General features: G+C 40.0%; 2 protein-coding genes across 2 annotated transcripts; one reads left to right on the top strand and one right to left on the bottom strand.

Moving 5' to 3' along the window:
• Nucleotides 1–6,773: 6,773 nt before the first annotated feature.
• Nucleotides 6,774–7,691, bottom strand: LOC132108502 (olfactory receptor 51I2-like). Its single transcript, XM_059515202.1, has one exon. It carries the CDS (start codon nucleotides 7,689–7,691, stop codon nucleotides 6,774–6,776), a length of 918 nt encoding a protein of 305 aa, XP_059371185.1.
• A 49,860-nt stretch (nucleotides 7,692–57,551) lies between these two features.
• LOC132108316 (uncharacterized) lies at nucleotides 57,552–59,129 on the top strand. The gene is made up of 3 exons (XM_059515021.1): nucleotides 57,552–57,837; nucleotides 58,036–58,281; nucleotides 58,363–59,129. The coding sequence occupies exons 2-3, from the start codon at nucleotides 58,116–58,118 to the stop codon at nucleotides 59,127–59,129; spliced, it is 933 nt and encodes a 310-aa protein (XP_059371004.1). The 5' UTR covers nucleotides 57,552–57,837; nucleotides 58,036–58,115.
• The last annotated feature ends 12,960 nt before the right edge of the window (nucleotides 59,130–72,089 follow it).

The following is a 72,089-nucleotide window of genomic DNA, read 5'->3' as shown; positions in this document are numbered from 1 at the left end:
GTGCCATCATTCCACGCTGCATGTGGGCCAGATCATCTTTCCACGGGTGCCAGATGTGGGCCGGATCTGTGCCGACACAATGTTGCTATGTGGGTGGTGACATTAGATATAATGAAGGGAGACATGAAAAACAGACATTGCGTTGTTTTCATATGGATTACTTTATCACAGAATATCTGTTTTCGGCGGCACTTGTTTAGTTTAAAAGTAGACATGTCAAGCTTTCTATAGATATCTCTTTCATGTCTCTTCGTTGAGTATTCACGGAGTTACAGTTAATTTTAATGACGTGTTTGTAAATGAAGATCAGTGCAGACAAAGGCTGCAGACAGCACACCATGTTTGTTATCTTTATTTTATAAGTGCACAAAGTTTTGTTGTTATGTCTGTATCCAAAAAAAAGATGACCCTTTACAGATTCGATTGATGTATTGCTCTTATCTGTACGATTAAAACTGAAAGTGTAATTTAAGTTCTTTTCGGGGTTATCAGGAGAAATGACTCAAAATGCGTATCCGCGTTAATCGACTCCAGAGGGTCAAAGAGGATTCAGCTGCGGGGATCAGAGTGCCACCAGTGCAGAGCTTGCTCAGGAATGGCAGCAGGCAGGTGTGAGTGCATCTGCACGCACAGTGAGGCCAAGACTTTTGGAAGATGGCTGGTGTCAAGAAGGACAGCAAAGAAGCCACTTCTCTCCAAAAAAAACATCTGCAGAAAGTATAGTGAATGGACTGCTGAGGACTGGGGCAAAGTCATATTCTCCGATGAAGCCCCTTTCCGATTGTTTGGGGCATCTGGAAAAAGGCTTGTCCGGAGAAGAAAAGGTGAGCGCTACCATCAGTCCTGTGTCATGCCAACAGTAAAGCATCCTGACACCATTCATGTGTGGGGTTGCTTCTCATCCAAGGGAGTGGGCTCGCTCACAATTCTGCCCAAAAACACAGCCATGAATAAAGAATGGTACCAAAACACCCTCCAACAGCAACTTCTTCCAACAATCCAACAACAGTTTGGTGAAGAACAATGCATTTTCCAGCACGATGGAGCACCATGCCATAAGGCAAAAGTGATAACTAAGTGGCTCGGGGACCAGAATGTTGAAATTTTGGGTCCATGGCCTGGAAACTCCCCAGATCTTAATCCCATTGAGAACTTGTGGTCAATCCTCAAGAGGCGGGTGGACAAACAAAAACCCACTAATTCTGACAAACTCCAAGAAGTGATTATGAAAGAATGGGTTGCTATCAGTCAGGATTTGGCCCAGAAGTTGATTGAGAGCATGCCCAGTCGAATTGCAGAGGTCCTGAAAAAGAATGGCCAACACTGCAAATACTGACTCTTTGCATAAATGTCATGTAATTGTCGATAAAAGCCTTTGAAACGTATGAAGTGCTTGTAATTATATTTCAGTACATCACAGAAACAACTGAAACAAAGATCTAAAAGCAGTTTAGCAGCAAACTTTTTGAAAACTAATATTTATGTACTACCCGAATTCCGGAAAAGTTGGGATGTTTTTTTAATTTGAATAAAATGAAAACTAAAAGACTTTCAAATCACATGAGCCAATATTTTATTCACAATAGAACATAGATAACATAGCAAATGTTTAAACTGAGAAAGTTTACAATTTTATGCACAAAATGAGCTCATTTCAATTTTGATTTCTGCTACAGGTCTCAAAATAGTTGGGACGGGGCATGTTTACCATGGTGTAGCATCTCCTTTTCTTTTCAAAACAGTTTGAAGACGTCTGGGCATTGAGGCTGTGAGTTGCTGGAGTTTTGCTGTTGGAATTTGGTCCCATTCTTGCCTTATATAGATTTCCAGCTGCTGAAGAGTTCGTGGTTGTCTTTGACGTATTTTTCGTTTAATGATGCGCCAAATGTTCTCTATAGGTGAAAGATCTGGACTGCAGGCAGGCCATGTTAGCACCCGGACTCTTCTACGACGAAGCCATGCTGTTGTTATAGCTGCAGTATGTGGTTTTGCATTGTCCTGCTGAAATAAACAAGGCCTTCCCTGAAATAGACGTTGTTTGGAGGGAAGCATATGTTGCTCTAAAACCTTTATATACCTTTCAGCATTCACAGAGCCTTCCAAAACATGCAAGCTGCCCATACCGTATGCACTTATGCACCCCCATACCATCAGAGATGCTGGCTTTTGAACTGAACGCTGATAACATGCTGGACGGTCTCCCTCCTCTTTAGCCCGGAGGACACGGAGTCCGTGATTTCCAACAAGAATGTCAAATTTGGACTCGTCTGACCATAAAACACTATTCCACTTTGAAATAGTCCATTTTAAATGAGCCTTGGCCCACAGGACACGACGGCGCTTCTGGACCATGTTCACATATGGCTTCCTTTTTTTTTACATGATAGAGCTTTAGTTGACATCTGCTGATGGCACGTCGGATTGTGTTTACCGACAGTGGTTTCTGAAAGTATTCCTGGGCCCATTTAGTAATGTCATTGACACAATCATGCCGATGAGTGATGCAGTGTCGTCTGAGAGCCCGAAGACCACGGGCATCCAATAAAGGTCTCCGGCCTTGTCCCTTATGCACAGAGATTTCTCCAGTTTCTCTGAATCTTTTGATGATGTTATGCACTGTAGATGATGAGATTTGCAAAGCCTTTGCAATTTGACGTTGAGGAACATTGTTTTTAAAGTTTTCCACAATTTTTTTTCGCAGTCTTTTACAGATTGGAGAGCCTCTGCCCATCTTTACTTCTGAGAGACTCTGCTTCTCTAAGACAAAGCTTTTATAGCTAATCATGTTACAGACCTGATATCAATTAACTTAATTAATCACTAGATGTTCTCCCAGCTGAATCTTTTCAAAACTGCTTGCTTTTTTAGCCATTTGTTGCCCCCGTGCCAACTTTTTTGAGACCTGTAGCAGGCATTAAATTTTAAATGAGCTAATTAAGTGGATAAAAGTGTAAAATTTCTCAGTTTAAACATTTGCTACGTTATCTATGTTCTATTGTGAATAAAATATTGGCTCATGTGATTTGAAATTCCTTTAGTTTTCATTTTATTAAACTTTTCCGGAATTCGGGTTGTAATTCTCAAAACTTTTGGCCACGACTGTACACTAGCCGATTCAGACGTTGGTGGGCGGAGTTAATGTACATAGCCTCTGCCAACACTTAGGCTATTTGCACAAAAATCTAGCCATTTCATGTACTCTTGGGGGCCCCCTGGTGGCCATGGGGGCCTAAGGAGCCGCTTAGTTCTCTTATGCCTTGGGCCAGCTCTGGTGTAAACCCTTGTCATTGCAACAGCAGACAGGAGAAAGCAAGTTCATCTAAAGTAACGATAGGCGGTGGAATTGAGAAAGCCAGTACAACTGCTGAGACTGCAGTGGTCTTGAATAAGGTAGGGTGACCAAACGTGCCATTTTCCCAGGACACTTCCTTTCCTGTATTTCTATATTGTCTAAAACATCCAGGTTCCCTTTCGAGGGAACTTCGAACTGCATCTTCTAGGGGTCGCTTTGCGGAACACCTCATCATGACCCGTGTCTGAAGCATACATTGAAAAAACACCAACTTGTTGGCCAGGTGACAGCCTCCGACATCACTTCCAGCATGAGTATAAATAAGCACCAGGAGAGCACATCATTATCTTCTTCATCTTCACTGACTGTTTTGTTTGAAGCGTGCATCTGAAAGAACCGTTAAGGTGAGCCTTTCATTTCTGCATGATCTCCATACAGAGATAAAAAAAAAATGAAAGATGCTGTTTTCTCCTCGCATCCATCGGTTTTCGGCATGAAAGTAATCTGCCGACATCAAAGTGATGCGCGAAAGCGGCTATGAGGGAATGCCCCCTGTAAAAAGAGCTTACATTTTTATAAATAATTTATAAATAATTTTATCTGTAAATTTTTTTTCTTTCTCCAGGGGAAACATCCTCTCAATCTCCCTCCTTGCCATCTAACCCCCTTCCGAAAATCATCTTGCTTAAATGGCAAGGCATACGCAGTAGCAGGTCAGGCTGTGGCTTTATTACACACAATGCTGGTGCTTCAAGCATATCAGACTGACCTGCTAAGAGACCTGGATAGAGGCAGGGGCCTTTTTCTGATCAGGTAGCTGAGCTGCGCCGCACCACGGATCTCTCTCCGTGCTACCAAGCACGGATTAATTGAGTGATTAATTGAGTGATAATTGAGCTTTAGTGATGAACAGCTGCTGTTAACAAACAGAATTACTGAAGAAAAGAGAGAAAGGAACTACAGCTGACTTCAGACACAGCCTCACTCAAACCTGACAAGTTATGTTAATTCAAACTGTTTGAGGAAACCGATTGCCTTAAACCATTTAAGTTGAAAAAACTAACAGTTATGAGTACTCTGAACTTAATTCAGTTGAGTTCACTGAAAGAAGATGTACATTGCAATTAAGTGATTAAGTGATTAACTGAGTGATCATTGTGAATTAGTGATGAACAGCTGCTGTTAACAAACAGAATTACTGAAGAAAAGAGAAACACAAGAACTACTACAACTGACTTCAGACACAGCCTTAGATGAAATCAACTGAAATAAAATACATGAAATCCCTCAAGATCTGATTAAACAACCCCACAAACAGCATCACCAGCTCCACTTATTAATAACCAGACTGACTTTATTTCTGTCAGACTTCTACAGAAGATCTTATTGAGAATGAACTAAGGTTTAGATGTTGATTTATTGTTTCATTTGAAGTAACCATGTTAGAGATCAGTGTTTGCTTTAGTTGGGCTCTTGACCATTGACTTCTGTCTTAGTTCTTTTTCTGGCTGTTGGGACTTTATGTTTCTAAAACATATTTGTTCTAAATCAAAAGCCCAGCAAAAGTATTATAAGTGTTACACAAAAACACAAAAGGCTGCTTTTATCCAAAGTATAGTGTTTTCAGGCAAACATTTTTTTTCCTAACCTGTACCTAGGTATATTGGTGAAGATAATCATTCATTATTGAACTGATAGGAGTCTAATCTCTGATGAAACAAGTATTGTGTAATTAGTTGGATTGAGTCTAGTAAAAGTGATTCTAAGAACCAGTGGTTCTGTGATAATCAGTTAATATAAAAACTTTCCAAACAGTTTTGTCTTCTATGGTGTCAACTAGTCACACACAGACATCAATAATCGGCATATGAACCTCAACAATGGTGACCATAAAAAAAACATGCTGCAATGCATGCTGGGAGCCATGGATGAGTTTTGTTCTACAATAGTACCCAGCATGCATTGCAGCATCTTTCTTTATGGTCACGATTGTTGAGGTTCATGTTCTAATTATTGATGTGTGTGTTTGACTACTTGCTGTCATAGCAGAAAGATGTATAAGCACAAGATAATTGAAAAGTCATTTTTGACTGATTATGACATAACCACTGGCTTTTTTAATGTTTTTTTTTTTTTTTGTAATCATCTGAACTAATTATAGAACACCCATTTAGTCTGATTTTGACATTGAACAACTCCATAATTCATGATTGTCAACAAAAAAAATGCTATATAATAACCAATATCTGATAATGTTCTCTCTATGATTTTGATTTATAACCAACATGTCTCATAAACACATGGTTACAACAATCAGAGAGAAATAAACTGAGACAGAAGTCAAGGGTCAAGAGCCCAACTAAAGCAAACACTGATCTCTAACATGGTTACTTCAAATGAAACAATAAATCAACATCTAAACCTTAGTTCATTCTCAATAAGATCTTCTGTAGACGTCTGACAGAAATAAAGTCAGTCTGGTTATTAATAAGTGGAGCTGGTGATGCTGTTTGTGGGGTTGTTTAATCAGATCTTGAGAGATTTCATGTATTTTATTTCAGTTGATTTCATCTAAGGCTGTGTCTGAAGTCAGTTGTAGTAGTTCTTGTGTTTCTCTTTTCTTCAGTCATTCAGTTTGTTAACAGCAGCTGTTCATCACTAATTCTCAATCAGCACTTAGTTAATCACTTAATTACTTGAATGCAAAGTTTTAAAACTTACATGGTTTAAATCAATGCAATCTGTTTACTCAAACGGTTTGAGTTAAGTTTACTTGTCGGGTTTTACGGTGTAATTTATAATGATTTCTAAAGCGAGAAAGGGGAAAAGGCAAATAAAATTGACAAAGGTCAGAACTCCTGTTATAATGTAGATTGTCATGAATTAATATATTACTATTGCTAAATATTTTGTAACAAAAAGTAATAAAATATCTATTCATGAGTCTTAGACCTTTCCAGTGATATATAGTTTGGCATGATTTGTATTTATTTGTAATATAGTGAATTAAATCATCCCACTGAGGGGATGGGTGATAGTTAAAAGGATAATGCATTATATGACCTCATGAATAATTCTAACCAAATCTATTCCAGGTTACACCCTACATAAATACAAGACTTTATACAGAAAGTATAATGTAGCACACATCCAACAATCCTTAATATATTATAATGCATTTTAACTTGGGTTAAAATTATATATAAAAAATCATTACAACATGCATTATGAATACCTTTACAATGTTTTATGCATTTTTAAGACTTTAAGTAAAGTGTTACAGAATTTTGTCACAAAGATATATATACTGAGAAGGTCAACTGAATAAAATATTTCTATATAGAAATCAGAGAGGTGAAAAACAACATTTAAAAAAATATTAACAACATTACATTGCTTTAAAAAGATTAATGATAGCTTGATTGATCAATTAAAATTTATTTAAACTGTTTTCTGTGTAACAGTATTACAACAAAGCAGACTACTTGGAGGTTTTTAAAAGATGTTTAACTTTTTTGCGGATACCAGGAAAGTTTAGTCCATAAACAATAGGGTTTACAAAGGGTGGTATAACAATAAATTCCAATGAAAGGATAACAGCCAGCTCTATGGGAATTTCCCCATTCACAAACCGACTCAAAGTAAGCTCACAAAATATAGCAACTGAGAAATTTAAAAGGATTGCTATATGTGGAATACAAGTTTGATACGCTTTGCTCCTAAAGTCTTGTGAGCTTCTTTTACAAATTATAAGTATTTTGACATAGGAATATAATATAAAAATTAAAGGAATAAATGTTGTTGTAATTGTTACAATCAGGCCATAAATATTATTAATATTATGATTCACACAAGATAGTTTGACAATTTCGTAGTTGTGGCAGTATAGTTTAAACAATTTGTTACCACACATTTTTAGCCTGGCAGTCAAAAGAGCAGCACAACCAACACAAATCATTGGATAAAGCCATGCTATAACTAACAGAAGAGTTAGAAAGCGTGTGTTGATTATTTGTTTGTAACGCAAAGGATAACTAATTGCAACAAGCCTATCAAATGCCATTAGCATTAATATTGTAAGCTCATAAGCTGCATATGTGTAAATGACAACACTCTGTATGAGGCAAGCTTCAAAGGAGATTATATGTGTATCATACAGCAGATCTGTCAGTAACCTTGGGAAAAAGCCAGCTGTACCATATACAGAGTTGATGGATAAACATAAAATCAAAATGTACATGGGTTGATGCAATGTCCTTTCCAGAAATACAGCAAGAATAATGAGGACATTAAAGTATATGACAACACAGTAAAAAATACACCCCAAACTGAAAAAAGCATATTTTATGCACCCAAGATTTTCAAACAACGTAAAGAAAAAATATGTTCCATTTCCCATTTTCTTTACAAAATGGATATTTTCACTGACCTGAGGAAGAGAGAAACAATATAATTAATATAATTGTGGCACCACAAAAATAATCCATGTTCATCACCTTGGAATATAGGTAGCTCTATGTTTATAACAATATATGTTTATTGTGTTACTTTTATTGTAATGTGTCCTTTAATGTAAAGTCTTCAGTTAGATTGGTGATGTAATAATTAAATACTTGCTAGCATAGTAATAATTTAACAGTCTCAGAAACACACTTTACAAACATTTTAAAAATACCTTCTGATTTATATCAGGAGATTGCAGGTGAGTTCTGTTTTTGTTCTGTCACCAGTAGATGTGGGGGTTTTATACTATCTAACATGTCTCAGGAGCCCTGCAGTTGTGTATACACTGAACACTGCGAGAAAAGAGGAATTTCCGGGATTGTGAAATTTTAGTGAAATTGAAGGTTTACGACCCATGTACAAAAATTTCCCAAGCAATTGTGCTGAGTCCTGTACACGACCATACACTTGAGATGCACTGAGATATCCGGATACAGGATATTTCTGATTGCACACTAGACATGTTCAGAGATTTCCAGTACACCAGGCCTCATAAAAATTAACCTTGGTTTTATAGTAAAAATGTATACTATATGTTTTTGGCAGTTTGACTGCCATTTGTATAATGACAGTTCTACAAATAAGCTACCACGTAAAACTATGGTTAGTGTACCATGGTTAATTTATGGTTACCACGGTGAGTACAATAATCATGTTTTTTTTAATGTACCATGGTTAATATCGTAATTAAGGGAGCAAGCACTGTCACTTTTCTTAGGGGTGTTTATCAGTTAAAAATTAATCTTCCAGTCATTTTAAATATGTAGACTAGTTTAAATTAATCCGAACTGAATGAATCTAAACTCTTTTGAACAGAATTGCAAAATTTGAGTGAGATTAATAAAATAAAATCCACACTATTTGCGGTAGAGCTGTATCTTAGGGGGTTTGTTGTAGTTTGGTAATAGAGGTAATGAACAGTTATATATCATGCACTGACATTCCTTGCCTCGCATTTAGAGCTGATTCACACGAGACTTGCAATTCTGCAATGCCCTTGAATCAAATATTTTTGGAATCGACTCACTGTTTTTACCCCTCCCACCACAGCTGTTGTTTGAATTTACGCAGGTGTAAATTCTGAGTAAAAAAATAATGGAATAATTTAATTAGTGAAGCAATATCAGAAAGGAGTTTCTCAGAGAAAAACTGCAAAGAGTTTGAGGTTATCATAATGTACAGTGCATAATATCATCCAAAGATTCAGAGAATCTGGAACAATCTCTGTGTGTAAGGGTCAAGGCCGGAAAACCATAATGGATAACCATGATCTTCGGGCCCTTAGGTGGCACTGCATCACATACAGGAATGCTGCTGTAATGGAAATCACAACATGGGCTCAGGAATACTTTCAGAATACATTGTTGGTGAACACAATCCACCCTGTCATTCGCCATTGCCGGTTAAATCTCTATAGGTCAAAAAAGAAGCCATGTCTAAACATGATCCATAAGTGCAGGTGTTTTCTCTGGGCCAAGGCTCATTTAAAATGGAAACTTTTTGGAAACTGGGACGACCATGTCATCCAGACTAAAGAGGACAATGACAACCCATGTTGTTATCAGCGCTCAGTTCAGAAGCCTGCATCTCTGATGGTATGGGGTTGCATGAGTGCGTGTGGCATGGGCAGCTTACACATCTGGAAAGGCAACATCAATGCTGAAACATATGCTCCCATCCAGAAAAAAAAAATACTTGATTCATGTCATGATTACTTTTTGGGGAAAAAAGTAAAAGATCTTATAATAAAATTTTGTCAGAGATTTGTTACAATTTTTAATACATTTTATTATTTGATTAAACAAGGGTTTCTAAGATTTTTATTTTTATTTTATTGTGGATGAATTTACAAACTTTATTTGCAACTCATGTCTAGTATTTTGACATATTTTTTGTCCCATATATATTGCTATGGTTATTTACTTATTTACTTAATTACAAATTGTAGTTCTGAAAGTAAATCTTTGGGGGGAGTAAATCCAGAAACTTTCAAGTGTTTATGTGACTGCTGATCCTTTTATCAGCATGAAAAACAAACAATTATATTCAAATTCTAAAGTATTCAATTGTTCGGCATTGGTGGGAATGCCCACAAAAACGTCATATCCATTTATGCCTTAGGGGAAAACAAACCATTTAAATGCGGAGATCTTATTAGGCACTTGATTTTTACTTTTTGTGAAGATTTCGATAGATTTTTGCTTGGTGCAGTGCCGAAAAGTTGCTACCATATTTTCCGGACTATAAGTCAAACTTTTTTTCATAGTTTGGCTGGTCCTGCGACTTATAGTCAGGTGCGACTTATTTATCAAAATTAATTTGACATGAACCGAGAGAAATTAACTAACAGAAAACATTACCGTCTACAGCCGCGAGAGGACGTTCTATGCTGCCAGAGATGCTGCTCTGTGCTCCTGTAGTCTACCCCTGAGCAGCATAGAGCGCCCTTTCGCGGCTGTAGACGGTAATGTTTTCTCTTGGTTCTTGGGTCTAAATAAATGTGACTTATAGTCCGGTGCGACTTATTTATGTTTTTTTTCCTCATCATGACTTATTTTTGGACTGATGCAACTTATACTCAGGTGCGACTTATAGTCCGAAAAATACGGTATGTGGCATTCTGTACCTCTAATAAGTAAAAAAAAAAAAAAACCTGATCTGAAGATGTATATGACTGATGAACAGACTACCGGAGGTAGCACTGAGCGGGTAGCACAGTTAGGCTACACTATGGTCATTAGTCCTGTCCTCTACGCGGCTTACACCACAATCAAATAAATCTCACTCCCTGATATTTTGTGATGCCATAATCCATTAAAACCATAGGCAGAAATCGCTTGTCCCCCCCTAAAATATAATTGAAATATGTGTATTGTAAAAAATATCATAAAAAATTTAACTAATCGTGTAAGTAGTAAAACAATACAAATGCAAACGGAGCAACAACAAAAAAAGTTGTAAACATCTCGAGTCCCCCTGCTTTGCCTCACATTGCATTCCTTTTTTGGCGTTTTTATTACCAGTTATAGCCTATAACCACAGTTTTACTACAAATACCATGGTTAAACTATGGTTAGTGTAGCACAACATTGTTTTTACCATGGTTTAACTAATAACCAATAAGCATGTTTTTTTTCCGTATTTTATATACACATTTTCATGTTATATATTTATTTTATGGCATGTATTTGTGAAAATGATTAGGCAGCTGCAGCACACACCACATAGAATAACGCTGCACAGTTCAAAGCACAGCATTTTAATGTTACCTGTTTTGTCATTGTTACAAATATCTTTAATATATCAATAATAAAGTATGACAAGCTTTTTTACTCAAGTCTTTATCACTTCATTAAAATTAAGCAAAACAAAATGTCGAATGTTTACTTTACACAAGATGTCTTGTTCTCGTATAGGCTTGTAGTAAGTGGTCTCTTGCTCCATCAGGTAACAGAAAAGGTTGGGAAACGACACCTTTGTCCATTTTGTTGGGTCGTTTGTCCAGTCATAGACACCGTAAGGACAGTCTCAATACCCAATACGGCTCAGTTTTTATTCGTATGTTGCTCTGTCGAGCACAGAAATTATTTTATGTAGGCCATTCTGAGTCTACACCATGCTTTTTCAATGAGGGGGAAGGGTCTGTTTGCCCCCACGCCGACTCCGCCCACACAGCTATGACGAGACACTGAACAAGTCAATAATATTCAGACTCTGTCCCATTTATTGTGTGTGTTTTTGCTCCCCATGTGTTTCCTATGTCCATATTTGGTTAGTTTCCTTTTCCTGTACTGATTATCTTGATTTCATACCAGGCGTTCCTCGTGTAATTTCCATTGACACTAGGTGTGTCTCGTGTTCATATTATCCTGTTTGGTGTATAAATAGAGTACCCTATGTTTAGTTCAGTGTCCAGTCTTGAATGTCTTTCCGTGTTCCCCATGACTCTATTTGTTTAGAGCAATAAAGTCTGTATTATTTGATGAATTAATTCCTTGTCTCCTCATTCCCTGCAAGAGAGAAGCGTGACAGAAAACTGGACCAAAACAGATGACGGCTGAGGTCAAGCTGTGAGGTTTGTGACAGGCTTGTTGAAGGTTGGAGCAGTAGAGAGTATGTGGAGGCTAAAGTTTCCCAGCTCTCTGAAGCACTCATAAAGAATTCAGAAACTCAAAAGAACATTTTGGTTCCGTGTTTGCTGCACATTCTTCCGGATTAACTCATCTCTTTGTTAGATCCACACATCTTAAATATTGGTTGATCAAGCTTTTAACACCGATGCAATCACCGCTGATATTTAACAAAAAAAAAAAAGTATATGTGTGCGTTTTGAACAGAAACATCCTGAACACCAGAGACCGCACACAAACAAGCAATGCCACCTCAGTCTTTACTTGAGTTTCTACTTGCTGTTCGTCTGCACTACAGCTGTATTTTTCAATTTTTTTGCCTCTATGACCGGATCCTTAAAACCCAGAACCCAAGCAAGTTTGTAAGAAATGATCAAATAAGCCTTTTTCCCCAGAAAATACATCTGTATAACTTCGGATACGGACAACTCATCATTTACCTCTCCTTTTTAATCTCTGATTCAAGGCGCACTTTACGCACAACAAAATGTTACTCTAACCGCATTAAAGCAAACAAATCCTGTGCGGTATCATACCTTTTCCCCCTGGTACTGCTGACGGGATTTGTGCAGCTCAATCCAGGCCCGGGCATTGTGGGTGAATCTGTGGGTGCACCTGTTGATGGCGCGGCAGGCCTCCTTCCCCGCCAGCGAGTGGAGTTTCTTGCCCTGGATGACACCGGTTCGATCAGCTCCATACTACCTGGAGTGCTTGCAGATAGCCGGTCTCTGTCCACTTGCGAGGACGGAGCCTGGCGCGGGGACCTGAACGTCCAGCTCCGCGATGTTGGAGGGACGGCGGAGCAGGCGGAGAGAACGACCTCCGTGGTTGAGGGGTTGACTGGGGCCGGCGCAACGGTGGATAACAAGCTGGCCTTTGTGAGTGCCCTGAACCGCTCAGCTAACAGTGCTAGTCAGCGAAGAAGAACTGTCCCAGACAAAGTAAGATCACTCCAAACACAAGCATTGACTAAACAGAGACCAACTTTATTCTTTCAGACTGTTAATCATGCCAGAGTGGTTTGGGATTCCACAGTAAAGCCTAAAGGTATTTTAGGAGGACATTTAAATATCAGAAGCTTATTTCCCAAGCGAGATGAGATCAGGATATTGTTGTCTGAGTCCAACATCATTTTTCTATGTATTAGCGAAACTTGGCTGCATGATAAAATTCCAACTAATATAATCGATGTTCCGGGTATACATGTTTTAGAAAGGGACCGAACTGTGGGAAGGGGTGGGGGTGTACTGATATATATTAAGGACACATTCAATGCAAAGCAAATGTATCCAACTGTTGATATGTCAACTGAATGTCTATGTATTAATGTAATATTGTCGCAAAGTATGCAATTTCATATTTTAGTGGTATATAATCCTCCCTCTGCATGCACTGCAACACCCTGTGCAAACTTGGATGCGATGTTTAAAAACTTTAAGCACAAGAATGAGGTGATTGTCTTCTGTGATTTTAATATAAATTGGAAAGACAAACACTGCAGGAAAAAACTGAAAAATCTTGCGTCCAAACATGATTTTATTCAAATGATTGAAACCCCTACACATATTACCAGAATTACTCAAACACTAATAGATTTAATTTTCGCTAACAAACCTGACAGAATCAAAAAAACATATAATTTAGTTACTGGTCTATCTGACCATAATATGATTTTAATTGCAAGAAAACTGACAAAGAAAAGAATGACTAGATTTTTTAATCCAAATTGGTACCTATTTAAACTTGAAATCCCTCGTAAAAAGCAGACTGAATTTGAGAAAGAGCTAAAGGGTGTTAACTGGGATGAGCTTCAATAATATGATCAAGTAAACGATTGCTGTAATAAGCTTATGTCTACTATTGAGAGTATTGTAAATAAATACATTATAAAGCAAAAGAAATCCCAGAGAAAATTTCAGCTACCATGGATGAATGATAATATTCGAAAACTGATGAAAAGGAGAGACATTGCCTTGAAAACTTTTATTAAGACCCGAGGGGACACTGATTTGAAACTATTTAAATGTTTGTGTAACCAAGTTGTCAAAGAACTTAGAATGTCTAAATCAAATTATTATATTCAAGCTCTAACAGAGGCTAAAGGGAACGGCAAATTAATGTGGAAACAAATAAACAGTCTACTAAATCCAAAGGGTAATGCCACCCAAACAAAATATGTACTTAAAATGGGTGGACACACCATCAATGATAATGCACAAGTTGCTAATGAATTCAATAAATTTTTCATACAATCTGTTAACAACCTACCATCAAGCTTTTCATGCTGTAACGATATAGGCCTAACAAAAGTAGACCTGCTTGAAGGTCAAGATAACTCATTCCAGCTCATGGAGGTTGGTGAGACAGCTATTTTGAAAGCTATACAGGACCTAAACACCACCTTTTTAAGATATATTTTTAATTTAGATACAGCTTTTCTTAAAAAATATAGCAGCATTCTGGTCCAGCCTCTCACCAAACTTGTTAATATTTCCATTAAATCAGGACAATTCCCAGATGGGTGGAAAAATGCTCTAGTAACACCGATCAGGAGATGTCAAAATGTCTTGTAACTATAGACTTATCAGTCTTCTCCCAGCTTTGTCTAAAGTTTTAGAGAAGATTGTTTCAGGACAACTCATGCACTATCTTGAAACAAACCAGTATCTGCAACAGAATCTGCAATCTGTCTATTAACTGAAAATATCAAACAATCACTTGACCAGGGAAATGTAGCTGGTGCTGTGTTTCTAGAAAAAAAAAAACATTCGATACAGTAAATCACAACATATTAATTTAAAAACTAGCTAAGTTCAATTTATCCAAAAAAAACATTGTCCTGGTTTGAATCCTTGTTTGAATCATATGTAAAGGGCCGTGCACAGTGTGTAACATTATCCAGAGAAACAAATGTTAATGATAAATCCCCTGTTATGTTTGTACTGGCTACTGTATACAGGCCACCAGGGCACCATACAGACTTTATTAAAGAGTTTGGTTATTTTACATCCGAGTTAGTTCTGGCTGCAGATAAAGTTTTAATAGTTGGTGATTTTAATATCCATGTTGATAATGAAAAAGATGCATTGGGATCAGCATTTATAGACATTCTGAACTCTATTGGGGTTAGACAATACGTTTCAGGACCTACTCATTGTCGAAATCATACTCTAGATTTAATACTGTCACATGGAATTGATGTTGATAGTGTTGAAATTATGCAGCCAAGTGATGATATCTCAGATCATTATTTAGTTTTGTGCTAACTTCATATAGCCAAAATTGTAAATTCTACTTCTTGTTACAAGTATAGAAGAACCATCACTTCTACCACAAAAGACTGCTTTTTAAGTTATCTTCCTGATGTATCCGAATTCCTTAGCATATCAGAAACCTCAGAACAACTTGATGATGTAACATAAACTATGTACTCTCTCTTTTCTAGCATTTTATATACAGTTGCTCCTTTACGCTTAAGGAAGGTTAAGGGAACCAGTATGACACCATGGTATAATGACTTGACCACAAAGAACTAGTTAATTATAGACCAATCTCAAATCTCCCTTTTCTGTCCAAGATACTAGAAAAGGTGGTATCCTCACAATTAAATTCCTTCTTAGAGAAAAATGGTATATATGAGGATTTCCAATCAGGATTTAGTCCGTATCATAGTACTGAGACTGCTCTCCTTAGAGTTACAAATGACCTGCTCTTATCATAGGGGAAGTCGTGGCCTAATGGTTAGAGAGTCGGACTCCCAATCGAAAGGTTGTGAGTTCGAGTCCCGGGCCGGCAGGAATTGTGGGTGGGGGGAGTGCATGTACAGTTCTCTCTCCACCCTCAATACCACGACTTAGGTGCCCTTGAGCAAGGCATCGAACCCCCAACTGCTCCCCGGGCGCCGCAGCATAAATGGCTGCCCACTGCTCCGGGTGTGTGCTCACAGTGTGTGTGTGTGTGTGTGTGTGTGTGTTCACTGCTCTGTGTGTGTGCATTTCGGATGGGTTAAATGCAGAGCACAAATTCTGAGTATGGGTCACCATACTTGGCTGAATGTCACTTCACACACTCACACTTTTATCATCTGATCGTGGTTGTATCTCTCTGTTAGTTTTATTGGATCTTAGTGCTGCATTTGACACAATTGACCACAACATTCTTTTGCATAGACTTGAACACTTTGTTGGCATTAATGGAAGTGCATTAGCATGGTTTAAATCGTACTTATATGACCGCCATCAGTTCGTAGCAGTGAATGAAGATGTATCATATCGATCACAAGTGCAGTATGGAGTACCTCAAGGCTCAGTACTAGGGCCGCTACTCTTCACGCTTTATATGTTACCTTTCGGAGATATCATCAGGAAACATGGTGTTAACTTTCACTGTTATGCTGATGATACTCAGCTCTATATTTCTACCAGAAAGACTCGGGAGATAGAATGATGTATGAAGCATACATTTATTGACAACTCAGCTAGCATAATTATAAGTTTCTTTGGCGGAAGGCCCCGTCCATGGTTCGTAATCCGAGGGTAGCGGATTTGCATTTCCTGCCTGAAGACGAAGGCAGGGGCGCAGCCGACCCCCCCTGGAAGGTAAGGACGGGACCATCCTGGTGGTGGTGGGAAGGGTGGAGGTTGTTATCACGTCGGCATCTGCGAACTCAAACATGTGCAAGTACGATCTTTTATACCGAAGTATAAAGACGTGATTGGGTAATGATGAAGGTAATTAGTGACGAAGTAATTGAGTCTTCCTGGCAGAACTTAGGCTAAAGCTTTCATTTCTACCAGAAAGACTCGAAGGCAGGGGCGCAGCCGACCCCCAAAGTTAGGTGGATTATGAAACCGCCAGACGGGGCCAGCCTTCCCCCCAAAATGAGTAGATGAAAGAATACCCACCGGTTGTGAATCCTAAGTTTCCTGGAAGATATAAGAGAGAGTTAGCATGATCAGCATGATGACGTTAGATAACCCTCATATGCCTATGTTACATTTTTTTTTTTTTTTTTAAGACATATATATATATATATATATATATATATGCCTTGATGGACCGTACAGAGATAGCTACGATAGGCCAGACACAGACAAGCCACGATAGGCAAACGCAGACAGGCCTCGATAGACCATACAGAAATAGCCACGATAGTCCGGACGCAGACAGCCACGATAGGCAGACGCAGACAGCCTCGATAGACCATACAGAAATAGCCACGATAGGCCAGATGCAGACAGGCACGATAGGCAGACGCAGACAGGCCTCGATAGACCATACAGAAATAGCCACGATGGGCCAGATGCAGACAGCCACGATAGGCAAACGCAGACAGGCCTCAATAGGCCATACAGAAATAGCCACGATAGTTCGGACGCGGACAGCCACGATAGGCAGACGCGGACAGGCCTCGATAGACCGACATAAATAGCCACGATAGGCCAGATGCAGACAGCCACGATAGGCAGACGCAGACAGGCCTCGATAGACCATACAGAAATAGCCACGATAGGTCAGACGCAGATGGCCACGATAGGCAGACGCAGACAGCCTCGATAGACAGACGCAGACAGCCTCGATAGACGATAGACCGTACAGAAATAGCCGCGATAGGCCAGACACAGACAGCCACGATAGGCAGATGCAGACAGGCCTCAATAGACCGTACAGAAATAGCCGCGATAGGCAGACACAGACAGCCACGATAGGCAGACGCAGACGGGCCTCAATAGACCATACAGAAATAGCCATGATAGGTCAGACGCAGATGGCCACGATATGCAGACGCAGACAGGCCTCGATAGACCATACAGAAATAGCCACGATAGGTCAGACGCAGACGGCCACAATAGGCAGACGCAGACAGCCTCGATAGATCGAACAGAAATAGCCGCGATAGGCCAGACACAGACAGCCACGATAGGCAGACGCAGATGGGCCTCAATAGACCATAAAGAAATGACCACGATAGGCCAGACGCAGACAGCCACGATAGGCGGACACAGACAGGCCTCAATAGACGGTACAGAAATAGCCACGATAGGCCAGACACAGACAGCCACGATAGGCAGACGCAGACAGGCCTCGATAGACCGTACAGAAATAGCCACGATAGGCCAGACGCAGACAGCCCCGATAGGCAGACGCAGACAGGCCTCAATAGACCGTACGGAAATAGCCATGATAGGCCAGACGCAGACAGCCACGATAGGCAGACACGGACAGGCCTCAATAGACCGTACGGAAATAGCCATGATAGCCAGACACAGACAGGCCTTGATGGACCGTACAGAGATAGCTACGATAGGCCAGACACAGACAAGCCACGATAGGCAAACGCAGACAGGCCTCGATAGACCATACAGAAATAGCCACGATAGTCCGGACGCAGACAGCCACGATAGGCAGACGCAGACAGCCTCGATAGACCATACAGAAATAGCCATGATAGGCCAGATGCAGACAGCCACGATAGGCAGACGCAGACAGGCCTCGATAGACCATACAGAAATAGCCACGATGGGCCAGATGCAGACAACCACGATAGGCAAATGCAGACAGGCCTCAATAGGCCATACAGAAATAGCCACGATAGTTCGGACGCGGACAGCCACGATAGGCAGACGCGGACAGGCCTCGATAGACCGACATAAATAGCCACGATAGGCCAGATGCAGACAGCCACGATAGGCAGACGCAGACAGGCCTCGATAGACCATACAGAAATAGCCACGATAGGTCAGACGCAGATGGCCACGATAGGCAGACGCAGACAGCCTCGATAGACAGACGCAGACAGCCTCGATAGACGATAGACCGTACAGAAATAGCCGCGATAGGCCAGACACAGACAGCCACGATAGGCAGATTCAGACAGGCCTCAATAGACCGTACAGAAATAGCCGCGATAGGCAGACACAGACAGCCACGATAGGCAGACGCAGACGGGCCTCAATAGACCATACAGAAATAGCCACGATAGGTCAGACGCAGATGGCCACGATATGCAGACGCAGACAGGCCTCGATAGACCATACAGAAATAGCCACGATAGGTCAGACGCAGACGGCCACAATAGGCAGACGCAGACAGCCTCGATAGATCGAACAGAAATAGCCGCGATAGGCCAGACACAGACAGCCACGATAGGCAGACGCAGACGGGCCTCAATAGACCATAAAGAAATGACCACGATAGGCCAGACGCAGACAGCCACGATAGGCGGACACAGACAGGCCTCAATAGACCGTACAGAAATAGCCACGATAGGCCAGACACAGACAGCCACGATAGGCAGACGCAGACAGGCCTCAATAGACCGTACGGAAATAGCCATGATAGCCAGACACAGACAGGCCCTGATAGACCATACAGAAATAGCCATGTAGGCCAGATGCAGACAGCCACGATAGGCAGACGCAGACAGGCCTCAATAGACCGTACAGATATAGCCACGATAGGCTGGACGCAGACAGCCACGATAGGCAGACACAGACAGGCCTCGATAGACCGTACAGAAATAGCCACGATAGGCCAGACGCAGACAGCCACGATAGGCAGACACAGACGGGACTCGATAGACCGTACAGAAAAATAGCCATGATAGCCAGACACAGACATGCCTCGATAGACCATACGAAATAGCCACGATGGGCAGACACAGACAGGCCTCGATAGACCGAACAGAAAAATAGCCACGTTAGGCAGGCACGGACAGGCCTTGGTAGACCGTACAGAAATAGCCATGATAGGCCAGACGCAGACAGTAGAGGTCTTCACAGTGCGCCCGAGACCCGTCGACCCCGGACCCAACCCAGGACCCGTACGGGTTCGGGTCTATATTTTAAATCATCAGCCGGGTCCGGGGTCGGGTCCGAATCTATTACCTCGGGTCCCGGGTCTGTTTAAAATTGTGTGTAATACCCGTGCAATCGGAGTCATTGGACTCGGAGAACACCCGGCCATGATCAAAGACTGCTTGTGTTTTTTGTAACTTGCAACTTGTAAAATTAGGGAAAGAAAAGAGGGAGCCAAAAGAGTGATCTCTCTCTCTCTCTCTCTGCTTTTAGAAGCAGAGCGCGCAGATTCAGAGTTAATACAAGTGCACGCACGGTATTAATGCTTGCAGACTTGACACACTCATATTTAATATATTTCAAATCAGCAACACAATCTGAGGTGAACTGTCACATGAATGTTTTCTATGATGCTCAAACTGCGTTAAAGCATTTTAGGTTGATACAGCTAGCATGCATGTGCAGTCTCGAGCGCATTTCATGTTTCTATGGCAACCAGTGAGGGACACTTCGACCGCCAAACCGTGTTTTACATTTTCTCCCATTTTTATAATATTATAAATGAACCGTTTAATCTTAAAGTTTTAGTGGTTCAGATTCAGACTCGATGCAGAGCAGAGAGCACAGAAATCAGATGATAGCAATTAAATAACATCAGCGGCCATGGCATTGCACGAGCGATCGTTATTATAGTTCAAAAGGGCAAACAGTAGAAGTTATTATGCGAATTAACTCGAGTCAGAATGTACATGTGCACAGTAGCATTTGTCATCCATCACCGTGACATCAAGTGGACTTTTGAAACTGAAATAATGAGTGGATTCAGCTTGGACTTGGAATAACATGAATAACTTTCTTGTCGGAGGATTGTAATGCATCACGGGCAGTCAGGTACAAGGAGGAGAGACTACGGTGCTTTAAATTAGGTAAGACAAAAGCTGTATTTTTCGCAACAGGTTTGATTTGTAACAGCAATTTTATGGTGGAATATGTGAACGTCGGGTCCAGTCGGGTCTGTGTCTTCCCGGCGGGTTCGGGTCCAGATTTCAAATAATATACGAGTCTGGGTCGGGTCCGGGTAGGCATTTCTTGGATCTACACGGGTCCGGGTCCAGCTTTTGAAATATTAGACGGGTCCGGGTGGTTCGGTGTAGTAAATTATGGGTCTCTTTCGGGTTCGGGCACGAATTTGTGAACCCGTGAAGACCTCTAGCAGACAGGCCTCAATAGGCCATGCAGATAGTGTGCAGATAGTATTAGTTTTATTAAATACCGCTAGTAACACCACCACCAGTAATTGCATGAATTTACCTGATTTCTAAAAGGAGAGCTTGCTGAGCTTCGAGAAGGGTCGAAGGTCAGGTCTGATGTATGATTCGAAACACGGAGGAAGACCATCTGCCCATGATCTTAATAGCGGACGTAGAGATTCCTCGTTCAGCTGCTGAAGTAGCTGGCCCAATTCTGAATAATTGCTGGTATAGAGAGAGGGAGATAGACTGCAGCTTGAGAACAGCGGTTAATTGAGTTCTAAAACAGGCCTTGGAAACGGGTGCTCCGTTAGGTAGAGTACAGAGCGGTGCGTTTTTAGAAGGTCTAGGCCAGATTTTAAGGAATTTCACCGTGGCTGAGAAGGGACAGAAATTATTGATTTTTGAAATTGTTAAGGTAGCACCAGAACCTTGCGCATCGGTTTGGAATGCTTAAGGAAGAGTGTGAAGAATTTAGGTCTGAATCGTAGATCGGAAAAGGAATGCCATGAGCAGGATCGAATTAATTAGTTTCTGAAGTGAATTCCCCTGGACGCATAGACCCGTAGAAGGCAGATGAACACTGCCTCAAGAGAATATTGAGGTACTTAGAAGGGAGGCCATAGCTGATGGAAGTAATCAATTTTGCAATGTTGCATGGTAATAGCAGATGTTTGTCTTTAATTTTGTTGGGAGATTTAGCTAGTAGTAATCGAACAGAATATCCAGAAAAGGCTTTGGAAATTAGGATTTATAAAACTTAGCGTAGAATTGGATGCCGACAAGGAGTCTGCGAATAGAGAAATTTTAAGATTGCGATTTTTAAAATTAAAGACGAGAAGGAGCAACGGTCGAAATTAGAAAAGGTAAAACGAATATTTGGAAGGAAAAACATTAGAAGCGGACCTTGCAGACGTGTAGGCTTGAGTGTAGAGGGAGCGACGCATTTAGAAATGTGTTTTCTAGCTGACGTAAGCAGGTCGTTTAGTTTAGTATTATGTCTGCTAACAGAGGGCAGATTGAAGGATCCGGGTTGACTGAGGGGCACGGCTGTCTGAAAGTGTAATGTGAAGGCCGCAACAGCTGAGTAAGACTGAAGTCGATGGTAAGAGAGACAGAATGAACCACCACCAGTAGATGCGCGAAATAAACAAGCCTAGATTGCAGCTTAAAGTCCGCATCAAATCGAAATTGACTTAAACTTAATAGCACACATTGCTAATCTTGATGTAACAATTAATCATTGTTTGTCTTCGTAATCTTTATTGAATCTGAACATTCCACTCTGTAATGCATAGTTTTTCTGATGACGTCAGGTTGACAGCTGTTATCACGTCGGCATCTGCGAACTCAAACATGTGCAAGTACAATCTTTTATACCGAAGTATAAAGACATGATTGGATAATGATGAAGGTAATTAGTGACGAAGTAATTGAGTCTTCCTGGCAGAACTTAGGCTAAAGCTTTCATTTCTTCGCAGCCCGGTGAAACACACCAATTTGAAAAACTAATGGAATGCATAGTCGATATAAAAAACTGGATGAAGAGTAATTTCTTACTGATAAATTCTGAAAAAACAGAGGTGTTAATTATAGGACCTAAAAACTCTGCATGTTATAACCTAGAACACTGTCTAAGACTTGATGGCTGCTCTGTCAATTCTTCGTCATCAGTTAGGAACCTAGGTGTGCTATTTGATCACAGTCTTTCCTTAGAAATCCACGGTTCTAGCATTTGTAAAACTGCATTTTTCCATCTCAAAAATATATCTAAATTACGGCCTATGCTCTCAATGTCAAATGCAGGAATGTTAATCCTTGCATTTATGACCTCAAGGTTAGATTAGTGTAATGTTTTATTGGGTGGTTGTTCTGCACGCTTAGTAAACAAACTACAGCTAGTCCAAAATGCAGCATCAAGAGTTCTTACCATACCACCCAATTTCTCTCTTATTCCGACATCACCGTAACAACCAGATCCAGTCTGTATCCAGATCAGAGGGTCCCTGCAGTCACCCGGATCCAGTACGTACCCAGACCAGATGGTGGATCAGCACCTAGAAAGGACCTCTACATCCCTGAAAGACAGCGGAGACCAGGACAACTAGAGCCCCAGATACTGATCCCCTGTAAAGACCTTTTCTCAGATGACCACCAGGACAAGACCACAGGAAACCGATGATTCTTCTGCACAATCTGACTTTGCTGCAGCCTGGAACTGAACTACTGGTTTTGTCTAGTCAGAGGAGAACTGGCCCCCCAACTGAGCCTGGTTTCTCCCAAGGCTTTTTTCTCCATTCTGTCACTGATGGAGTTTCGGTTCCTTGCCGCTGTCGCATCTGGCTTTCTTAGTTGGGGTCACTTCATCTACAGTGATATCGTTGACTTGATTGCAAATAAATGCACAGACACTATTTAAACTGAACAGAGATGACATCACTGAATTCAATGATGAACTGCCTTTAATTGTCATTTTGCATTATTAACACACTGTTTTGCTAATGAATGTTGTTCAGTTGCTTTGACACAATGTATTTTGTTTAAAGCGCTATATAAATAAAGGTGACTTGACTTGTGACTAATAGTGTGAGATCCACTTTTCTTAAAATTAAGACAGGTATTCCTCAAGGCACGGTCTTGGGACCCATATTCTTCAGTCTATATATTAATGACTTCCCGGATGTAGTATGTCCAGATATAGGTCTACTGATGTATGCGGACGACACAGTGGTGTATGCATCTGCTGATACATGTATCTCTGTGGCTGACAAACTTAACGTTAGCTACCTTCATAAAAAAAATCAAATTGTGGTTAATTCAGGAACAATGTTGTTCTCATATTTAGTCTTTTGATTTTGCCCTTTCTGTATACTTTTAGTCCTTTTTTATTATTTTCCATTGTATTACATTTTTATGCTTTTTCTTTCCCATTCTTTTTTAATGTTGATGTTAAACTGTATTATTTTTAACATAAAGCCTTACTAGGGACAAGTATTGTAAATTAGCTTTAGCTAAAAATATTATGATACATGCATCAGATGACTGTCAAAGTGTATCTATGTTATTTGTATCTGTCCCTAAATAAAACTTAAATAAAGTTTTTAACTCTAAATAAACTTTAAAAAATAAAAAAGTATGTGAAGGATTTCCTCGAGCTTGCGAACCGCATGAGCTGGCACGACGCCGCTCTTGGTGCATGCTTTCTGCTGGGATTGGACAATGAAATGCTCTTGCTGTGATCTTCCCGTCTCTGATTTTCCCCTGTTTGATCTGATTAATCTTTTTCTTTTTTAATGGTTCCAATTATGAAGTTTAAGAACTAGATGAAAAGTTACAGTCTCCGTCCAGTCCCCTCTGAGGCACGCTGGAAACCACCACATACCACACACCAACTGTTTGAACCACCTGCTCAGCCCCAAATACCCCAAAATCCTTCAAAGTTCCACAATAGTCCTCAGCCCAGTTCTAGAGTCAAGCAGCCTGCAGTTCCCGAGTCAAGCCCGCTGCCATCCATGGCTCACCCAAGCCCAAAGAATATTAATATGGCAAGTCTAATGAAAATTAATGCGGAATGACTGCCAGCCCCAAAGCTCACTCCAGTGCCTGCTCCTTGTTAGTGCCTCCCAGAGTGCCCTCCAGTGCCCTTTCCCCCAGAGTTTGCTCCAGTGTCGACTCCAGCCCCAGAGCTCACTCCAATGTTGGCCCAGACCCCAGAGTTTGCTCCAGTTTTGGCCCAGACTAGAGACCTGCACTACCACGGGACCCAGCGCAACCGAGTGCAGCGCGGGACAATATTTGGTGGCTGAATGCGGATGCGGGCGGCAAGATATTATTGTGTGTGGGTTGCAGGAAAATAAAATTATTTTCAGTTCTGTCGCAGAGTGGAAATATCTAACAAAATAAAATAACTAGAAACAAATAAACTTTTATTTATAATAAAATAAAATAAAATAGACTTTGCGGAATGGGAGGATGCTGATGATACCATAGACAGCGATGTGTAATTCGCCTCCGAAATAGCGAGATATTTAAAGGTCAAGTTGGATGGATTAGAAGCACACAGACCGGGCGGGCGGGAGCAGGACATAAAAATCCCACCCGCGCTGGTCTCTAGCCCAGACCACAACCCCATTCCAGAAAAGGATACTAGGGTTGAAGAGAATGGTGTAGGCCAAGTGAATCCCTGTGAGGGTCTCCTGATTCTCTGTTAAGCCCAAGTACAGCCCTGTAAATTTCTCCAAGCCAGGGCCTTGGAGGCTACTCTACCCATAGACTCCCGAGTCCCCTGCTCTGCCATGGCCTCCCGAGTCCCCTGCTTCACCATGGCACAACAAATGGGTACTGGAGGACCACTGTCCCGTGTCTCTCCTGAGGGACCTTCAGAGTGCAAACCGCCACCCCCACTGTGGATGATATGTGGTGTGCGGTAACGCTTTCCAGAGGGGGGTGTTATGTCAAACTCTGTCCTGTGTTTTGTGTGTGTTTTCATGTTTTTGTGTTTCCTATGTCCATATTTGGTAAGGTTCCTGTCCTGATTATTGTTTTGGCGTTGATGGGGGTTATTGAAATCCTAAATACCAAGTCAAGTGGGTTTGTTTTTACCATACTTACAATAACAACCAATTTGGGAGATCTTAGATTACCCAATTAATTATTTTGAATTTTAATGTCATTTATTTCATTTAATATTAATGGAAAATATTTAGGCAACTAGTAAAAATAAGAAAATGTGAACCATGAAACCCAGGAAACAAGGCATGAAATCAATGGAACTTGTGGAAATTAACCTAGTCCTACAAGGCATGCTACCGCATCCAGGGCAGCTGTTGCACCAGTGACAAAGATCCAGGGCACTGGTGAAAAGTGGTCTATTGGCCAAAGTAGTAAAAACATTCCACCTAAAACAAAAATTTGCATCACTGCATGGAATGTCAGAACTAGACACCATGTTGGTCAAAAGGAAATCATTGCCAATGAACTAAAAAACTATAAAAATTGCAGCAGTTTCTGAACTGCGACTCATTGGATCTGGAATAATGAGCATCCAACCACCATCTGACAACTATGCAATGACTCTTTAATACTCAGGTGGAGAGAAGAGGGAGGCTGGCATTGGGTTTATGGTGGATAACCGAATGACAAAAAGTGTGATCACATTTCAGCCAGATTCAGACTGTCTGGCAGTCCTTACCATCAAGGGCACCATCAGACATTATTTCTGTTTCTGCACCAACTGAGACTAGTTCATGATGACTTCTACAATCAACTCCAACAAATGCTGGACTCTGTCCCATTGTCTGATGTAATCATACTGGCTGGTGACTTCAATGCCCACATTGGTGCTGATTGAATAGGATGGGAAATCTTCTTGAACGATAACGGTTTATGTCTCTTGTCCTTTGCCACAACTAACAACTTCATCATTTTCAACAGCCAATTTCAACACCCAGTGAAATTTCAAATCACTTTGCAACATTCACTGTACAAGATAACGTCAACATTAAAGGAAAACAGATTTCAGAGGCAATCAAGGAATGTGCTAGGGCTTTATGCCCACCAATCCGCCATAGACCAGGATATCTGATGCATGCTTGGATATGGTAGAGGACTGGACATGTTGGTCAACCATGAAAGAAATCAGCAGCTCAATCATCATATTCGCTGTTGTTTGAAAGATGAATGTGAAGTGCATTGGAATAAGAAAGAAACCGACCTAGAAGAGGTGGCTTTGGAACATGAATACAACTCACTTTATAAAACTCTCTGAAGAAGTGGAATAGCAAATTCAGTAAATAAAAACATTCAAAATGCTGACGGGACTTGGTGACCTGCAGTCTACAATTATGGAGATAATTTTTTGAAGGTATATACAATCATGTTTTAAGAAATTAACTATTTTTTCCAGAGATCACATGACCCTTCAGCAGCAATGCATGCATAGTCATTTACTCTGGAGTGGCTCAAAATTTATTGACAGGATATATATGAGTACCCCAGTCAAGGACAGTTAGAAAAGAGAGATTGAACAATCAACCAATAAAGAAAAAATTCAAAGCCCCAGCTAGAAATTTTTCATGTTCTGGGAATGTTTTCAGCGGCAAGTTTTATTTTAGTTCCCAGAATGTTCTTTTAATAGGTAGGATAACATTCTCTAAAAAGATTCTAAAAATGTCTATTGATGACATTGTTAGAAAATTATCCTCTAACATTCTTATAAAGCCTCCCATCACACTGTCATAAATGTAAAAATGTTCTTATAGAGATTAACAGAGGTGTTGATGGTTTATTGAAAATAATCGTTTATTTTGACGTCACCATTATCGTGATCAGTACTTAGGCAGTATGACTCTTTTCAGTGTTACTTTTTGATTTACTGCTTTAACTATATGTATTATGGAGAAAACAGTGAACATTAAACAAATTATCAGGTGATATGGGTTACGTGCTGATGTTTAAAATTTCATCATGTAATGATCTGTTCAACTGGTTTTATCTTGAGACTAGTCTATGCTATGACTTTACTGTTAGTGATTATAGCAAATGTGCTGCAATGCATAGGATCCTGCAGATTTATACCATATATATTTTTGTCTATTCTTTTTAAGTTACTTTGTTCATGAACCTCTCTGTAACACAGACAGTTTAGACCTCAATAATTAGTGTATGAATTTCAACAATGGTGACATGCTTCATGCCACAATGCATTCTGGGTGCCATGGATGAGTTTTGTATGACGTACCCAAAATACATTGCTGCATGAAGCATGTAACCATTGTTGAGAATCACACACTGAATCTTGATGTTTGTGTGACAAAGAATTTTTTTTTTCTTTTTTGAATTCTTGAAATTAAATGCTTTATATTGAGCTGGGTCTCAGGCTGTTAACCAATTGAATCACTTTAATAAATAATACTCATTTATCACCATACATTAGATTGGGTGAAACCATGTAACCAGACCTCACATGTGGTGATGTCTTATTCATCAGCATTATACACATGTCCTCTTGCTGTTTTTACCATAATAAAGATTACAGTAGCTAAAGAACAACAATGATAAGTCAAGTGGCAAATTGCACAACTAAAGCCAACACTTACCACCATTATGGTGACATCAGACCAAACTATTACTTTGAAACAAACATCAACATCTAAACCTCTGCTTAAATCTTAATTAGAATGTTAGGGGATAATGTTCTAATAATGTTATTAATAAACATTTTTAGAATGTTTTTAGAGAACGTTATCCTATCTTTTGAGAGAATGTTCTGGGAACAAAAATAAAACTACCTGCTAAAAACTTTGTTAGAACAATGGTAATGTTCTTAGAACATTTTTAGAACAAAAAAAAAATCTAGCTTTAGCTGGGGCTTCCACCATCTCAGGAGAGGATCTCAATGGTGCTATAGCTAACGGTATCAAGCTAGCACTCAAAGAGCAACAAAGAACTCATGATTCCGTTTCTGGCTACGACTGTAAGAGAAGCAATAGACTCTGTATTGACCCCAGCACTCTTGATGTACAGTTGGATATACAAAGGGTCAATAATTCTGTAAAATAGCTGAAAGCAGAAGATGAAAAGCTGCCCTACGCAGCAAAACAGACACGGGACCGGGTCACTTCCATTCAAGCAGCTGCACATGAGGACAGGAGGTCAGTCACAGACGTAACCCTCTGAAGTCAATTAATGCATATACACGTTATGAGGCATTTTATCCTGATAACCCCGAAAAGAACTTAAATTCCACTTTCAGTTTTGATCGTAAAGATAAGAGCAATACATCAATCGAATCTGTAAAGGGTCTATTTTTTTAAACAGACATAATAACAACAAAGCTTTGTGCACTTATAAAAGATAATAAACAAGGTGTGCTGTCTGCAGCCTTTGTCTGCGCTGATCTTCATTTACAAATGCATCATTAAAATGAACTGTAACTCAGTGAATACTCAACGAAGAGACATGAAAGATATATCTATAGAAAGCCTGGCATGTCTACTTTTAAACTAAACAAGTTTACCGAAAAAATATTCTGTTATAAAGTAATCCATATGAAAACGCGATGTCCGTTTTTCATGTCTCCCTTCATTATCTTCTAATGCGACCAAGCCCCCGCGCGGAACGCCCTATTCAGATTCTAATGTTTCACTGAAGCGCGCAGCTTGAAAAGGCCCACACAACAGAAGACAACGCAGCGAGACTGTTCTTCAAGTTTTTATTTTACTGTTTGCTTCGCGATGAGAGGAATAAAACATAATTCACATCAGAAAGAAGTGATGTGGTTGAGGATTTGAGATTTGGATTTCCTCAGAAAAAAAGAATGAAGCACTTGATTCAGCAGAGATCATAAACATGAGTAAGTCTCTTTTTATTTATATACTTGTACTAGTTTTCACATAACATGTAAACATTTAACTAGTTAGACTTTTTCCAAAGACTTTTTCCAAACTATAATTCCTGACTAACTGTATAATCAAGTGAAATATTATGAAGTTTCAATAACAATATACACTACTATACCATTCAAAAGCTTTATGTAAATAATATAAATGTAAAAAACAATGCTACTGTAACAAATATAACAAACAATGCTGTTCTTTCAATTTATCCCCCCTTAAAAACCTGAAAAACATATTCTCAGCTATTTTCAACATCAATAATAATAATAATGATGGTGATAACAATAAATGTTTTTTTTTTTATGAAAATAATATTTTTAAAAGGATTTCTGAAGGATTGTGTGACTGGAGTAATGATGCAAAAAATTCAGTTTGAAAGTCAGCTTTGATTGTTCCTAATAAACTGTTTAACTGCACTCGCAAGTGGATATTAAATTATGTTGTGGGATAAGTAAATATATTCTAAATAAACTACAAACATACAATTATATACATTTATTTTGTCCTCACATTCTTTCTTGTAACTCTTCCCTCTCAGTGACACAGCTGACTGAAAGGCCCGTTATGCAGCTCATAATGCGGGCCTTTGTCTTCTCAGGTGTAAATCACAATGAAATTCATGATAGTTGATGCCTACTCGCATATGACTTTTAGCAACAAAAAGTGTCTTACAAAAAATTTAAACAATATATTGTTTTCTGTAAGGGAGTAAACAAGATGATTTTCACATAATTTAGAAATACAGGAAATACGAAATACAAATTCTAGGCTACAAGCTCCAGTTCTCAAAAATCCTGTGAACCAATGTTCTTTATGTGTTTTATGGCCTTATTCAAGTGATTTAACATTTTTAGTTTTTTACTAACCATGCATAACATTTTTTTTCTCAAAAACATAATCAAGTCAAGTCAAGTCACCTTTGTTTATATAGCGCTTTAAACAAAATACATTGCGTCGAAGCAACTGAACAATATTCATTAGGAAAATAATGCAAAATTATAGTTAAAGGCAGTTCATCATTGAATTCAGTGATGTCATCTCTGTTCAGTTTAAATAGTTTCTGTGCATTTATTTGCAATCAAGTCAACGATATTGCTGTAGATGAAGTGACCCCAACTAAGCAAGCCAGAGGCGACAGCGGCAAGGAACCGAAACTCCATCGGTGACAGAATGGAGAAAAAAAAACTTGGGAGAAACCAGGCTCAGTTAGGGGGCCAGTTCTCCTCTGACCAGACGAAACCAGTAGTTCAATTCCAGGCTGCAGCAAAGTCAGATTGTGCAGAAGAATCATCCGTTTCCTGTGGTCTTGTCCTGGTGGTCATCTGAGACAAGGTCTTTACATGGATCTGTATCTGGGGCTCTAGTTGTTCTGGTCTCAGCTGTCTTTCAGGGATGTAGAGGTCCTTTCTAGGTGCTGATCCACCATCTGGTCTGGATACGTACTGGATCCTGGAGACTGCAGTGACCCTCTGATCTGGATACAGACTGGATCTGGTGGCTACGGTGACCTCGGAATAAGAGAGAAACAGACTAATATTAGCGTAGATGCCATTCTTCTAATGATGTAGCAAGTACATCGGGTGTTATGGGAAGTGTTCCCGGTTTCGGTTTACCTAATTAATGCAGCCTAAAAATCCTTTAACGGATTTGGATATTAAAAGCATATTAGTATTTTATGTGTAAGCCAGGTTACAGAGATGGGTCTTTACTCTAGATATAAAACGGAAGAGTGTGTCTGCCTCCCGAACAATGTTAGGTAGGTTATTCCAGAGTTTAGGCACCAAATAGGAAAAGGATCTGCCGCCCGCAGTTGATTTTGATATTCTAGGTATTATCAAATTACCTGAGTTTTGAGAACGTAGCGGACGTAGAGGATTATAATGTAAAAGGAGCTGATTCAAATACTGAGGTGCTAAACCATTCAGGGCTTTATAAGTAATAAGCAATATTTTAAAATCTATACGATGTTTGATAGGGAGCCAGTGCAGTGTTGACAGAACCGGGCTAATATGGTCATACTTCCTGGTTCTAGTAAGAACTCTTGCTGCTGCATTTTGGACTAGCTGTAGCTTGTTTACTAAGCGTGCAGAACAACCACCCAATAAAGCATTACAATAATCTAACCTTGAGGTCATAAATGCATGGATTAACATTTCTGCATTTGACATTGAGAGCATAGGGCGTAATTTAGATATATTTTTGAGATGGAAAAATGCAGTTTTACAAATGCTAGAAACGTGGCTTTCTAAGGAAAGATTGCGATCAAATAGCAAAACTAGGTTCCTAACAGATGACGAAAAATTGACAGAGCAGCCATCAAGTCTTAGACAGTGTTTTAGGTTATTACATGCAAAGTTTTTAGGTCCTATAATTAACACCTCTGTTTTTTTAGAATTTAGCAGTAAAAAACTACTCGTCATCCAGTTTTTTATATCGACTTTGCATTCCATTAGTTTTTTAGCATAACAGTGAAAGCTAACACCATGTTTCCTGATGATATCTCCCAAGGGTAACATATAAAGCGTGAAGAGTAGCGGCCCTAATACTGAGCCTTGAGGTACTCCATACTGCACTTGTGATCGATATGATACATCTTCATTCACTGCTACGAACTGATGGCGGTCATATAAGTATGATTTAAACCTTACTAATGCACTTCCATTAATGCCAACAAAGTGTTCAAGTCTATGCAAAAGAATGTTGTGGTCAATTGTGTCAAACGCAGCATTAAGATCCAATAAAACTAAAAGAGAGATACAACCACGATCAGATGATAAGAGCAGGTCATTTGTAACTCTAAGGAGAGCAGTCTCAGTACTATGATACGGTCTAAATCCTGACTGTAAATCCTCACATTTGCCTATTTTCTCTAAGAAATAATATAATTGTGAGGATACCACCTTTTCTAGTATCTTAGACAGAAAAGGTAGATTCAAAATTGGTCTATAATTAACTAGTTCTTTGGGGTCAAGTTGTGGTTTTTTGATGAGAGGCTTAATAACAGCCAGTTTGAAGGTTTTGGGGACATATCCTAATGACAATGAGGAATAAATAATAGTCAGAAGAGGATCTATGACTTCTGGAAGCACCTCTTTTAGGAACTTAGATGGTATAGAGTCTAACATACATGTTGTTGGTTTAGATGATTTAACTAATTTATACAATACTTCCTCTCCTATAGTAGAGAATGAGTGGAACTGTTCCTCAAGGGGTCTATAGTGCACTGTCTGATGCGATACTGTAGCTGACGGCTGAATGGTTGCAATTTTATCTCTAATAGTATCGATTTTAGAAGTAAAGTAGTTCATAAAGTCATTACTCCTGTGATATTGGGAAATGTCAACACTTGTTGAGGCTTCATTTTTCATTATTTTAGCCACTGTATTGAATAAATACCTGGGGTTATGTTTGTTTTCTTCTAAAAGAGAAGAAAAGTAATCGGATCTAGCAGTTTTTAATGCTTTTCTGTAGGATAGGTTACTTTCCCGCCAAGCAATACCTCTACTGTAGTTTTGTTTTCCTCCAGCTGCGCTCCATTTTTCGGGCTGCTCTCTTTAGGGTGTGAGTATGCTCATTATACCATGGTGTCATACTGGTTTCCTTGACCTTCCTTAAGCGTAAAGGAGCAACTGTATTTAAAATGCTAGAAAAGAGAGAGTCCATAGTTTCTGTTACATCATCAAGTTGTTCTGAGGTTTTGGATATGCTAAGGAATTTGGATACATCAGGAAGATAACTTAAAAAGCAGTCTTTTGTGGTAGAAGTGATGGTTTTTCCATACTTGTAACAAGAAGTAAAATTTACAATTTTGGCTATATGAAGTTTGCACAAAACTAAATAATGATCTGAGATATCATCACTTGGCTGCATAATTTCAACACTATCAACATCAAGTCCATGTGACAGTATTAAATCTAGAGTATGATTTCGACAATGAGTAGGTCCTGAAACATGTTGTCTAACCCCAATAGAGTTCAGAATGTCTATAAATGCTGATCCCAATGCATATTTTTCATTATCAGCATGGATATTAAAATCACCAACTATTATAACTTTATCTAAAGCCAGAACTAACTCGGATGTAAAATCACCAAACTCTTTAATAAAGTCTGTATGGTGCCCTGGTGGCATGTATACAGTAGCCAGTACAAACATAACAGGGGATTTATCATTAACCCTTTAGGTGCCAGAGGTTTTTTCCTAAAACTTTCGATTTTGACTTCTTAATTTCAAAAGGCTATATCTTAAAATTGATAAAAGATAGAGACTTTCTGTCAATTATAAAAATATTAAGGATGACCCAATGTGTCTGTAGGGATTACATTTTCCAATCTAATATGCATATTATGATGTCATATGGGGGTGGCCATCTTGAATTATAGAATTTTCATGAAAAGTCACGTTTAAATGATAAAATGCAGCACTTCTTTCCCCCCAAAATGTCCCTCACCTTCTGTGTGCTATATTGCACAATACTGAATGCTCAGGTGAATAGTAAGTAGTAAACAAACTGTGTAAATCATTACTAATAAATGGTAGAAACAAACCGAATGCATGTAGCGGTTGGGATTTTCAATTTACTACATACAGCAGGCACTCTGATTCCATCTATGGGGCACATATATATCATTCATATGACACACAAACACAAGAAGACAAGACCTGTTTAGTTCAAAAGCTATGCCCCGTGTCACATAGCCTCTGCTCCTGCAATGAGCTGCGCGGCCAGATCTGCCTCGTGCGTGCACTGAGAGTGCACAGCTCGGACTACTGTCAGTGTCATTGCGACTCCCCACCTTGCCTCCTAACTGTCCTATGAATACTTCGACCTCGTCTAACATACCCAGTGGCATTAGACAAAGTCTCCACTACAATACTGTCGCTGCAATTGTGGAGAGGCGCGGTCAGAAGACAAATATACATGTCTAGCACGGTAAAAATCTCCCGCCTCGTCCCCGCAACAATACCACGCCTGCTAATTTCGCGATGAACACTCCAACCCCGGCAAACATTGTTCACACCTCTGACATTTGGCAAAGGACCATCTACATTGGGCAAAGGATTCACCGTTTGTGCTTGGTGTAGGGCTATACTTTCACTTTCAGTATCACCGTCAGCTTCTGAATGCAGATATTCCCCTTCAGAATCAGTGTCCGCTCATAGAAGTCCCAACACTTCATTGCGGATTTATTGAAGCTTTATTGATGCCATTAGATAATAATAATAATGATAATAATAATAATCTAATGCCAATACTCGCTGACATTGACAATATTGCTCTGATAAAATGGCTCACTCTCACACTAGCTCCGCTTTTGTTCGCACTAATTCAATGCGCTCTAGCTCGAAGATTTTGTATAGAAGCATGACGTTTTTTTGAGTCAGAGATGAAGTATTACATGTCTGCCATATGGTGCAGGGGAGGTCGCATGAAATTTGACACCCTATTTGACAAAATCGGCCGTTTTATTCAGTGCCGCATCTTGTTGAGTAAACTCGACCGTGGCGCCAAGAGGGTTAACATTTGTTTCTCTGAATAATGTTATATGAAGCACCATTACCTCAAATGAGTTATACTTGAAGCCTGTCCTCTGAGAAATCCTGAAAACGTTGTTATAAATTGAAGAAACACCTCCCCCCTTGCCTTTTATACGCGGCTCATGTTTATAACAGTAATCTTGGGGGGTGGACTCATTTAAAATAATGTAATCATCAGGTTTTAGCCAGGTTTCTGTCAAACACAGCACATCTAGATTATGATCAGTGATCATATTATTTACAAAAAGTATTTTCGTAGAAAGGGATCTGATATTCAATAAGCCAAGCTTTATTATTCGTTTATCCGTATTGCATCTGTTTTTTATTTGTTGAACCTCAATTAAATTGTTAATCTTAATAAAAACAGCTACACAGAGCTACGATTAGCTCCAGCAGGCCAACAGGAAGTAGAAAAACATTGTCCGATCATGTACATACATGCTGCTCACATATTATTATAGCCCAGTTTGTGCTGATTACAGTGAGATTAGACTTTAGACATTTTTATGTTTATTAGAAACTGAAAAAAAAACACTAATGTCAGGGCATGACAAAACTTCTCTAGGCCCCAAAAATACCCTTAGACTCCAGAGGGTTAATCAGACCCTCAAACAACTGCTGAGACATGTTCCAGCTGAAGACAGACGGGATTTGGACCAAATGCTGCCCTACATCCCCTTTCTGCATCTGAGAAGTCTTGCAAGCTTCCATGGGTTTCCCCCTCTTTGAGCTCCTGTTCGGGTGGCAGACCCATGGCCTCTTGGATGTCACAAGAGAGGCGTGGGAGAAGCAGCGAGCTGGCCTCCAGTCTTCGATCAAGCATGTCTCTGATGTGGGAGAGGGTCGAGAGAGTGATGCCCCAATGCCCTCGGGATCACCTCAGTCAGGCAAAGCAGGCCCAACAAAGCCACTATAAGCGGGCGGCCCAGCCACAGGAGTTCCAGCCGGGAGACCACGTCCTGGTCCTGGTCCCCAACGCGGCCTGCAAATGCTTGGCCACCTGGCAGGGGCTGTACACCGTGACTGAGAAGGTGGGCCCGGTCACCTACAGGGTGCGTCAGCCCGGCCGAAGGCGGGAAAGCCAACTATACCATATAAACTTGTTGAAAAAGTGGATTGGGTCCAGGGCCCAATTCTCCACCCTCGCACCTCCTCTCCCATGGTTGTGGACATGGAGCCCCAACTGTCGGCCGCCTTGAAGACAGAGCTGCAGCACCTGGTCAGTCAGTTCTCTGATGTGTTCTCCCCCTACCCAGGTGGACCAACGTCTTGCAACACGACATCTGAACACCACCAGGGCTCATCATAAGGCAGCTGCCCTATCGTGTCCCGGAGGCTCAGCGACACGCCATCGAGTAGGAAGTCAAGGAGATGCTGAGGTTAGGGGTAATCGAACCATCCCGGAGCCCCTGGTCCAGCCCCATCGTCTTGGTTCTGAAGCCAGCTGGCACCCTCAGGTTCTGAGAGCTTCGGAAGGCTAGGCTTACTGCCAACCCCCGGAAGTGTCATCTCGCCCGTACCGAGGCCAAATATCTGGGGTTTCAGGTTGGACACGGCCTGATTAAACCCCAGGAGAAGAAGGTGACGACGATCCTTTCCGCGCCACGTCCAACCTCCAAGACGCAGGTACGTGCTTTTTTGGGGTTGGCAGGGTATTACCACTGTTTTATCCTTAACTTCTCCTCCTTAGCAGCCCCCCTGACAGACTTGACCAGAAAGGGGCAGCCAGAGAGGCCATCGTGGGGCCCCGCAGAGGAGGAGGCATTCCGATGGATAAAGATCGCGCTCACGTCGGAACCAGTCCTACGGGCCCTGGACTTGGGCCCTGGGGAGGGGGTGACGCTTGTCCTGAAGCCTCATCAGTGTTGCCCTGGAAACACACGAAGAACACCTGGGAACCTCGTCACATGCTGATCGATCACGGCCGCCGACAATGAAGTGGTGGCTACATAAGCCGCCACCTCCTACACTGGACTGGATGCTAATGCTGTTCTTCATTGTTCCCCTACAGAGAGCCTGTGACCTATCAGCACCCCACGCATGGACACGCCACACTGGGAACACTGCCAGTACACCAGCCAACGGGCACTCCCGCACTTCCTCCTTCCTGTCACCGGTTTATGAATAAAACCACCCTCAAGGGCCTTTTTTTGCACTCCACACTGCCGTGTGATTCTTCACCCCGTTAAAAAAAAACAAAAAAAAAAAAAAAATATATATATATATATATATATATATATATATATATATATACAGAACAGACCAAAAGTTTGGACACACCTTCTCATTCAAAGAGTTTTCTTTATTTTCATGACTATGAAAATTGTAGATCCACACTGAAGGCATCAAGGGCTATTTGACCAAGAAGGAGAGTGATGGGTGCTGCGCCAGATGACCTGGCCTCCACAGTCACCGGACCTGAACCCAATCGAGATGGTTTAGGGCAATTTGATAATATATATATATATATATGTATATATGTATATATATATATATATATATATATATATATATATACACACAGGTGCTAGTTATATAATTAGAATATCATCAAAAAGTTGATTTATTTCACTAATTCCATTCAAGAAGTTAAACTTGTGTATTATATTCATTCATTACAAACAGACTGATATATTTTAAATGTTTATTTCTTTAAATTTTTTTGATGACTATAACTGACAACTAAGGAAAATCCCAAATTCAGTATCTCAGAAAATGTGAATATTACTAAAGACCAAAATGAATAAATGATTTTAAAAAAATTCACAAATTTTGGCCAACTGAACAGTATGAACATGAAAAATAGGAGCACTCAATACTTAGTTGGGACTCCTTTTGCCTGTATTAGTGCAGCAATGCGGTGTGGCATGGAGTCGATCAGTCCGTGGCACTGCTCAGGTGTTATGAGAGCCCAGGTTGCTCTGATAGTGGCCTTCAGCTCTTCTGCATTGCTGTGTCTGGCATATCGTATCTTCCTCTTCACAATACCCCATAGATTTTCTATGGGGTTATGGTCAGGCAAGTTTGCTGGCCAATTAAGAACAGGGATACCATGGTCCTTAAACCAGGTACTGGTAACTTTGGTACTGTGTGCAGGTGCAAGTCTTGTTTGAAAATGAAATCTGCATCTCCATAAAAATTGGTCAGCAGCAGGAAGCATGAAGTGCTATAAAACTTCCTGTTATATGGCTGTGTTGACCTTGGACCTCAGAAAACACAGTGGACCAACATCAGTGACTGCGGAAACTTTACACTGGACCTCAAGCAATATGGATTGTGAACCTCTCCTCTCTTCCTCCAAATGACAGTTAAAGGCAGTTCATCATTGAATTCAGTGATGTCATCTCTGTTCAGATTAAATAGTGTCTGTGCATTTATTTGCAATCAAGTCAACGATATCGCTGTAGATGAAGTGACCCCAACTAAGCAAGCCAAAGGCGACAGCGGCAAGGAACTGCAACTCAGAATTGTAGAATTGTGAGCGAGCCCACTCCCTTGGATGAGAAGCAACCCCACACATGAATGGTGTCAGGATGCTTTACTGTTGGCATGACACAGGACTGATGGTAGAGCTCACCTTTTCTTCTCCGGACAAGCCTTTTTCCAGATACCCCAAACAATCGGAAAGGGGCTTAATCGGAGAATATAACTTTGCCCCAGTCCTCAGCAGTCCATTCACTATACTTTCTGCAGAAGATCAATCTGTCTCTGATGTTTTTTTTTGGAGAGAAGTGGCTTCTTTGCTGCCCTTCTTGACACCAGGCCATCTTCCAAAAGTCTTCGCCTCACTGTGTGGGCAGATGCGCTCACACCTGCTTGCTGCCATTCCTGAGCAAGCTCTGCACTGGTGGCACTCCGATCCCGCAGCTGAATCCTCTTTAGGAGACGATCCTGGCGCTTGCTGGACTTTCTTGGACACCCTGAAGCCTTCTTTACAAGAATTGAACCTCTTTCCTTGAAGTTCTTGATGATCCTATAAATTGTTGATTTAGGTGCAATCTTAGTAGCCACAATATCCTTGCCTGTGAAGCCATTTTTATGCAATGCAATGATGGCTGCACGCGTTTCTTTGCAGGTCACCATGATTAACAATGGAAGAACAATGATTTCAAGCATCACCCTCCTTTTAACATGTCAAGTCTGCCATTCTAACCCAATCAGCCTGACATAATGATCTCCAGCCTTGTGCTCGTCAACATTCTCACCTGAGTAAACAAGACGATTACTGAAATGATCTCAGCAGGTCCTCTAATGACAGCAATGAAATGTAGTGGAAAGGTGTTTTTGGGATTAAGTTAATTTTCATGGCAAAGAAGGACTATGCAATTCATCTGATCACTCTTCATAACATTCTGGAGTATATGCAAATTGCTATTATAAAAACTTAAGCAGAAACTTTTCCAATTTCCAATATTTTATGTAATTCTCAAAACTTTTGGCCACGACTGTATGTATATATATATATATATATATATATATATATATATATATATATATATACATATGCTTTATAGAGAGGAAAATATATTTCATTCACATGATTATATTTTGTATAATCATTTGTCATTCAAATACATCGTGAATACGGAAACTTTGATTTTGTGTCGAATGAGAGACATGCTGGATTCAGTTTCGTTTTAGGCTAAATTAATTAGTTTTATTTAGTCGTTAATATTGCTATAGCTTCTTATATTTTTAATTCTTGTTCTTTTCTAAATACTGTTAATTGAAATAGCCTAGCAGAGCTTCTCAAATTTCCCGGAAGCTGAACAGTTTTCATTTGCTATATTAACCTCAAAATAATTCTCAGAATGAAATTTGGAGTCCAACTTTCGGACGTACATACAGTGTTACTTATTATACATTTACTATTATTCTATATTCTGTATATTAAATAGCATACATATACGTCGGGAACATGGAAACATTTGGATTCTTGCCTAAAGAGTGAGGTAGGCATCAGCTTCACCTTAGATTAATTCGTTTTTGTATTGACGTTTTTACAATGTTTTTAAACATTTTGCTTTGGACTACAGACATTTTAGCCTTTATTATTTTGGAAGTAATAGGGCTAATAAAATGCGACGTGAGACGTTTCTTTTCTTTTTTTTTTACTCTCAAAACGCAATCTTATATTTTTTTTCTTTTAACAATGCAGCAAACATTTTTAAATATCTTAAAAATACTTTGTCTTTAAAGTGTTGATAGTTTTTTTTTTTTTTTTGTTTGTTTGGCCAAAATCTAGAGATGATGATGCTGATGACTGTGACTAAGCGTTAGATCTCTTTTTTTTCCTTTTCTTTTTGAGTAAGAAAAACGCTATACTTTATTATTATTATATTATTATTATTATTAGGCAAATAATATTGTTTTTTAAAAATAATGTTATTAACAGGTATTTCTTCCACCCGAACCGGTTTCGTAACGGTAATAATATTAGAGGAACGCAGAACAGAAACGTTAAAATATCAATTCTGCTCGGAGTGAACCGATTTAATTTTTTTTTTTCGTTTTCAAGCCCTGATCATAACTATGCTAATATGAGCTGGGAAACATACAAACACACAGGAATATATTGTATAGATTTGGAATGGCTTATATCCTGAATTAAATGCAAGAAGGTTTGAGAGAGTGTGTGTGTGTGTGTGTGTGTGTGTGTGTGTGTGTGTGTGTGTGTGTGTGTGTGTGTGTGTGTGTGTGTGTGTATGTGTGTGAGCAGCATGGGGAGGTATTTTCCTCTGCATGCTTTGGCCATTGAAGCTGATTAAGATCTCTTTGAAGCTTATGAGTCTGAGCTAGGAATGTAGAGATGTTCGTGGTGATGCTCAGACAGGCCCCTAAAGGTGTCAATGGCACAGTTTGATGCAGACTCATTGGCTCTAAGCTGTGATTTACATGAGGTCAGTCAGTAGATAAAAAATCTTTCTGAATATTAGAATGAATGTGTTATCATGATTTAGTTAATACGCTACAGTCCCCCTTTTCGGCCGAAGAAGTCCATGTGTAGAAATCTTTAGATGACAGTCATCTTAATAGTCGGATGGCAGGTGAATCATGATGGTCGTGTAGCAGGTGGTTACTAGTTATCCTCAGCCTTTGGTTACTGGGGCTGAGCATACATCTCGGTGAGGCTTGACATGGTCTCTGACTTGGCACCTCCTTTTTGTGGATTCTGTCTGAAACCTCCAGACACGGCATTTGTGAGCTTGGCCGTGGACGCTCGCATCTCATTGACCCTTTTGAAAAGGATGAAAACCAGGCCCAGTGTCAGGGTGTAATTTATTACCGTAGAGAAGCACAATGCCATCTCGGTGGCAGTCCAAGCGTGGACAACAGGTGAGTTGGTCAGGATCAGCAGTCGAGACAGTGCTTGGAGGGCTGTGTCGATGGGAGTAATATCTATTAGCTAGGATCCCCCTTTCTCAATCCTCAGTTCCAGTTTGGATCTAGGGTGAAGTTGTAATTCTTGAAGAAGGATGGGATTTCCAGCTCGGAAGATGGTACAATGCCAGATCATCAAGGTGGAGGATGACACCTTTTGGTACTTGAATCCGCAGGTGGATGTTGGTGGAAGTGTCATGCTTGTTGTAAGTGAGGATAGCTGTACGGACAGGAGTGTTAACGAGCCACCTGTAACCCACAATCTCTGCTTGTGTTTCGGTGACTTGCGGTTGAGGCTTGGCCTCAGCAGGGCAGCGTGCGTCGCTGATCATGGGTTGCATCCCGCATATTCCTTCAGTGTTGTCTCCGAGGAAGGGTTTGCTAGGGCAGAGATAGCGAATGACTTTGGTCAGTGTACACATGTTCAGGTATGGGGCCAGGTATAGTTGTGTATTGCTGTCATGGTAGGCCACCATAACCGGTGTGTGTATCCCGATGTGAGTGTTTCCTTGCCACAATCCCACATTGACAATGTCTTTGAGTCTTTAAATCAGGAGATTTCTGATGCACTTCTTGTGAGTTCATGCGATTTGAAGTACGATCAGGGTGGCTATCACTTGTACTTTGATGAATGGAAGTCCAGTTTGCCATGTTGCAGTGGGAGAGGTTTGCTGTTAACCCACAAAACACCTGATCTGGGCACACCGTGCCTCAGCATTGCATCCTTAAAGGGCCATTGATCATGAGGCTTTGGGGCGTTGGTTCTCTGTACAGATGTGTTGGCTGTTGAGGGTCATTAAAGTTTGAAGGCACATCTCTGTGATCACTTTCCATGTTCAGTTGTGACTGGAGAATCGCTGGATGGTTCGGGAAGTGCAGAGCAGACTATTTTTGTCATCTGAGTTGTTTGTGCTCTGGTGGGAGCAGTGTTCTGCTGAAGTGGTCATTCCCTTTAGTTCTGGCCATGTTGTTGGTGTAGACCAGCACTAAGGCAGTAGTTGGTAAATCCAGCTGTCAGATGAAACTCCTTGGGATGAGGGTAAATCAGGCATGGCAAAGAGTGCAGATGCCATTTGAGTTTGATGTTATGTGGTCTTGAGTCAGTCCACATAGTTAACATTAGCTATGCATAATGGCCTCTTGTGAAGAGCAGCTTTAGCAATGGCAGCTGTCTCCTCAGAAAAGGGGGTGTTGCTCAAAATGGGGCTGGGTTCCCTCCATTCCTTTGAATGTGGATGGTTGAGGGTTTGGCCATGCTGTCTGTTGAGCTGAACAGCGACCCCTTCTTGGGACTTCTGGGACTGCAGTCTTATATATTCACAAGAGTAAATGTCTGGTAAGGTCTTGGCAGAAAGTTCTTGCTCTTGACAAGGCTTCTCAAGTGGGTTGCCATGTTTCACAACAAGACCTCATAGGGAAGTTCATGCACTTGCTTGTGAAGGCAGGTCTGGTGTGTGCTTGATGCATGCTTTGGGGAGTGTGAGGCTCAAGGCCATATTGTCATGGCTGGCTGTGAGATTTTCTTGTAACCTCTGTGACCTAACAGTCTGTCTGGGTGAACTGTTTGGCTGAAGTGTCAGGGGTTTTGCACTTTAGCCTTGAGTTTCGGCTGTCTCAAGTTTAGCAAAGGGTCAATGTGTTTCAGCAGCTCTTTATCAATGAGAAGGTGGTATACGTGTAGGACTGCATGTTTGGTCCCACTTTTGGGACCTTAAGAGTATAGTTCTGTTTCTGAGCTTCAACGTGGTGTCTATCAAAGTGTTAGAGGTGACTTAAAAGTTGGGTTTACTTCAGTGTCACCGGAGATCTAAGTATCGCCTTGTTTTCAAACATTCTGTTTCCTGGTTGCCCCCCTTTTCGATTGGGTTCCTCAGGAGTCTTGATACCAGGTTTGTGTAGTGTTGTGTTGTGCAGCATTTTGGTATGCTGACAGGTGTTGGATCATCCTGGATGTGCAGCCATCAGCTGAAGTTGCTGGGTGATGCCATTACTTGGTGATGGAATGTCTGGCCCTGTGGTCAGTGGCTGGCAACTAGGATCTGGGTCATGGGCTGGTCTGACCTTGAGACTGTTTTCTCGCGACCAGCTGAGATGTCAAGCCTGATCTTTGTGACTTGGCAGTGCACTCCAGACGAGTTGGGTGGCTGGAATGGTGACATTCCAGCACTTGAGCCCAATTCTAAGAATGCTCCAAGTGTAGTTGTGTTGTGTACATGGGGTGTACAGTCTCATGGAGCTGATGGTAAGATGCAGTGGAGCTGGCCATGTGTGTATTTTGGTGTGTAGTGGGTGGTCAGCCGTCTGCTGATGTGCTGTCTGTGTGCCATAGCTGTCTGGCTTTAGGATGGATGTCTCTGTGGTGAGAGACTGTTGGCTGAGATCTTTGCATTTCTCTTAGTAGGAGGGAATTTTGGTAGGTTTCTTGTTTCTCATGCCGCTCATAGTAAAAAGGAGTCTGGTAGTTTGATCCTGTTTGTCCTGCTAGTTAGGCCACTCTCAGGATCAGTTCCTTTAATGTTCTCAGGATCTTTTTATGCTGGCTCATGTGCTCTCCAGGGTCAGTTCTGGTACTGTGCAGAGATAGGCTGGATTTTAACAGTCTCTATGGAGGCAGCGCTGTGTTTTCTGTAGGCCAACGTACTGCAGACTTTGGGTGGAGGGAAGGTTCTGGAGTTGAAACCTTACTCCCTTGTTGCCTGTTCTGTTATCTGCCGTAGACTCGTTATAGTAGAATCGTAGTTGTAGTTTTTTCTAATTGGCTTTGACAGTTTCAGTCTGCTGGTACAGGATGTTGTGTGCCTCAATGCTGAGGGTGATCCTGAGCAGTCTGTCTTGTGTGGTCACATCTGCAGAGTTCAAGCATAAAAGTCCCTGTTTTGCAAGTACGCAAGTGTTGTGGCCTTTTGCAGTATTTAGGTCGACAGTTATAATGTCTCTGGCCAGCTTGTTGGGGATTGTGGGTCCACATGGTGTGTGTGTCTGCAGTGATCCTCTGGAAGGGACCCTGCCCCGCCCCACCCCCCTGTGGTTGCTGGCTGGGAATGTGTGAAGTGTGAACAGTGGTCTCCAGATTTAGTGAGCTAAAATTTTCGGCTATGAGTTGCCTGGTTAACTAGTGTGATCAGTTAGTGACGCACACTACATGCATATATATCGTGGCTGATAAGGCGGGAGTGGATGATTGGTCTGAGTGAGCACCTGAAAATTATAAGTAACACTCTTGATGGGTGATGACCTAGGGGGTCATTTAATGATTATTTGGTTTATCAACATTATTACCAAGTATTCTCTGATGGGTCAGACAGGTTCAATCACTATGAAGGTATCAACTAAACAAACTGAAATAAAATCAGGAAGAGACAGAGGGAGGGCTTTCCTTATTTAGTTTAGGAGATATGATTAAGCAGTTATCACTTGCTAAAGTAATGCAGCATGGTCATAACACCTTGGGAGACTGTTAGCTGTGCTAGCAGGGACACATTAAACACCTCAAGGTAATAAACAGAAACAATAAAAGTGTTTCTAGTCTGCTCAAGGGCATGGTGTAAGGAAGGTAATAAACAGGAAATTAGGCTACTGGTGATGGTCAAATAACTAAAATAAGGTAAAGTTAAAATGAAAATGTCCTAATAGCTTTAGGAGACTAAAATAAATAAAAATAATAAAATAAACAAATAGATTTTATTAAATCTCAAATTTAATCAAAATCAACTTAGCATAATCTGTACCTTCAAGCTAAAAATAAATGAATGAAATGAAATCATAGAGAGGTAGAATAAAAAAAACACAAATAGAACCAACGTATGTGAGGAGGGGCAAACCTCACAGAGTCTATATTGAAGGTTATAGTATAAACAAGAAGTGAAATCAGGAGTGAGAGAGAGAGAGGAGTGGTTCACATTTTAGACTCTCACAGTGTCGTTTATTTGGAGCCTAACAGCTAACAGTTAAGTTAGCTTTGGCTACATTCAGTTGTTTGTTTACACAAGGGTCTGCGATGCGACTTGGGTGCTGTTATCAGATTGAACCAGAAGAGGCTGCTCTCAACTTCCAGGATCAGATGTTGCTAAGAGACAGATGCAAGCTTACAACACTTGGAGCAAGTGGAGCAGAACTTGCACTGCTGTAAATCTGCATGGACCTACTCATTGTCGAAATCATACTCTAGATTTAATATTGTCACATGGAATTGATGTTGATAGTGTTGAAATTATGCAGCCAAGTGATGGTATCTCAGATCATTATTTAGTTTTGTGCAAACTTCATATAGCCAAAATTGTAAATTCTACGTCTTGTTACAAGTATGGTAGAACCATCACTTCAACCACAAAAGACTGCTTTTTAAGTTATCTCCCTGATGTATCCGAATTCCTTAGTATATCCAAACCTCAGAACAACTTGATGATGTAACAGAAACTATGGACTCTCTCTTTTCTAGCATTTTAAATACAGTTGCTCCTTTACGCTTAAGGAAGGTTAAGGAAACCAGTCTGACACCATGGTATAATGAGCATACTCGCACCCTAAAGAGAACAGTCTGAAAAATGGAGCACAGCTTGAAGAAAACAAAACTAGAGGTATTTTGTATTGCTTGGCGGGAAAGTAACCTATCCTACAGAAAAGCATTAAAAACTGCTAAATCCGATTACTTTTCTTCTCTTTTAGAAGAAAACAAACATAACCCCAGGTATTTATTCAATACAGTGGCTAAATTAACGAAAAATAAAGCCTCAACAAGTGTTGACATTTCCGAATAACACAGCAGTAATGATAGAGCTAATAGTATCGATTTTAGAAGTAAAGTAGTTCATAAACTACAGATAAAATTTTTAGAGATAAAATTGTAACCATTCAGCCGTCAGCTACAGTATCGCATCAGACAGCACTATAGACCCCGTGAGGAACAGTTCCACTCATTCTCTACTATAGAAGAGGAATAATTGTATAAACTTGTTAAATCATCTAAACCAACAACATGTACAGTAAGTAGCCATTCAAAAGGCCCTTCTTTACCGCTGCGGCGTTTGTAAAGTGCATTTTCAGCTTTTGACCGCCGAGTGGCGCTTTAACCACAAGTTATCAAACAAGAGCATCAAAGCACATTTTCGCAAATAGACGTCAGTTTTGCCTCACTGATGTGTTACATTTGACTGCTTCAGTCACAGAAAATGAAAGAAAAACACTGTAGTTTAAATATTTAATATATTTAATATTCACAGATGAAAGTTTGGTAATTATGAAGTTATGTGCATTTCTTAGAACGAATTCAAGCAAGATAAATGTCAAGCCTGTGCCTGAGTCTGTGCTTATATTTTCTAAGCTACATGGTATTAAACCATATTCTAGATTTGACACATTTAAAAGGTGTGCAGTATTTTTTATATTATATTAATTATGCGTTATATTATTCAAAAGAAATTGTGGTTTACTTTGCATCGGAGCATTAAAAGTGGTAGCCTATTTTAGGGAGGTAGGCTACATGGATTAATATGCAAAATGTCAATATTTTCATATATTATGCCTATATTTTAATTTATATTTTAAATATAAATATATTTTTTCCTTTAATAAAACAACATGCATTTTTGTTATTTGTTACCTGTCCTTTATTTTGACATAACTTATTGGGAAAAAGACATTTGTCTGTAATCTTACTAAGAAATTGTTGCATGTTTAAACGTGAAGTACTGTATAATTTCGTTCCCATTATTTAGGCCTGATTTGCCTAAAACAAGAAACGAATAAAATTAAACTTGCACGATTAAATCTTTGAAACTCTAAAGAATGGATGGATTAATAAAACGTCCTCACGATTAAACTCATCACTCATTATAAACAACAAAATTCACACGATGTAAAAAAGAGCTTTAGTAATTGACAACTTAAGTGATTTTAAAGGGAGCCTTCTTTACTTGCTTTTAAAGTAGGGCAATAGCATATGGCATATAGCATTTTATTTTAGAAAAAAAATCAGATTTATGATTTAAACCGATTTTTAAATCAATATTAAAATGACGAAGTGATTTTACAAAACACGTTTTAATATAGTTCATCATTCATTTAGCAGTCAAATTTATAACTGCAACAAGATGATTAAAAAAACAGTAATGTTATTACCTTTATTTACTTTTTTTAGTTTATTTATTTATTTATTTAATACTAGCCCATCATGCATCTAACCATCCACTCAGCTTTAAGAGCTGTTCAGATTAAAACTGGCAGCTCAGCAGTGAGTCAGTGTCATGGAAAGAGGACCTGTTAATATATTTTTTAGTTTATATTTCCATCTCGTTATGCTGCTGGTTTAGTTTGGTTGTTTTTTTTTTTCTTATAGAACTTATTTGTAAACAGAGCAGAACTTTCTGTGTGTCTACATCGGACGCGAATCATCAAATCATCTGAACACAGTGTCAGAACATTTTGTCATTAACAGAACGAGCATCAGTTCACTGATGGGGATCGTGTCCAGTGTATCCATCACTGGGGTCTGTTGTCTTTTGTTGTATCGCTCCACTTGTGTCCGCTGTAGGCCTGGCGTGCATTTTTTATTGTTTTATTTTACAGCCCTGCTTGTTTTAATGTTTTTATTAAATATCTGTATTGACTGCATGGTCATATTATAGAATTATTTACTGCCATGCGACCTACAAAAGTAAAGCTTGGCGAATCGATCAACGAGCATTGCTGCAGGTTGATTTTTGGCGGATGTGCTGTGCTTGTGTTCCCGCGGTCGTCTTCATTTGGTCAGGTGAAACATCTCTCTCACTCGCAGCAGAGTCTGTGAGCAGCAACAACTTCCCCTCCTCGCGCACTGATACCAGAAACACGCTCCTCCTTCACTCTGTGGAAAAAGTATTTCAGTATGTTTGAAATGTTATGTTCATAACATAGCATATAAAATAATAATAATTAAAAAAACAGGAGAGTTTCAAAGTGGCTTAAGCTATTTTGTGTAAACTTTTTTCCCTATATCACATGCCAAACTAATAAACTTGTAAGCATTAAATCTTTAATTGCTGCTTTCTGCTGTGAACATTTTGTTTGTGATGAAAATAACAGTACATTTTTGTCAGTTATTTTATCTAAACAGATCGATTAACTTCTTCAAGATTTCAAAATCAGATAGCATGCTGATAATGTAGTAGCACTGTAAGATTACATTTGTTTAAATGCATTATTGCGAAAGCGATTGCGTGTGAATCTGTTTAAATCATGCTTTAACCCGAAAATAATCAGTAAAAGAAACAGACAAACTCTTAACATCCCGCTCGACTCTTGCAGTCATTGTAACCTTCTGATCAAGCTATAGCTAAATATGTTTAACATGAATTCTTGCTGAATATGCAGTTATATTATGGGCTGTTGGCATGAATTGTACTCATGATGGAGCGCTCTTGGAGCGAGTGAAAACCACAACGCTCATATTCAAGTGTTTGTGCAAAAATTATTAATGTGTATTAATGACAGGGAGGCGCCGTCTCATCACTTACATTTTTTCCTGATAATGAATTTATAATTTTTCATTAACATAATATCGTGGTGTCTTACATACATTAAAAATATATCTACAGAAAGCTTGAAATATTTTTTTTACGAAAACGAATTGTGTAATCTGTGAATGTTGCATTTCTCTCGTCGGAGAGAGCCAGCACTGTGAATTTCATCCTGCAGCCGACAAGAAAACATTTGTTTATTAATAAATAATTAAAATGTCTAATTTTCCACAATTATTAGGCTACTTCTGCATGTGCTTTGTTGCAAACTTAATGCATGTGCTTGAGCGCGGAATATATTAAGATTTATGTATATTTAATATAAACCTCTGATTAGTTGAATATAACAAACGAACGACTAGAACTAGAAAAATCTTACGTGGGGGCAGACCATTTTTTTGTATATAACCAAAAGAACTATATAAACCGGTTCATCAAGTGAAAGCCTCATAAGACAATGTCAATATGAAAGAGCAATTCACACCTTTATCTCGACCGCCACAAGCCACACATAACTACCCCCAAAAACCCAACTCCCTCCAGCTGAACTGAATTCGTTTTTTGGCTCTGAGGAACAGTGTATTACTGGGCTGAAACATGCCTGCACTCAGCAGCACTACTCTTTGTATTCATAATTTTCTCGCAGCCCATATTATTATTTTCACAGGACCATAATGATAATAACAAATCATCAATGAATAATTAATCATTATTTTACGAAAATCATTGTTATTTGTGATCGTGGGTGTTTGGGGAAGGCTTTAAGACCAAGCAGAATCCTCTGTTCCCACCTTACAGCGCGTGGGACTCCACTAACTGAAGCAGCTTCACTGTCTGCGGTTTGACTTTACTAAATCAGATTGAGGCGAATACAACTTATTGATCACGAGCACAACATTTAGCAAGGCAGGAAAACATTCATTCTAACGGAAGGAAGACATATTTCATTGAGCTAATGCTGTTAAATAGAGAGAGAGAGAGAGAGAGAGAGAGAGAGAGAAAAACTAGTCTAGGGCTATTCTTAAACTTGGAGCTCATTATATTGAAGTACAAATCCAAACACCAGAAACTTTATGCATTTTATGAATAATGAAATGTTATGAGAAGTATGTATTTTATTTATTCACATGCTGTATGGTTGAAATAATATTTTAGTTCACAACTTTAAGTTCCGTTGTTTAAAAAAAATGCTTTATTGGCTAATGTTTCACAAACCTTCAGTTTTTATGCTCTGAAATCCATGCCATTAGTAATTTCACAGTATTTTCACCTCCTAAATCACTAACCTTTAAAGTCACAATTCTATAAGGGTCAAAATTACTCAGGCCAATGGTATTTTTTTTATAAAATGGTACAGCAACCTTTATATCAAACATTTTTAAATCGTCCACAGCTGAGCAGCGGGAGGCTGCGGGAGGCTGATCTGCGCCAGAGCGCATGAAGTGAATGTGATGAACGAAGTCATTTTCAGATGCAATAAAAAATAAATAAAAAAAAAACCCTGGATAGCCTAGATTAAGCCCAGGCTCTGTTCTGAAGTATAAAATAATTATAATTACTGTTAACCCAGAGTAACAAATTTTAACGGATTAATCGCCTATTTTCATTTGCTGAATGTTTTCTTTATTTTTTATTTTTTAAACACGCTAAAAAATGAATTAAGTTTGTCAGAGGAAAAAAATATATGAGTCGTGTATAGGTTTCATTTTAACGGATTAATCACCTATTTTCGTTTGCTGCATGTTATTTTTTTAAACACGCTAAAAATAAATCAGAGTTTGTGAGAGGAAAAAATGTAAGTCAGGTTTAAGTTGCATTATATTACATTTAGAAATAATAATGGCTGGCCTAATAATGTTATAATGTACCAACAGGATATTTTTAGTTCCCTTCACTTTACAACAAACCCTTTAAATTTAACAAATTTATCAGAACAAAACAAGGATTAAAAATATATAATTCTAATGGATAAATATAATTGCAGTATAGAATAATATATGCTTAGTAATAAAAAAACAAAAATAATAATAATTTAAAGCTAAGCATAAGGTAAGGTTGGGCTTTCTCATTCGGGAGAAATCCAAACGTTTCCATATTCGTGATGTTGCCCATTTGAAGCTTAACTACACAGGCGTAACTATCGGTAAGCAGGGTAAGCGGTTGCTTAGGGGCCCGCCTGCATTACTGGAAGATTTTGATTGACAGCCGGGTCCCCCTATCGCATTTGACTACTTTTAGTTTGATCGCATTTAAATTTTTTGCGAATTGATTTGAATAAATAATGACAACAGCATATTTGACTGATAATTAAATAAATGTTTGAAACGAACAGTGATGAATTTGGTGTAATTTGTTTTTTTGTTTTTTTTTAATTCTCTTTATTGAGGTTTTTTACATATTAAATACAGAAAGACAAAAACACAATAACAAACAACATACATCAGAGGGCATCATTTCTATTTCCATGCTAAGCCAATCAATTAAACATTCTCACCAAAGTAATCCATGAAGGTTTGCCACATTGAATAAAATATTTCAGACTTCCCCCTTAACAAGTATTTAATTTTCTCCAATTTCAAATGACCCATTATGTCTTTCATTAAGGCTGAGTGAGCAGGTTGCATTTTTTGTTTCCAACACAAGAGAATCAGTCTCCGTGCTAACAAGGTCACAAAACAAACCATGCTGTTTTGGGTGTCCGAAAGTTGTACATTGACTGGTTTCACACCAAAAAGAGCCCAAATTGGATCTGGCTTAAGCTGTTTTTTCAAAATCTTGGAAAGGGTTTGAAATATAGTGTTCCAGTAGGTCGTAATGTGAGGACAATTCCAAAACATATGTGCAAGAGAAGCTAACCCTTGTGAACATCTGTCACAAGAAGGACTAATGGAAGGAAACATCTTTGACAACTTTAATTTGGATAAATGCACTCTGTGTAGCACCTTGAACTGCAAAAGACCATGTCTAATACAAACAGAGGTAGAATGAACATTTCTTTGGGCTTTTGACCATTGATTGTCTGTAATAGACACCCCTAGGTCATCTTGCCAGGCTCTTTTCAAATGGTCCAATGTAGGTGTTGTTTCTTCCTGTGATAGCACATTGTGGATTTTAGCAATTAGCCCTCTTTGAAATGGATTAGACAAGAACACTGTTTCCATTGCAGAGTTTAGGGGCTGATTAGGGAAAGACGGAAATAAGCCCTTAACAAAACTTCGGATCTGCAGGTATTTAAAGAAATCCTTACTTTCCAATCTGTATTTGCTCTGTAATTGTTTGAATGTGGGAAATGTATTTTCAATAAATAAATCTTTTAAACATTGAATACCTTTATGTTCCCACTGAAGAAATGTCATATTTAAGACTGATGGAGGAAATGTATGATTATTAATCAATGGACTTAAAGCTGACGCACCCCTCCATCCGTAATGCATCCTAATCTGGGACCAGATTTTAACTGAATGAGAAACTACTGGGTTCTCAAGTTTTTGTTTTGAAATAGGCAAAGCCGAATAAAGTAATGCTTTTAACGAGGTGGGATAACAGCTTTCATTTTCCATCCTACTCCAATCAGCCCCCTGAGTGGACAACCAAAACGACATTGAGCGGATATTACATGACCAGTAGTAACGTCGGAAACAGGGTGATCCCATTCCTCCCTGGCAAGTTGGTCTTTGCAAGAACATTTTCTTGATTCTTGGACTTTTTCCGTTCCATATAAAATATGACATGAGGGAATCTAATTTATTAAAACATGCCTTGGCTATCCAAATAGGAATACATTGGAACAAGAACAGAAACTTAGGCAGAACATTCATTCTAATAATATTTATTCGACCAGCTAATGAAAGTGGTAGATTTTTCCATGAATCTATATCTTTTTTCGTTTGATCATATAATTTCAAAAAGTTGTGCTTAAAGAGGCCGTTATATTCCTGCGTAATATTTATCCCAAGATATTTAAATTTAGTTGAGATTGAAAAGGGAAAGATATTACACACATTAGTATTCATACGGGCTTTAGAATTAATTGGAAATAAGACACTTTTTGATAAGTTCAATTTATAACCTGATACTGCTCCAAATTCTTTCAAAATTTGCATTATCACAGGAACAGATTTAACAGGGTTTGAAATATATAGTAACAGATCGTCCGCGTACAAAGAAACCTTATTATCCATTTTTCCCCTTTTAATCCCAATGAACTCCTCCGTTGCACGTAATAAAAGAGCCAGGGGTTCAATGGCTAATGCAAAAAGTAATGGCGAGAGCGGGCAGCCCTGTCTAGTCGAGCGGCTGAGAGGGAAATAACTTGAATGCATATTGTTAGTCCGCACTGATGCTTGGGGTTGGGCATATAATAATTTTACCAAAGATATAATTTTTGGGCCAAATCCGAACTTTGACAGGGTCGAAAAGAGATAATCCCACTCGACCCTGTCAAAAGCTTTTTCCGCATCCAAGGAAAGTAAAATTTCAGGGTGTAGATTTTTTTTATCCTGAGTGTGAATTATATTTAGTAATCTTCTAATATTAAAAAACAACTGTCTGTTTTTGATGAACCCAGTTTGGTCCTGTGAAATGATTGTCGGTAAGATTGTTTCCAGTCGTGTAGCTACAATTTTTGCAAGTATTTTATTGTCCACGTTGAGTAAGCTCACCGGTCTATAAGACGCGGGGTCTAAGGGGTCCTTGTCTTTTTTGTGAATAAGAGAAATGCTTGCATGGTAAAATGTTGGAGGTAGAGAGCCCCTATGTAAGGCTTCATTAAATACATCTAACAGCAATATCGAGATCTGCTCTTTAAAGGCTTTATAAAATTCTGAAGTGTAGCCGTCTGGACCAGGCGCTTTAGAATTTTGCATACTATTTATAGCTTGTTCAATTTCTTGCTTTGTTATGGGTTTTTCCAGTTGTTCTAGATTTTCTAAACTAATTGTTGGAATAGACATTTTATCAAAAAACATATCTATGAGTGTGGGGTTTTTCTTGGATTCTGAAGTATATAGTTTTTTATAGAAACCTTTAAATGTATCATTTATCCCCTGTAGGTCTCTTGTAACTTGGCCTGAATCCGTGCGGATTTCCGTAATCATCCTTGATGCAGTTTGTTTTTTAATTTGTTGAGCCAAAATCTTGCCCATTCTTTCCCCTTGTTCATAATATCTATGCCTTGCTTTGGTCAACATTTTAACTGTTCTTGAAGTGTATACTAATTCCAGTTCTGTCTGCAAAGCCAGCTTTTTCTTATGTAGAGTTATTGAGGGACTAGATGAATGTTGTCTATCCGTTTCTGTTATTTCTTTTTTTAGTTGAGTTTCTTTTTCCCTTTGTTGCTTGTTTTTCAGGCTTTTCCATGAAATTACCTGGCCTCTAATGAATGCCTTTAGTGCTTCCCAGAGGGTGAATTTTGTGACATCTGGAGTGTCATTAAATGATAAATATAAATTTATGTGTTTTTTTATTTCTTCTATTCCTTCTTTGCTTGATAATATGCTGTTATCAAACCTCCAGATCCTCGATGTTTGATTATATCCGAAAGTTAAATGTAGAGTTAGAGGACTATGATCTGACAACATTAATGTTTCATAATTGCAATGTTTCGTTTGTTGAAGGAGTTTACTATCTATTAAAAAGTAATCTATTCTAGTATAAGTCTGATGAACTGGGGAATAATAAGAATATTGTCGTGTGTTGGGGTGCAGGGTTCTCCAAGGATCTATTATTTTATAAGTATTCATGAAATTCTTAACACTTTTTGCCATTTTAGTCACAGTAACCGGTCTCCGTGATGACCTATCCAGGTCAGAGTCAATCACTAAATTAAAATCTCCCCCAATTATCAGTTGATGAGAGTCCATGTCAGGTATTTTTAATAACAATGAGTTTATAAATTGTTCGTCATCAATGTTGGGCGCATATATATTTACTAATGTGATCAAATTATCATAAAGTTTACCAGTGACAATGATAAATCTGCCTTGAGAGTCTGGTATTATCTTTGAAGCGATAAACGGTACTGTTTTTTTAATTAAAATTGCTGTACCCCTACTCTTTGCACCGAAATTAGAGTGAAATATCTGTCCAATCCATTTATTGCGTAATCTGTTGTGATCTTGATTTTTCAAGTGCGTTTCTTGTAGAAAGCAAATATCCATATCTAGTTTTTTCAAATGTGCTAAAATATTACACCGTTTTATGGTTCCATTAAGCCCTTTACAATTCCAAGTCACAAATTTGACCAAGTTGTGCGGAATTGTTTTAGCCCACATGGTATTAACCTTGGTCATGTTCAATTAATGCATGGCAGTGAAAAACTATCTTGTGTGACATCCTCTGAAGTAGAACAAAATCTGAACATATGAACTTTTTCAACATCCCTAAACTAAACGTGCTAGGGTAAAAACAAAGAACAAAAAAGATCTTCCTAAATATCCTTAAGTTCCTAATCCCTAAGTCCGTGGACACTTGACTTACCACTTAACTCCTAAAGTTGTATACTATATACTCCTGGGTCAGATCTCTTGTAGTTGTGGCCCACTCTTATTGAATAAAAGTAGACACAAATCAAATCTAGTGTAGTAATTAAATTTGACTCCTTACCCCCTTCCTTAAACATGAAATTTAAATCAGATTGTTGTCCAATATGCATAGAAAATAGATAAATAAAAAAAGAAATAAATGATAAACAAAACGTTAAAGGGGTAGGAGATAAAAAATAAATAAATAAATAAATAAAAAAATAAAAAAAATAGAATACAGTAAAATAAATATACATATGCATATACACACACCCCCATACCTCCAGTTATTCCACCCGTCAACACAATTTTTCTTCCCCCTCCTTTTCTCTCTGTCAAATCAACCTTGCTTCTATATCCTCTAAAACATGTGTTACAGGCAAAAGAGAAATGTCTTTTAGCATGTTTTCCTTGGTGGCATCACAATTGTATGTTGAAAGGAATACTCAAATACCTTTAATCCTCTACTCCCTGTGCAGTTGGGGCCTGGGTTTTGATAAAGTTTTCAGCTGCCCGCGGGTCAGTGAAGGAATGTTTGGTGCTGCCCATCGTTATGATCAACTTTGCCGGGTAGTACAGACTGTAGGGTATTCCAGCGTCGCGTAGTTTCACCTTAACCGGGTTGAAAGAAGCTCGCAGCTTGCTGACCTCTGGACTCATATCCGGAAAAATATGTACAGGTGATCCTTTGTAAAATAGGTTGCCTTTTCTCCTGGATAGTTGCAGAATCTTCTCCCTGTCGGTGTAGTAGTGTAGGCGAGCTATTATCGCTCTCGGGCGCTCTCCTGCTCGGGGCTTAGGGGCCAGGGTTCTATGAGCTCGATCTATCAAGATTGGTGATTCAAAGTTTTCTTCGCCGAGCACTTCTGAAAAAAACTCTGCTATGAAGCGGCTTGGGTTCCCTGCCTCCATCTCTTCGCTAATTCCCACTACGCGTAGGTTTTGCCTGCGACTTCTGTTCTCCAGGTCCATGTATTTTTCCTGCAGTTTATTGTAGTCCTTCTGTAAGGTTGCGTGTGCTTTGTCCATGGCGGTTATTTTGTCCGAAACATCACAGAGAGATCTTTCCATCTCTCTCTGTGTGTCTGCCGTTTCAGTGTGGGCCCTGTGCAATGTTTCTATTTTCTGTGAAAGTTCGTTTCGGAGCGTGTTGATATCCGCTTTAGCTTCCTCCCGTAGCGATGTGATGTCTTTGCGTATATCTTGATGCATAATCTCGATTTCCGCTTTAATATCATTCTTTAAATTTTCGCGGTATGCACGTAGTTCTCTTCGAAATATTCCCACAGAAAGAGGCGTTTCTTCTTCCGCCATCATGCCCTCATCTTGTGAGCAGGCCAGAGCTTCACCAGCTGGAGCAGTGTTAGCCGGGGTTTTGTCAGCCTGTGCTGCAATAGCATTCGCAGTGCCGGTTGAGGCCTTGTTAGCAGAGTCGTTAACCGGAACAGTGCCAACCGGTGCGGGTGTGGCTTGGAGAGTTTTTTGTGTGTATTTCCGAGTGCCCTTCATATCAAATATTGTCCTAAATTATTTTTATAAGTGAATTGCTGACAAAGGGCGATGTTCGTTGACCCAGGATATTTAAATTGTTAAAACTTTTGCGGAGCTGCCTAACTTCGCTGCTCACTCCATTCGGCCGGAAGCGGAAGTCGTGTAATTTGTTTTTAATTGGAACTGGGGAATCCCCGGGTGAACATGCGCATTGCGTGCAAAACAGTAAAAAACGTTGAACTTGAGACAGACATGGAGTCGTCAAATTTCAAACACAAAAGTGACTTTCAAAAGCGCGAACGAAAAGAGGAATTTGATAAATTAATTAATAAATTACCAAAAATTGGAAGCTTCTTTAAAAAGATGACACAGGGGGAGAGCGAGATTGAGATGGAGCAAGAGAGTGAAGCGAGTAAAGCACCTGAAGCGACCGTTGGTAGTAGCAGCTCCGTGGTTAATGCTAGCACCAGTGGATCAAGCAACATCGATGTAAAAGGTGAAAATGTTGTGGAGGAATGGAGTAAGGCATTCAATGCGTGCTCGGTGGCCTGTGCTAACAACACCAGCGGGTCATCCAACAGCATCGAAGAGAACGAGGTAGATACCTGAGTATCTAGACTCAAATGTCAAACAATTTATAGTGTCTTCGGGGTCATGCAAACCTACTGGCCCTTTCCCACGGGATCCCACACAGGATAACCGCTCCTTTACAACTGCATATTGTAATATCGCATATCGTCATTGCTAGGAAAGTTTTTGGTTTAAATTGTGTGTGTCTTACCCTGGTTAATACGTGGAGAAAGTGGCGCTTGGTTTTGCGTTTGCCTATCGCGGGACTGCCTGGTTTCGATCTGCTAAATAGTGAGGCGTGGCCAGCTGACTTCAATCACAGGTAATCAGGCTAATACAAATGCGCTAAGTTTCACCGCGGCAGCGGTCGTGGCAGCCCTCGTGTGATCCCTCCTCGTGTGAAGACCGACGAGTGTAAAGACAATCGACTCTACCTGCGCGACTCCACCGAGCAAGGACACCGACAGGGCACTTGAGTATTGCTTTTTTTCCTCTTTCTTCACTTTTTGTATACCTTGTTCTCAAATATCTCACACTTGTAGTCACTATGTGCTTTCAGATCTCTACTATCACTACTAACACTCGGAGAGCACGCTATGTACGTCGCAGGAAGGCCTGTCTGACAAACCTACGGCCTGTCCCTCTGACCTCTACTACTACACTCTCTATTCCAGTTGGTCTCTGGAACTGCCAGTCTGCAGTTAACAAAGCAGACTTCATTTGTTCTCTTGCTACTCATTCCGGTCTCAACCTCATGGCACTGACAGAGACTTGGATCAAACCTGAAGATACTGCCACCCCTGCAGCCCTCTCCACTAATTTCACTTGTTCCCACACTCCTCGTACCACTGGGAGGGGTGGAGGGACAGGTCTCCTTATATCAAAAGAATGGAAATTTGATCTTCAGCCATCACCTACAGGTACTGGTTCATTTGAATCACATGCCATTACTGTAATCCACCCTGTTAAAATCCACTTTGTGGTCATTTATCGTCCCCCAGGTCAATTGGGAAACTTCTTGGAGGAGTTGGATGTGCTGCTATCAAACTTTCCTGAAGATGGTACTCCTCTGGTACTGCTTGGTGACTTCAACATCCACCTAGATAAACCCCAGGCTGCTGACTTCAAAACTCTGCTCACCTCATTTGATCTCAAGCTAGTGTCTACTACAGCAACTCACAAATCAGGCAACCAACTGGACCTCATCTACACGCGCTGTTGCTCTGTGGACAATTCTTCAGTTGCTCCACTGCACACCTCAGACCACTTCCTCATTACTGCTAACCTAGCACTTACTCCTGAAGTGCCTCACACCCCAACGCAGGTCACCTTTCGACGGAACCTACGCTCACTCTCTCCATCTCGCCTATCTTCTGTGGTTTCATCCTCGCTTCCTGCACTCTCTCAGTTCTCTGCTCTGGACACGAACAGCGCTACGGACACTCTTTGCTCCACTTTAACATCTTGCTTGGACAACTTTTGCCCACTGTTGTCTAGACCAGCACGCACTGCCCCATCTGCCCCCTGGCTGTCTGAGGTTCTCCGTGAACATCGCTCTAAACTCAGGGTTGCAGAGAGGAAATGGCAGAAATCAAGAAACTCTACAGACCTCAGTGTGTATCAGTCTCTCCTCTCTTCCTTCTCTGCAAATGTCTTCACGGCTAAAACATCCTACTACCACAACAAAATTAACAGCTGTTGTGACGCTCGGACACTCTTCAAGACTTTCTCTTCTCTTCTTAATCCGCCGCCACCACCTCCTCCATAGACTCTTACAGTGGACGACTTTGCAGTTTTCTTCACAAATAAGACAAGATCCATCAGCGGCCAATTCTCCACACCGCAGACTGAGGACAACTTCACAATCACCGACGCACACTCTTTCTCCTCCTTCTCCCCACTCTCAGAGATGGACGTCTCCAAACTTCTACTGTCCAATCATCCTACTACTTGTCCACTTGATCTGATCCCCACTCACCTCCTTCAAGCGATCTCTTCTTCAGTCATACCTTCGCTTACTCACGTTATCAACTCCTCTCTTCAGTCTGGAACATTTCCCTCAGCATTCAAGCAGGCTCGGGTAAGCCCACTGCTCAAGAAACCATCTCTAAATCCAGCGCTTCTTGAAAACTACAGACCGGTATCCCTTCTTCCATTCATTGCAAAGACACTTGAGCGAGCTGTGTTCAACCAGTTTTCTATGTTCCTTGTACAGAACAACCTCCTGGACAGCAACCAATCTGGCTTCAAAAGTGGCCACTCAACTAAGACTGCTCTGCTCTCGGTTACTAAAGCCCTGCGACTAGCAAGAGCAGCTTCAAAATCCTCGGTACTCATCTTACTGGACCTTTCTGCTGCTTTTGACACTGTTAATCACCAGATTCTCCTGTCCACCCTCAGAAAGATGGGCATCTCTGGAACAGCACTCCTGTGGGTTAAGTCCTACCTCTCTGACAGATCCTTCAGTGTGTCTTGGAGGGGTGATGTTTCAAAGTCACACCACCTTGCTACTGGGGTTCCTCAAGGCTTAGTACTTGGACCACTTCTCTTCTCAATCTACATGACATCATTAGGATCTGTCATTCAGAAGCATGGCTTTTCTTATCACTGCTACGCTGATGACACCCAACTCTACCTCTCATTCCAACCAGATGACCCGACGGTAGCTGCTCGCATTTCAGCCTGTCTGAGTGACATCTCTAGCTGGATGAAAGACCATCACCTTCAGCTTAACCTTACGAAGACAGAACTCCTGGTGATTCCAGCTAACCCATTGCTTCATCACAACTTCTCTATACAGCTGGGCTCATCAACCATTACTCCTTCGAGGACAGCTAGAAACCTAGGAGTTGTGATGGATCATCAGTTAAGCTTCACAGACCACATTGCTACAACTACACGGTCCTGCAGGTTTGCCTTATACAACATTAGGAAGATTAGACCCTTCCTGTCAGAGCAAGCAACCCAACTTCTTGTCCAAGCTCTTGTTCTCTCCAGACTGGACTATTGTAATGCTCTCCTGGCAGGCCTTCCTGCATGTACTGTCAAGCCTCTGCAATTGATCCAGAATGCAGCAGCGAGGGTTGTCTTCAATGAGCCAAAAAAAGCTCACGTTACTCCTCTCATCATCAGGTTACACTGGCTACCAGTAGCTGCTCGCATCAAATTCAAGGTACTGATGCTAGCCTACAAGACGACCACTGGCACGGCACCAACTTACCTAAACTCATTGGTTAAATCTTATGTGCCCTCCAGAAGTTTGCGCTCTGCAAGTGATCGACGCCTTGTGGTACCATCCCAAAGAAGTTCAAAATCACTCTCACGGACCTTTTCCTGGACTGTGCCCAGCTGGTGGAATGACCTCCCAATCTCAATTCGTACAGCTGAGTCTTTACTCATTTTCAAGAAACAGTTAAAGACTCATCTTTTTTGCCTGCACTTAACCAACTAACACTAGCAATTTTCCTTTTCTTGTCTTTTAATTAAAAAAAAAAAAAAAAAACCTACCTACGCATTCTATACTAGACTAACTGAGACTTGTCATGGCACTTGTATACTGTTGTTGCTCTCTTGTTGACCTGACTGCTTCTATTGTTCTCATTTGTAAGTCGCTTTGGATAAAAGCGTCTGCTAAATGATTAAATGTAAATGTAAATATTACGTTTGCAAAACCAAGTCTGGTTTGGAGATACCGAGGACATGGCTGTGCTACTCCCCCACACTAGATGTAGCCTACTGCGAGCCTTCATGAGGCCAGCTTTTGGAGACAGGTACTACACCGTGTGGTTAATGTTACGCTCACTTTAGCAATGAACAACATTCCGTTAAGAGGGCATAGCATTAACAATGGTAATGGTAGCTCCTGGCAATGTACGACCCAGTGCTTAAAGATCTGATTATCTGCCCTGCTCGCTCGATCAAGTACCTAAGCCCACTCATACAAAATGAGCTAATAGAAATTCTTGCAAAACATACCCAAAAAGACATTCTAGACAAAATACGATCAGCTCCATTTTTCTCCGTGATTATGGACACAACACAAGATGTGGCAAAAGTTGATCAGATGAGCCAGATCTACAGATATATAATAGTTGAACGAGATGCTCGCGGTGTTGCCACTGATGTGACGATCAAAGAGTCCTTCATTGGATTTCGTGAAGTTAAGGACTCATCGGCCAGCAAGCTTACTCGGGAGATTGTTGCGTCTGTGGAGGACAACGGCTTAGACCTTTCCAAGTACAGAGGGCAAGGGTACGACGGTGCTGCAAATATGCGCGGCATATACAGTGGTGTCCAAGCCAGGATAGCTGCCAAGAAGCCAACTGCCGTGTATGTACACTGTGCGTCACACAATTTGAATCTCATCCTTAATGATGCGGTGAAGATACAAGAAGTAAGACAGTTCTTTGACATTGTTGAGCACATTTATGTGTTCTTTGGGCACAGCATAAAAAGATGGGCAATGCTCTCAAATAAAATACACAGTGACGAGACAAACAATGACTTCAAAATAACACTGAAAAAGTTATGCCCGACTAGATGGTTCTCACGTCACGAAGCAGTAACCACTCTGAGATATCGGTACAATGATGTGATGACGGCATTGGCAAAACTTTCACTGACAAGCAGAAAGAAAGATGAACGGGACGAGGCTGCATCGTTAAAACAGGCAATGGAGAAATTCTCATTTGTTTGTCTTGTTATCCTCCAAAGCAAAATCCTGGAACGAACTAATGTGATATCAAAACTTCTACAATCCCAAGACATGGATCTGGCTACAGCAGTACAGCTACTGGACTGCGCCATCAGAGACATAACTGCGTTCCGAGAAAATTTTGAAGATGCCAAACAAACAGCGAAGAGCCTTTCAGAATAGTGGGGAGTGAGCACTGCATTTGAGAACACTCGGTTGAGAAAAGTGAAAGCGCATTTTGATGAGCTGTGTCAAGATGAACGTTTAGCAGATGCTGAGTCATATTTTCGTGTACACGTGTTTAATGCCTGCCTTGATATTGTCATCTCTCAGTTGACCCAGAGATTTGTCGGTTTACGATCAACAGTTGACAATTTCAAAGTTTTACTGCCGAGACCCTTTGCACTGCAACAGATGATGAACTGTTTTTGCAAGCAAACAGGCTGGTGGAGATTTACAGAGATGACATTACTACTTATTTCCCAATGCAATTGTTATCATTCCGTTCATGCTTGAAAGACAGTATTTCACAAATGAAAACAGTGCAACAGCTGACAAAGATGTTGATCATCGAGAACAGCTGCATCACTGCGAGTTTCGGGGAGGTTTGCACTGCTTTCATGATTTTTCTGACCATCCCAGTGACAGTGGCCTCTGCAGAGCGTTCTTTTTCAAAACTAAAACTGATAAAAAGCTATCTCAGGAGTTCAATGGGACAGAGTCGTCTCTCTGGACTTGGCATACTGCCAATTGAGAATGCCCGTGCGCGCAATCTGGACCTTAAGGATATGATTAAAATGAATAAAATAAAAGATGAATTTGAGAATAAAAAATGAATTTGAATAAAAGCGTCTGCTAAATGACTGAATGTGTAATATGTTTTCGATGCAGAGTGCAAATGGCTGTGCATTTATTTGTGCTTTTAGCTCCATGGGAGCGAAATGAAACTTTCTGAATGCAAAGCTTTGTGTGCTGTCTGTCTCCCCTCTTTCTTACCCCTCCCCCGGTCCGTTGCACACCACGCCAACTTTTTTAGCATTTTTTTAAACCGTGGTGAGAACTAACCTGTGCTGAAATGGGGGGTTTCATGACCCTTTAAGGGCCCGGTGTTGGCTCGTTGCGCCACTGCTTAACTATTATTCATGAGGTAAACAGGCTGTGTAGTTCACGCTTTTCAGTATCGATGGAAAAAAAAATCATAATTAACAATATGTGGAGTAAGTTGACCGCTGCTAACACTGAATGTCTGGTAAACGACTCCTGTTTCCAGTAAATATGTGCGTGAGGCACCAGCGCGATCAAACAGCTGAAACAAATAGTACTTAATTCTTGGTCACACATAAGGCATAATTCAAAAATGCAAAGTATTGGTAGTTTGAAAAATCTATATATATATATATATATATATATATATATATATATATATATATATATATATATATATATATATATATATATATATATATGTGTGTGTATGCATAGGCCTTATATTTGTTTATTGTTTAATAAAAATAGCATGCATATGATCCTTTGTGTAAAGGTTTTCTTTTAATTTTTGTTTAGTAGACTGTAGCCTAAGACTATACTACATTTTAAAAATTAACAAATTGTAAATTTTTTTATGTTTTTTTTTTTTAAATGTTACAATGTTATATCATAATGTTATTGTTGTTTTACTTCCTTCTTTTAACTCATTTTACAATTACATTAATTTCGCAATGCGTCCCTTTGCGCCACCTGGCAGTAGTTTAGCGAATGATTTTAACACGCAACTGAATTACGCGGCGGCGGTAACGCCCAATTAGGATGGCCACCTACTGTATGTTATACCCTATACCATCTAAGCTTCTAACAGAGGTGCTTCCAGAAGTCATGGATCCTCTTCTGACTATTATTAATTCCTCATTGTCATTAGGACATGTCCCCAAAACAGTGAATGAAGAGGTATCATATTGATCACAAGTACAGTATGAAGTACGTCAAGGCTCAGTACTAGGGCCGCTACTCTTCACGCTTTACATGTTACCCTTGGGAGATATAATCAGGAAATATGGTGTTAGCTTTCACTGTTATGGTGATGATACTCAGCTATATATTTCTTTGCAGCCTGGTGAAACAGCAATTTGAAAAAACTAATGGAATGCATAGTCGATATAAGAAACAGGATGACAAGTAATTTCTTACACTGTCTAAGACTTGATGGCTGCTCTGTCAATTATTCGTCATCAGTTAGGAACCTAGGTGTGCTATTTGATAGAAATCTATCCTTAGAAAGCCAAGTTTCTAGCATTTGTAAAACAGCATTTTTCCATCTCAAAAATATATCTAAGTTACGGCCTATGCTCTCAAAGTCAAATGCAGAAATGTTAATCCATGCATTTATGACCTCAAGGTTAGATTATTGTAATGCTTTATTGGGTTGTTGTTCTGCACGCTTAGTAAACAAACAGCTAGTCCAAAACGCAGCAGCAAGAGTTCTTACTAGAACCAGGAAGTATAACCATACTAGCCCGATCCTGTCAACACTGCACTGGCTCCCTATTAAACATCATATAGATTTTAAAATATTGCTTATTACTTATAAAGCCCTGAATGGTTTAGCACCTCACTATTTGAATGAGCTCTTGTTACATTATAATCCTCCACGTCCACTGCGTTCTCAAAACTCAGGCAATTTGATAATACCTAGAATATCAAAATCAACTGCAGGCGGCAGATCCTTTTCCTTTGTGGCGCCTAAACTCTGGAATAATTTACCTAACATTTTTCGGGAGGCAGACACAGTCTTGCAGTTTAAATCTGGATTAAAGACCCATCTCTTTAACCTGGCTTACACATAACATACTAATATGCTTTTAATATCCAAATCCATTAAAGGATTTTAAGGCTGCATTAATTAGGTAGACTGGAACCGGGAACACTTCTCATAACTCCCGATGTACTTGCCACATCATTAGAAGAATGGCATCTACGCTAATATTAGTCTGTTTCTCTCTTATTCCGAGGTCACCGTTGCCACCAGTATCCAGATCAGAGGGTCACTGCAGTAACCCGGATGCAGTACGTATCCAGACCAGATGGTGGATCAGCACCTAGAAAGGACCTCTACAGCCCTGAAAGACAGCGGAGACCAGGACAAGTAGAGCCCCAGATACAGATTCCCTGTAAAGACCTTGTCCAGACGATCACCAGGACAAGACAACAGGAAACAGATAATTCCTCTGCACAATCTGACTTTGCTGCAGCCTGGAATTGAACTGCTGGATTCGTGTGGTCAGATGAGAACTGGCCCCCAACTGAGCCTGGTTTCTCCCAAGGTTTTTTTCTCCGTTCTGTCACAGATGGAGTTTTGGTTCCTTGCCGCTGTCGCTTCTGGCTTGCTTAGTTGGGGTCACTTCATCTACAGCAATATTGTTGACTTGATTGCAAATAAATGCACAGACACTATTTAAACTGAACAGAGATGACATCACTGAATTCAATGATGAACTGCCTTTAACTGTCCTTTTGCATTATTGACTGTTTTCCTAATGAATGTTGTTCAGTTGCTTTGACGCAATGTATTTTGTTTAAAGCGCTATATAAATAAAGGTGACTTGACTTGACTAATAAAAGGAAATATACTGCTGCACGATTTCTTTGTCGCCCCGTTTTAATATCACTGCCAGTGGGATTTCTTTGCCATGTAGTTTAATTCATGCAGCTAATCTGAGGTTTCTTCATCAGACTTAAGACTTAGGCATTTAAAACTGAAAGTGGGGGTTTCTTTGCCCAATATCAGATAAATTTAGTATAAAACTATTTTTACATGCTGCCTCTGGGATTAAACCCTAAAAGAGGGTTTCTTCGCTCAATTTAGTGAGGTTAAAATTGCATTGAGACTCACTATAAAAGGTTTAGCCATTTTAAAGGGTCAAATGTTATAAACTGCAGTTAACTTAAGTCATTTACTGGGGCTGGTTTCTTAGTGAGGAACTCTGGAACTGTTGGAACGTGGCGTGTATAGCCCACACATTCATTCACAAAAACACGCGTTTGGATAGTAGTCTTGTTTTGAATGAACACGCATAAGAAACACACCACGGTTACTGCCCACTTGGCAAAGTTATGTCCAGTTGACGTCTTGTGGACATCTTTTTATGTCTTTGCAGACGTTGAAAAGACGTCCACTGAGGAGCCAGAATGAAAGTTTTTATGACGTCTTTTTTTGACGTCTTCTGTACGTCCGATTTAGACGTTCAGAAAACCTCCTTACAAGGTTAAAAAACTAGTTCAAACGTGATCAGTAGAAATATTTTCAACATCATTTAAGGTTCATTTAGGCATAATTTATACTGTTTCTGGACCAAATCAACACTCTCAGGATTTAGACAAATGTTATTTCAATGTAATTTCCAGACACTGTGTTTGTCCTAAAATCAAGAAAATAAAATAATCTTCATGAAATAATGAAATAACTGACGATTGAGTATGTGGTAAAATCAACTGCAAAACAAAGACATTACATCTCTGAAGATCTCAGCAGAGGAAGATCAAACATCTCCACAAACATGAGAATCATTAGATTGATTTATTTCTGTCAGACATCTAGAGAAGCTCTTATTGAGAATTAACAGAGGTTTAAATGTTGATATTAGATTCATTTGAAGTCACCATTGTGGTGGACAGTGTTTGGTTTAGTTGGGATCTTGGTCCTCATTCTTCTTGTGTTAGCTTGTCTCTGGCTTTTATAACTGTATGTTTGTGAAACACTGTTGTTGTAGCAAAGAAAGACAAATTTAAGAGAGCTCAGGTGTTATCAGATCTTTGTTGGTGATGATAAAGTCATCACATTACAAGTATCTGAGGTCATGAAATAAGTGTTGTTTTGTTTGTATATATCTCCTAAACCTAAGGATGGCTGAAGCGAAACAGTCATTCCGAAGCTTTGCGAGATCCCGAAGCGCAGATGTGTCGAAACACTGATCCGAAGCGTGATTCGAAACACCCATGTCACGTGACTATGACCAAACGAAGCCTCGAAGTGTTTCACTAATTGTTTCATCAGGTGTGGTCCGCCGAATCAGCGTTTGATTGGAACGGTCGGGAACAGACCACACAATCGCACATCTGTATAAAAGTGAAATAAACGCATTTTGACCTTGTGGGTTTTTGTGAGAGGAGTTTGACTTTGAGATAGCGGATTTTTGGTGATATAGTGACAGTGCGATTTGATTAGTTATAGGCAATTTAGACTTACATTTAAATTTACACAACACATTGACTGAGAGGCTAGAGACAGACAGAGTATACATATAGTGACACATTAATAGATACATAGATATAAATATATATAGACAGCTAGATTAATAGATAGATACATATATAGATAGATTATAGATACATATATAAATACATATATTATAGATACATATATAGATACATAGATTATAGATACATATCTAGATACATAGATTGATTCATATATATGTAACCCCCAGGGGGCGCTCACACCCAAATTTGTATAGATAAACTAGAAACCCCAAAAACCCACACTCCCTTCTTAGATATTGAGGCAGGTGGTATCCAGTGAAGGAAGGGACATGGGACTGATGTACTCAATTATAAATTTATTAAACAATCAATATAATAATTGGCAGTAAAAATAGACAAATATTCCCTCCAGGTAACAGTAAGCAATTTTACAATAAATAGATCACAGTGAGTTAAAGCATCATAGTGCATGGATACAGGATATAAAGTCTAACAATATCAAATCTACAGTGCATAAAGTCTACTAAATAAGTACTGCTCACAGAACACTGCAAGAAATACTCCAAACCAATACTACCATACAGACACACACAACACAGCATTTCACACTTCACTAGTGAACATTACATTACAAAATGGATACTGTTTCCAAGTGAAATATTGCACAATGCCCATAGGCCGAATGTTAGAATGGCTTAAGCCCAACTAGATCCAAGTCATCACTGGTAGTAGCCGCTCCTCAGGACGCACACATACACACACAAAAATAAAAAAATAAAACAATGATTAAGCTCAGGAAAAACAGTGGCTAGTGACCGACGTGGGCAATCCTCCTATAAATCACAAGTAAAGATGGTTTATGATGCTATAACAATTTAAAATAACTGATTAGAAAATTAAGGCAAAAAGCTGGATAAAACTTACATTTTTCTTTGCATCAAAGTCGTATGCCCCATAGCAATTTAATTAAACGATGTGGATGACTGAAAGCTGTGCACACTCTCTATTGTTGCTTCTATTCATACATATTAACAAAACAGGAAACAATCAGCGCTAAAAATTATACATTTTATCTAAAAGGAAAAAAAAAGGTCAGCGTTACTTACGTTGCTGCAACACCTGCGTAAGATCACTACGCTAGTTCTGTAAGCTCTTTACTGCTGGTACCATTTACTGGACACCATAAACACAGACCCCAGACCGAGCTACAAAACAAACAAACAATGAGCTGTGGTAAGCGGCTCAATGACTTTAATATCACGCAACGAACTGGCGTGAACTTCCACAAAGACTTGCGCCACTTACGTTGAGCGCAACACCTGTGTAAGATCACTCCTTACTATGATGACCGCAAGTTTCTGTACGTGCTCTACTGCTGGTACCATTTACTGGACACCATAAATGCAGATACCAGCCCGAGCTACAAAACAAACAAAGAGCTGTGTTAAGCGGCTCAATGAATTAAATATCAACAACAAACCGGCATGAACTTCCAGCAAGACTTGCGTTACTTACATTGCTGCAACACCTGCGTCCAATCACTTGCTATTGTGAAAGCAAGTCTCTATAAGATAGTCACTGCTGGTTCCATTTACTGAACACCATAAAAGCAGCTGTCAGACCGAGCTCCTCCCGTTTGCACAACTGATACACAATAAGACTCACCCTTCAACTCACACCGCATGTTTTTCCTGTTCATATCTCCCCACATTTAAAGGGACACGTCACTTACGCCACCTGATCCCAATAATCAGCAAACCTTAAAGGTACACTTCCCAAACTCACCACCTGACCCACTACATATAGATAGATAGATTTGGATAGATAGATAAAATGGAAGCTCCCCAGAAGAGATGCCGTACATCTGTGGTGTGGGAGCATTTCCATTTAGAAACCCCAAATAAAGTGAGATGTGTGTATTGTGATCGGCAGCTAGCCTACTGCAACAATACATCATCCATCATGCGCCATTTGAGGAGCACTCATCCTGCCATTTTGCAGGGTGCAGAGGATGGCATTCCCCCTGTACCTAGGCCTGCTACTGACACTGCTGGGCCATCTAAGCAAGGTATGCATTGTTTGGGATATAATTATAATTGAAATATAATTACAACCTTTTGGGACACTGTTTATAAAGTTTATAAGTTATATAAAGCACTGATTATAAACACTGGAAGGTTTCCAAATAATGAACCAGTAGGCTATACTTTTAATAGATGTGCACTAATTGTAGCTGTATTTTTCCAATGTATTTGTCTGAAAGTATGTTTTGTCTTCTCTTTTAAAAGTCAGACAGAGGGAATTGGATGAGGCTCTAATAAACATGGTGGTGAAGGATCTGCAGCCCTTCACCATCGTGGACGATGAGGGATTCAGGGCATTTGTGAACAAGCTTGATCCAAGCTATGTCCTCCCATCCCGGAAGGTGCTTAAAATAATGGTCAGCGAAAAGTACAACAAAGCCAAGGAGAAGACAATGGAGGACCTACAAAAGGCTGAATTTGTTAGCCTTACAGCTGACATGTGGTCCTCCATTAATATGGATGGATATCTTGGTGTGACTTGCCATTACATAACACCAGAGGCAAAAATGGCAACTGTTGTACTGGGTGTAAGGAGGTTTTACCAAACCCACACAGCCCAGCATCTCATGGAGGCTAAAGCCTTGCTAATGGCTGAGTGGGGAATAACCTCCAAAGTTCAGTGCATGGTGACTGACAATGCATCTAACATGATCCTAAGTGCCCAGCTACTCCACCTTCGCCATGTCCCATGTTTTGCTCATACTTTAAATTTGATTGTGAAAAAGGCACTAGATCAAACCCCAGTCATCAATGAAATACGCCAGAAGGCCAGAAAGATAGTGGGGTTGTTCAGATCCAGCTGCAAAGCAAAGGACAAGCTTGTGGAGATGCAGAGCTTGATGGGAAGACCAACTCTGAAACTGATACAGGAGGTTGACACGAGATGGAACAGCACATTTGACATGCTACAGCGCTTGTATGACCAACGTGAACCAGTGGCTGCTGCACTTTCCAACTTAAACAATGATACTGCTCCCCTGACAAGTATTGATTATGACATTATTGAACAATCATTGTCAATACTGCAACCATTCAAACTCGCAACAACAGAGATGTCAGAGGAAAAGAGAGTGTCTGCTTCAAAGCTTATACCACTGTACAGGATGTTGCAGCACAAGCTTGCACAGAAAAAAGGAAATGCAACGCAGGAATCAACTGTTCAATTAGGTAGGCCACAATGACCATACTACCCATGTGATTGGCCATAACTGTCATATTATTGTCATTATTATAAATATGTGTTTCTCCTGTTTTGGCTCATAGGCTCACATCTGCAAGAAGGTCTGCACTCCAGATGTGGAGGTTATGAGAGTTTTAGAGCCTTGGCACTGGCTACACTGCTGGACCCAAGGTTCAAAAATGTGGCATTTGGAAATGCTGCCAAAGCCCAGGAAGCTGAAAAGCATATCACACTGGAGTGTGCTTCACTGATGCGTTCAAACACAAATCTTGGTGAGCAGTTTCAGTCTGTTATGTTATGTAATCTGAATCATGTAATATAATATATCCTTCATATATGCCGTCAGTTTAGGATTTGTTACTAATTGCTGTTTTCATTTTTATTCAGACCCAGAAATGTCAACATCACACCCATCATCATCACCATCACCATCAACATCAACACCAGTAGAAACACAGGACAGTTTATGGGAACTTTTTGATACTCGCATCCATCAAACCAAGATGATACACAATGCTACAGCTGATGCCACAGTGGAAGTGAAAAAATACATCAACGATGCGTATTTGCCCAGAACTCATGATCCACTAACTTACTGGAAAGAGAGAGCAGTAATCTTTCCTCATTTGTATGTCCTTGCAAAAAAATATCTTTGTATGCCATCAACAAGTGTCCCTTGTGAGAGGATTTTTTCAAAGGCTGGAGAAATTATCTGTAAGAAAAGAAGTAGGCTAAGTCCTTCCACAGCAGATAAATTAATATTTTTGAATAAAAATCTCTAAAAAAGTGAGACATTGTGGCTTGATTTCTTTTATTAATATTCATTTTTCATGACCAAAATAACATTATGCACAGTGAGGAGCCTATAGGTTACAAGCTTCACATATTAGAACATTATAATAATAAAAAAACAACACATTTTTTTAATGGCTCGTCAAGGTTGTTTCAGATCACCACCTGCAAGTGACCACTAGGTGTCACCGTTGAGACGGGTGTCGGATTGATTCGAAGCCTCGAAACAATATGACACATTTGGTTCAACTGTTTCATTGGTTCACGAGGCCTCGATTTTGCCATCACTAGCTGCAGGTTACTGGCGTTCTTGGGCAGGAAGGGGGTCGTCACTGCTTTCAACCATGTTGAGAGGTGGCCCCCGTGGACTGCTGGACTGGATGACTGGAACATCCTGACTCACTGTCGGTGAGAGAAGCACAGCACACACACACAAAAAGACCAATGCAAGTTCGTTCTACGGTTAACAAGCTATATTCATACGGCTGTGCCGTTTATGAGAATTTTGGGGCTAACTGATGCAAACAGTCAGACAGTTCAGTAGCCAATTACCTTGGGTCAACGAATGACCTGAAATGGAGATTTGACAGGCAGTAGCCTAGCGGGTCGCGTGATGACACCGGCTGCTGGTTGTCACTCTGTTTAGCTTCTCTGGTGGCTCTCACAGGTTACTATCTCTATGTGAAATGAAAGAAACAAATCACAACAGAACAGAGGATAGAAAAA

Source organism: Carassius carassius, chromosome 28 (assembly GCF_963082965.1).
Source record: "Carassius carassius chromosome 28, fCarCar2.1, whole genome shotgun sequence".
Taxonomy (NCBI): Eukaryota; Metazoa; Chordata; class Actinopteri; order Cypriniformes; family Cyprinidae; genus Carassius; species Carassius carassius.
This window is presented reverse-complemented; position numbering and strand designations above follow the sequence as displayed.

Excerpts from the sequence above, each read along its gene's own strand:
- LOC132108502 (XM_059515202.1), bottom strand. The coding sequence starts at position 7,691 with ATGGGAAATGGAACATATTTTTTCTTTACGTTGTTTGAAAATCTTGGG.
- LOC132108316 (XM_059515021.1), top strand. The coding sequence starts at position 58,116 with ATGGCACTGACAGAGACTTGGATCAAACCTGAAGATACTGCCACCCCT. Across the intron at positions 58,282-58,362 it reads TCTTCAGCCATCACCTACAG|GTCAATTGGGAAACTTCTTG; the intron begins GTACTGGTTCAT and ends ATCGTCCCCCAG.